Here is a 72,089-nt window from a genome sequence, read left to right on the forward strand (position 1 = left end):
TAAGAAGGATTAGGCTAATTACCATTTAGGTTAATCAATTAGAGATTAATCTCTAATGATTTCTGCATAGTGTTCTCTCTAGATGAGAGAAAGAGTATCAAGGCTACCAGTCTGTGTAAAATGTGAAGCTAGGGGTCCTATTTATAGTTTTTTGGCACTCATAAGCTCTCACCGGCTGAAAAAGGCAGTTGCTTGCAGTTCGAGCAGTCCCCTACAGGTCAAAAAATGACCCCTACTGCTAAATGATTCCCTGGTAGGTCAGTGATGACCCTCCCATTACCTGCCAACTTTTAAAATATCAATTCTGCTATATTTTAACCTATTTTTGCTTAATTGGTAAATATCTTGTAAATATCTAGGAGGCCTTTAATAAAGTCTATGCTTAAATAATTACTGCAACCCTTCAATTTTACCTATTTTACTCAATTCACAGTTTAAATTTCCACGGGTCATAACTATCCCAGTTTTTATCGGAATTCAATTCTGAAAATTTCTAGCCCGGGGTTTGTTGTGCTTAAGATTCCAAAAATACCAATATTTTTGATGGTCGGATAATTCTACATTGCTTTTTCAATAATCATATCAATTTGATTAAGCTTTATACAACCTTTAAGGTTTCAGAAACTGGAAACCTTACAAGATGACAATAGTTGATCGAGGACTTGCATAGTAAAATGGGATCCGTGCGCTAAGGAGAGGAGGGATTTAAGCTTGAAGAAGTTTATAGCATGATTGGTTGGTGAATTAATGAGGGCCAACAAGATAACGAGATGGTTGATGGCAACGAGCATTTGGGCCCACATGGCTACTTCTAATGATGACCAATGGGGCTATAAAGGGGCAACAAAATAGGCTACACAAGCAGATATGTTCAAGCACTTGATCATGACAAGACATGCCACATTAGGTAGCTCAACTTGAGGGTAGTACGAGAAGGGGGCCGACTCCCCCGAGCCTCCAAGGGTAAAGTGAGGTGAAAAAGGAAGATTTGTAAAAGTGAGTGATGGCACAACTGCTACTATGTGGGGCAGCCTATCGATGGCTAGGTAGGTAGTGCAAGTAGTGGATGACGATCAGCTTGTGGGCCTTGAAATTTAGTGGAAGAGGGTCCCACAGGCCATGCCCTTTTGCAAAATGAACATTAAAGGAATTTTTTCATTTAGGCCACACACATACACACTCAAAATTCACACATGCGCATACAATCAAGGTAATGAACAATGAATTAAGGAGTATATGAAGCATGAACATTTAAAAATTCATCAAGATGTCCTCATTTAACATTCAAGTCCAAGCGGAAGTATAAATTAGTGCATATGAAAGCTTGCAAAAGCCACTATGCACACACATACATAGCAATGTTCAATTTATGCTCTCAATCAAAGTAGTGTGGCTTGAAAAAAGAAAAACAAAGACAAAAAAAATAGTGCACATACAATCAAGCAAATTTGATAAATAAAAGAACAAAAAAGCTTAAAGCTCAATCCTAATTAGCTCAAATCGTTTGTTTAGGAAAGTGGCCATGTAGTCGTATCCAAATAAAGAGAGAGGTGATTAGGATTGATCTTAATTATACTAATCCTAAAGAGTTATGAATCAATTTAGTGCTCAAAGAGAGAGCACTAAATATAGCATAGAGATCTTGGATTGTGTAATTAGAACATGCTAATTATGCATGAGCTCTAAAACCACATGTAAATGTATGGATAGAGCAATGAGGAATTCATAGTTGCATCATAGCCAATAGATAATTAGGAGTAGAATAGAGAGTGAGCTCAATACACACTATGAAATATAACTTGCTTTATTTTTTAGAATTGGAGAGAGATTTACTTGCTTTGGATATTGGCCATTTATAGGTTCAATGTGGAGAAGTGAAATCAATGGTTAGATGGATATATACAAGTGAAAATGGAAAGCATCATGTGAGCTGCCAAAATTAGCATGTGGCTATCAAGTGTGTAGCATGTGTTAGGGAATGAGTTTCATGTGGGATGCTTTATAGGCTCCATAGGAAAAATGTGACTATACACTTGAATGGTTCATGCTTATCTTTTAGGGAGTGTTGTCATTGTGTAAGCTAAGGGTTACCCCAATAGTTAGCTCTGTGCAAAGGAAGATTTGAGCTTTTGAGTTGAAGGGGAAGCTCCTTGTGCATGTACACATGATGCACTAAAACCACCTTCATTATCTTCTTGGCTAAAGTCTTTCACTCTTCCTTTCCACCATGAAAAGAATGGATTTTTGGATGAGGCTTTTCTTCTCCTACTTGTTGCATTATAATCCAATCACCCTTGGTTTTGGATATTGGGATCCATTGATTGTTGAGAGATACCCCTCCCCAAGGGTCTATGCACAAAATTCACAATTTACACTCTTATACAATTTTCAATTTGTTGCAGAAGCATCTGTGTAGGGGAGGAGTTCTTAGCACTTCATATAATGGAGTTTAGGCTAGGAGCCAACCAAAGGTACCTAGAGACTAGTCCTACCTCTAAATGGGTGGTATGAATGAAATCATACTCAAGATGATAACATTGTGGAGGGTGAATATATGTGTACAGTGCATCAAGTGGAAAGAGAGGGATAGAGAGAGAATAGTGGAGAATGACAAAAGAGAATCTTTAAATGCCCCATCTAAATGGAATAATTGGCAACCATGAATTGATGCAATAACAAAATTTTGGTATACCATTGTTGGACGGATACGCCGCGACGGATGTCAGCACAGCGAGAACTCACCTAACAAGTAATGTCAGCTAAGGACAAAGCTCGACCCGCAGGCGCGTGGAAGAAAGCATAAGGTGTCAACCTACACTCGACCAACTCCTAACTAATTCCTATAGAGGTCCCTACCAATTGTCTAAGTCACAGTCTTCAAAAGTGCAAAAGACGAATCTTCCTACAGCGCTTGTTAGAGCCGAACACCCATCAAACACTTTCAAAACACCATAGAACTTGAAGGAGACCCTACTGATACCTATAGGTTGCTCTCCCTAAGGTCTATAAACCAAAATCACGACCCAAAACACCCGGTGCAAAAACACGTAGGATATCTGGCCGAAATCTGCAGGTCTTTGTTTCCAAAATCTGAAGTGCCTAATGTGTAGCTCTACTCAATGTGAATGCGTGGATATACTGCAATGCGAAATCAGATAACTTATGCTCACCCAAACAACCGATGAATCTCGTAGAAGGAGCTCCCAAAGCCAGACCGTACGTGAGCAATGTTGGTATCGGCTTGTAGCTCTAGTCGGGGGCAACACGCTGCACTTCTCCATAGTCGATTCCGACCACCGTAGCACACGTAGCGTCAAGACGAATCTCACACTCTCTCTCGCGTACATAGTACGCTCACTCACAGACTTCAAACTTGTTTAAAATGACAAAAGGTGCTTCATTAAGGTCAAAAAGTGGTGTATATACCTTACAACTTCTCAAACCCTAAAGTTCCAAAATCAACCATCCACTCAATCTAACTATCAAAACTGGGATACAATCTGGAAACTTCTGTAAGTCCCAATATTTACAAGGTGAAAAGTCAGGTTTTCCTCAATGAATGAATAATTACAAAAATAATAGTCCGCCGAGTAGTTAGATGTCGTGGGGTGTGTCCAGCTTCTAACACCCCCCTCCCCCCTCCTTGTTCATGTCGTCCCCGACATGGCCTTGATCCTTTGCTTCATCTTATGGTCTCCCGCATCTTTAGCAGTGATTCGTACCATGCATGTAGATTTAGCATTGTTGGGCCAAAGATATCTGTATGCATGGTGAAGAACCCTGTGTAGAATGCTTCTTCAAAAGCCTGGAGGTGATAGGATGGTAGAAACATCACCTCCTTGGAAGGCTGACCTGGCATATCATAAGCACATCTGTATGTATCCTGGAAGAAGAATATGCTATCAGTCACCTGGCCTGGCTTGAAGGTCTCAAGCACTGCTAGGATGGTTCTGCAGATCTTTCTCAACATAATGCATGTAAGGTCAGGTGAGCCAGTGAACAACTTTATGGCACCCGTTAGGGTTTTCACCATGTATTGTACACTTATTCTCTCACCTGCCTTCACACCCGGCAGCTTTGGGTAGTTCAGCCAAGTGGGTTGGCTTCTTTGTAAGATTTCTTGTGCTTTCCATGTCCTAACCCTTGGTAGAGGACATAAGCTGAGGTTGTCTCTGATGTGTTTAGGTGCCTCTACCAAGTGTATTAGGTATTGCGGTTACTTGGTAAGCCAAGCCTTCCTCCACTTTGGCTGAGAATCCACTATGAGCTTTACTCCTTCTGGCCTCGAGGTGTCTGCGTTGTAGAGAGGGACCGTTGTCTCTTCTCTGATTTGCCTGTTTATTGTTTCCGCCTCATATTTCAGCAATGGATATGGGAGAGAGGGTTGAAGCCATTCACGCCTGAGATTGCTGGCGTCGATTTTCTGAATTGTCATAGATTTGAAAACCCTCTGTTCCCATTCCAAGGCTTCCTTTGTGCTTTCTATGAGCTCTACCTCTATTGCTTTACACAATTTTTCCTCCTCTTCTTGTGTTAGATCCTGTGGATCTTGAGAGGATCCTGCTGTGCTTTCCTCTGGCATGGGTGTGTCCATAGGATCTGCCACATTGTCGAGGTCGATGCCCTCATTGGCAGCTGGCCCTGAGCTTTCTGCTTCTGCTTGTTGCTGGCCTTTCAACTCCTCAATTTGCTTGAGGAGTGTCTGCTTTTCCGCTTCGGCTTCTCCGCCCATAGTCACGAGGAGGTCATTGAGTTCAGCATTTACTTTTTCAGCTTCCTCGAGCTTTATCTTTATGCTCTCCAATTTTTCTTATAGGGCTCTTTGGCTGTCCTCCATTCTGGTTTGCATTGCTATAGAACCTTCAGCGATCATCAACCTCTGCTTCTTCTCGAGAATCAGCTCCTTCTGGAGTTCTTGCATCTTCTCTTCATATATTTGACTCTCGAAAATGATTTGAGTCGATCTCATAGCTCTAACTCTAGCGGGTGATGCTCGCAACCTCTGGATGGTTTGACCTTTGACTTTTAATTGGTCCTTGAGCTCAAGGACTTCATCCAAGCTTGCTTCTTGTTCTATCTCCGCCTTTTCCTTGGCATTCCTCATGGCCTCTACTTCTTTAGTTTCTTCTGCTAGCTGGAGCGTCAGATTATCCCTTTCTTTTTCAGCATCTCGCAATGACTTGCTGAGTTGCAGACACTCTTCTTCAGCTACTTGTAATCTTTTTGCTGCTGCCTCATTTGCTTCTTCCTTTGCTTGGCAGTTTTGTAGAGCCGTTGCCAAGCTGGCCTGGAGGTCTGGCCTGGAGGTCAGCTTCTCTCTCTTTTTGTCCTTGGCTTTGTGCCTGCAGAGTATCCCTTTCCATCTTGGTCTTTTCTTCGGTGGCCTTTAGAGTTATCAATTCTTCATCTGATGCCACAGATTGTGCTCTTATTCCAGCTAGTATTGTCATCACCACGTCCCAATCATTAGAGGGTGGGTGCAGGTCTACCATGTCGGTAGCAATTTCCTTTAGCTAAACTAGCCGGATGCCTGGAATCTATTCTTTATGCTATGTCCTCGCCAAGTCGAATGCGACTGTGGTGGCTTCTTCCCTTGTATAGCCTGCAGCTAGCAGGTCCAAAAATGCATAATATGCCTCCTCTAGTTCTTTTTGCTCAGATGCAGGCTTGGCCTCTTCTTTGGACTCATGTTCTTGTCTTTGCTCTTGCTCCTCATCCTGGTGTTCTTCTTGATTGTCATCAGCCTCCTTATCTTCTGGTGGAGGGCTGCTAGGAGGTGGTGATGGTGGTAGTGATGGCTGTGGGCTGGGTTTAGGGCTATCTGGTAAAGCTTTAGTTTTGCCCTTTAAGTCTCTGTCCGCTTTCGTTTTTCTTTCCCTTTCTTGGCTGTCTTGTTCATCTAGCAATGTCTACCTTATCTGCTCCACTTCTTCTTCGGTGAAAGGGACATGGGGAATGTTTTCCGCTGCAGCATCAAGGATCTCGAAATTCTTGATATAGTCTTCAAAGCGGTCCCTCTGCACTCTTCTGGATGATCCAGACATAGACTCGAGAGATGGCTTCCATAATTCGTTTAAATCACCCTTGAGGGCTCTTTCTTCTCGGAAACTCTCCATCAGCCTCTCGAGTCTAGCCACTTTTTGTGATCTTGTCTCTTTGGCCGGCACTTGAGCAGATTCCTTTTTTCCTTTCTTCTACTCAGGTTGCTCCTCTGCAACTGGCTCTAGCCGTCTCCTCAACCTTGTAGCCACCCTTGGTGCTCGTTGTGTCTCGTCTTCTTTGTCTTCCTTTACCCTTAGCCAATCATTCTGAGATAAGGGTTCAGGCCACCTTCCCTTGGCGTGTAGTGCTGCATAAATTACCTTGGTTATCATTTCTCCTGGCACTATGTAGGTTGGCTTTTTGTTGCCCATTTTTACCAAGCTGTCATATATGTATGCCGCATAGTTGATTATCTTTGGGGTGCCTTTTGTCATTGCCCAAGTAAAAGTTGTGGCAATTTCACCTGGCGGCATCCTATACTTATGCGGCCTCTTCCTGCACATGTGGAAATACTGGTTGTACAATTGGCTTATGATCGCCACCTTTGGGTTGGCGATGTCTTCAAATGTGTAATTGGCCTTTTTCTCTTTGTACACCTTGACTTCATCCCTTCTTTTTGTCACATTGTCTCCCTGATTGGAGAGATCTAGTGCATGGGATACAACCCGCTCTGTGATAATGATCTCTGTATCGGGTCTGCCGTGCAAATTTGTCACCTTGGCCACTCCATCCTCTTTTATGCTTGTTACGAACTCCCATACTCTTTTGACATCCACCCCTGCTGGTATTGCTTCGAAATAGTTATGGAGGTCAATTTTCTCTAAGTATCCGGCTATTTTTCTTCAGACAAATTCATTGAGATCTCTTGGCAGCATTGGCAGCTCTATTACATTGCCTTCATTGTCTTTGAACACTCCCTGGTAGATCTTTAGGTCGTTTGACTCTAACAGATCTTCCTGTATCCAGGTGCTGGTGGGCTTTAATGTTCCCTCTGGAATGACAAAAGGGTCCACCTCGTCCAGATAATCTTTGATTGTCATTCTCTTCTTCTTTGCCGGTGACTTCGAGGCTGCCATAGATCCTGTTGCACTCAGCAGTCCAAAGTTAGCATTTTTTTTAATATATCAGCTGCTAAACTAAGTTTTACTTATCCAAATGACTTGAAAATTGAAATTATAGCTTAAAAGGAACTTGTGAAGCTGTGCATGTGCTCACAGTGCAAATCTGGCCAAAAAATTCCATCTAGACATCCTACGCGTAGGATGTCTTTTTCTTCAGAATTGGTTCATACTTGACATGCAGATAGTGTAAGGCTCATGGAACATGGTTATAAGCTTGGATTTGAATTTGGATGACAAAAAGTGGATTTTTGGGCTGATTTAGGCTTTAGGTCACAATTTGGGTAGATTGTCCATCATGGGTAGCAATTGATGTCCAAATGGGTTGAAAATTGGTATATGGGCTCAATGCATCATGGTATTGGCTCCTATGATGTCATTTCTTGCACAGAAGGCTGAATATGTGCTAAAGACATCCTATGCGTAGGATGTCTTTTTCATCATAATTGCATGAAACTTGTTCTGTGGGTTGTTCTTGGCCTATGGAACATGGCCATGGTCTTGGATTTGAATTTGGATAAGTTTTGATGCCTGTAGGACTCTGTGAGGTGTTTTTGGGCTCAAAAAGTGTATCTTGAAGGTGTTGGGGGTCAAAAGTCATTAGAATGGCTTCAAACTTGACATATGGGCTCTTGCTGATGAGGTAATTAAATCTGGAATGACAAAGCTTCCCTTCCATGCCAAAAAGGTCCATTAGACATCCTACGCGTAGGATGTCTAATTCATCATTTTTACTCCCTGACCACACGGATGGTTTGCTGATGTGTATGTGAATGTGTTGTGCAAGTTTCATGAGATTTGGACAAGATTTGGTAGGTCAATGGCCCATTATTGCCTCTATGTCCTAACTTTGCGTTTTTCCATGCATATGAGGTCAAATCTGGTCCAAATGTGATGAAACTTGGTGTAGGGCTTGCAAATGTCATTCAGAACATGTGCATGACAAAAGTTGTTGGATTTTGTGCCAAAAAGTTCCTTTGAGACATCCTACGCGTAGGATGTCTCCTGATGATTTTTTCAGTGTTAGTGCTCCCAGTGCTTGCCCTTTGCCCCCTTAAGTCCCTTTTGAGCCTAATTTCAACAAAAAAGTCAAATGGATAGAGTATAACTCCCTGTGTGGACTTCAAAGCCTCCGAGCCGTTTTCTGACTTTTGGAGTGTTTTTTGGCGATGTTGGTCTCCATAGCTTCCCAATCCCTTGGGGATCCTTGCCGTATGGTTTTTGTTGACTTTGGCTTTACCGGAGCTTCATTTGGCAATTTGTCGCTCTAGAAGCACCCGTGGTTGCGTTTACATACCTTTGGTGATCTGTGGTGTTCTACCACCATAGGACTTGGTTGTTGATGGTTTAGGAAAGCCGCTCGTGAAGTTTGGTGGCAAACGGACTTGCGGTTTGACCGCAAGTGCATTTTGACGCTTTGTGTGTCTGATGCCGTTTCTGAGGTTAAGTGCCACTTCGGGTCACTTTTTGGTCATGCGGATCATATGGACTTGTCCAGCATGTCGAGATGCTCCTACCCATAAATTTTGGTAGCATTTGGTCGCCGTTTTGCCGATTTCCCATTTGGTGGCCTCTTGCGGGTTTCTCGGAATTAGGGTTTTTCCCGATGGTCTCCTACTGCCTTTGGCTATCCAGGACTGGTCTCCTAGACTAGGGTAAGTTGCCGATGAAGTCTTGTTGCTTTCGGGTTAGCCGTTAGGCCGCCGTCTCTACTTGCAGGTCTCTACCGCTTGCTTTGTGTGTGACCTCTACACTGGTTTTCGCGACATAATGACAAACATGCACGAAAAGCTCAAGGTGGTGAGCCTACCTCTCATGTCTGGAGCTGATCGGGTAGACGTGCGCGTCGTAGAAGCTGCTGGAAGGTCGATCCGCTCTAGGTGGTAGAAGCTCTCTCCACAAAGTCAATAGTGAGAATGAGCTAAAAATGGGGTGAAAATTTCTTATAATGGAGGTCCCCAAACCACTTTTCATGAAATTTGACATGTGCTCCTATCTTCCTGCGAGATGCAGTTTAGGCTCAAAAATTTCTTGATTTGGACTCCATTTTCCCTGTTTACCAGAAATTTGTCATTTCGGTCAAAACCTGGCCAAAACACGCTTTCCGCTCCAGTCTCATAATTGCACCCCCACTGTACCATAGGTTGTCCTTTAGTCACTGGTCATCCCCATTTTTTTTTTCATTACGACTGTTCTTCACCTGCTTTTTGTATTTTTGAAGTTTTTCTACTGAAAAATAGCAAAATTAAAAGGAAAATAGCAAATCAAACCCAAAAAATTCCCAAAAATCATAATAGATCACAAACATCACCGCAACACATTATATACACTCACATGCAATTTTTATTGCCGGATTTCTCCATTTTACCAATATTTTGCCTGAAAAATGGCTATTTCTACTTATATACACACACCTAGGGGCTTGATTTGGCGTTTGGCCCCCTATACCTATAGCTTCATGCTGTATAAGGGCATCTATACTTGGGTTACTCCAGAGAATTTCGCAATCAAACGTCAACCCTTAAAATAGTCAAAAATCATGCCCTTTTTTGTTGTTTTTGCTATTGGTTCCGCATTGAGAATGCCTCCCCCCCTCCTAGCCGGAGTCCTCTCGGACTACTAGGTTTTGTGTCGGAGTATGTGCCGTGCATAGGTTGAAAACGTTGTGCTAATTCCTGGCCGATTAATGTGGCCCTATTTTATGCATACTCGGTGAGTGCATGGAAAAATTAATGATGTGCAAGAGAAGGGAATAAGCAAGATGCTTATTGGCATTCGCCGTCGAGGCTTCCTGCTTTCTTTGCAAGTAGCAGCTGTAACTCTACTGCTCTCTGTTTAATTGTCTTTTTGGTAAGAGGCAATTGCTTTGCCAACACTTTTGATGGAGTCGTAGCTGTTTCTGAGGATAGAATTGGTTGGGATGTGATAGATATGGGCCTTATGGCCTTGGCTTTCCATTGGTAGTTTGCTGCTGCCGACTTTTGTAGATGTTTTGGCACTTTCTTGTTTGCCACTGGTTTGTCTGTTATCGGTCTCCACATATATCTGTTCTCCTTGTTGACCTGCAGATGTCTGCTTTCCATTGGTGCTTGTACCGTAGGGATTTCCTTTGGCTTTTGCTTTGGTATCCAAATGTGAGTGACATTTGGGTTATGGCTAAGTACTTTCTTTGGGATCCATATCTGTTTTATGACCTTGGTTTTGGGTTGCACCGCCTGCTTTGTTGGAATCCGGTTGTTACATTGTTTTTTTTCCGCCATTGCATTTCTATCCTTCCGCATCCATACTCGTTTACCTTGTGTTGGCAGCCTAGATTTTTGCATTGTGGCCAGTGACTTCAGGTGTCTGTGATTAGCATGGTTAGCTTTTACCTGGTTGTTGGTCTCAGGTTTCATGGTGGTCTTTGATGGTATTTGTTCTTTTGTCTCTGTTGCCAGTGATTGCATGGCTTGCAGTTCATCATGATGGTATTGCTGAGCAAAAGCTATCACCTGTTGTTCCTGTTCGTGCTGAATTTTGATCGCCTTTGCTTTCCAGTCTATCTGGACATTGTATGCTTTTTTCCAAGGTTGCCCTAGCATGATTGGGTGTTGTGTGCTTTCATCTGTCACCACGTAGAATTTGTGTGGGTAAATATATTGATGTATTTGTACATGCAATATAGTCCATCCTAATGTTTTCAATGGGTGTGATGTGCTACTTTCCAGCACTTGGGGGGTAGGATGAAGTTGATTTGTGACTTTGAACTGTTGGTATAATCCGTAAGAGATCAAATTTGCTTGAGCACCCGAATCAAGCAAGGCTGTTGATTCAACTTGATTGTTGCCCACTTTGACTATAATTATTGGCTACTATTTCCTCCTCCAAGTTCATCAGTCGAATGGCATTGATTCTCAATGGTGGTTTACTTTGTTGTTGTTGTCGCAGAAGCCGTCTTTTTGCAATGCGTTCTTGTGTTTCTACTTGTGCTTCCTCCCGTACTCTCTCTTTTTCCTTCATTCTTTGCTTTCCTTGATGAATTTGTTGGAGCATCTCTTGTGTGAGGGGTAGAAGATATCTCCTCAGTCGACACCCACTAATCCAGTTTGGCATTTCTTCACCTGCTAATGAAGCAAGCTTGACAGCTCCACTTTGTGATAGATCATGAATCACAAATGGTCCCATCCCTCGCTTTTTAAGTTTCTTGGCATGGTGCTTCAATGTATAAACAAGTACGTAATCACCTGTTTTAAACTCTTTGGTACGCACATGTTTGTCAGAAAATTCCTTTTGTCTTCTCTTTTTAGCATAGATTGAAGCGACAGCTCGTAAGCGGAGTTCATCTAGCTTTTCAAGATCATTAATTCTTGAAGAGAGTTCATGCCCTGTCCATTCCAAACTTGTTGCTACTCGTAGAGTTGGGATTTAAAACTCTATGGGTAGTATAGCATTTAGCACAAACACCATGTTGTATGGTGTTGTTCCTATTGATGTTTTGTAAGCTACCCTGTATGCCCATAGTGCTGAGTGTAGTTGCTGATCCCAATCAGTTCTTGATTCTGACACTATTTTAGTGAGAACCATGCATAGTGTTTTATTTGTGGCCTCAGCTTGCCCATTGGCCTGTGGATGGTATGGTGCTGATTTCCTATGTATGACCATGAATTCCTCTAGTAGATATTCAACGACTTCATTGAGGAAGTGTGTTCCATGATCACTGACAATTTATATTGGTAACCCGTAACGTACAAAAACATTCTCATACAAAAATTGAGCCATGGTGCATGCATCAGCTTTTTGTGTTGCTTTGGCTTCGACCCATTTTGTGAGATAGTCCGTAGCCACAATGATATATTGGGTATGGGTGCGATATGCAGGGAGTGATATAGGTCCCACAAAATCAATGCCCCATTTTGCAAATTCTCTTGCCCCCATCATTGGCCGTAATGGCATCTCATCTCTTTTTATTGGTATCTTGGTGCGTTGACACGCATCACAACGCTTTACAAACTCATTGGCATCCATGTGCAATGTAGGCCACCAAATTCCTGCGGTTAAGACAATTTTTGCCGTCTTATCGCCCGAAAAATGGCCTCCACTTACTCCGCTATGTGCATGTTCTAGAATCAGTAGGTATTCGCTTTCACTTGCATAGATTCTAAGTTGATCATCCTTTCCCCGCTTATAGAGTTGATTTCCAATTAACTGAAAGTCACGAGCTTCCAAATCTATAGCTTTTTCCCGTGCTCTTGTAATGTTCTCAGGGAACATTCTAGTGGTTAGAAAGTCAATGATATATTGACTCCATGCAGGTGCTATGTTCACCCGAAACAAAGTTGTGTGATCCACTGGTCGTTTGGCACTACATACTGTACAATTGGTAGCATAAGAATGTGTATCCGCATACATATTTGGCCAATAAACCCCTAATTGTTTCAGTCTCTTGTGTGTTTTCATTGTCGAACAATGAAGTGCACAACCCTGGACATGTGCCTCTTCAAGGTAGCACTCGAATTCTTCCGGATTTATACATAATCGTAGGATTAGGTCAGATTCAAGATGATACAGCCGTCCTGCTATCAACTGGAAGTTTTTTTTTTGTCTAATTGTTTGCTGTTTGGATCTACTTCTTGTATTATCAAACTCACTTCCGAAGGAGAGAATGCTAACTATTTCCTGAGACCATTTGGGTACCATTTCAATGTTGAAAAGATAATCATCTGGCATGTCATCATCTATCCCTTGAAGTGCTTCCCCGTTGTGTATTCTTGAAAGATGATCAACGCGCAGATGGGTTTTACCCTTTTTGACCACCACTGTGAAGTCAAATTCTAGCAATATAATAAACCAGCGTACGATTCTCCCTGTATTGCAAGGTTTATTTACTAGGTACAAAAGAGCTTGATGATCTGTGAAGAACACAAATTTGTTTGTAAGCAAATAATGCCAAAATTTCTTCACAGCATAAATCATTCCTAACCCTTCCCTCTCGGTGGTTGTGTAGTTCTTTTCTGCACTATTTAAGTGTTGGCTCGCATAGCAAACCGGAAAATCCATTGTTCCGTCTCCAGGTTGAGCTAGAATACTTCCAATGGCATATGCTGAAGCATCAATGTGCACATGGAATATCTTTTCCCAATCTGGTGCCTTTAGTACAGGTGTTGATATAAGGTTTTCCTTCAGCCTTTGGAATGAGGTTTCACACTCCTTGGTCCATTCGAAATTGACTAGAAAACGATACAGAGGTTGTGCAATAACCGCATACATGTATATGAATCTTCGATAATATCCGCAGTGCCCCATGAAGGATTGCACTTGTTTCGCATTAGTAGTTCTGGGCAGGTCTACAATGACTTTGACTTTGTCTAGGTCTATGGTTATGCCGTTTCTTGAGACAATGTGTCCTAAGATTCGTCCTTGCTTAACCATAAATACACACTTTTCCGGGTTCAGACAGATTCGATATGTTCTGCACTTTTCAAAGACCTTTTGCAAATGGTCAATATGTTCCTCTCGCAGAAGAGAGTGTACACACAGGTCATCCATGTAAATTTCTAAGAATATTCTTAGGTATTCTTTGAAAGCGTGAATCATTAATCTCTGGAAAGTGGCTGGTGCATTTGTTAAGCCAAATGGCATAACTCGATATGCATAAATCCCCCATTCTGTGGCAAACGCTGTTTTGTGTTGATCCTCCCTTGCTATTGCCAGTTGGTTGTATCCTAAAAACCCATCCAAAAAGGAATAAGCCCGTTTCCCGGTCACTCACTCAAGGACATGTTGTGTAATTGGCAAGGGATAATTATCCCTTATGGTTGTTGCATTCACCTTTTTGAGGTTTACACACACCCGCAGTTTTCCATTCTTCTTGCAAACTACCACAATGGGTGACACCCAATCTGTATGTTCAATCTCATAGATGAACTCCGCTTCCATCAGTTTGTCAATCTCTTCTTTGATTCGTTTGGCAAATGTGTCATTATAAGTATAAGGACGTTGTTTGCTAGGTTTTACGTCCGATTTCAAAGGAATTGTATGTTGGCATATCAATGGATCAACTCCTTTGAGGTCTTTATAGGACCAAGCGAACACATCTTTATACTTCGTGAGAAGTTGTGTTAGTTGTGCTTCCTCCTCAGGTTCTAAATCGTTAGCTATATAGACCGGCTAAGGCTTTTCACTTGGTTCTGCGAGGTATATTCTCTTTGCATTTTTAGGCCCATCGTAAGATTCTTGGTTGGTCCTCTCCCTGATTGGTGGTGTCATGATGATTTTTCTATCTTGGATAGTAAATTTTTGATAGTGTGCTAGTACGTTCATGTTGTCCTTTTCTGACTCCCCTTTACCATCACTATCTTCTTCAGTAGTCCATATCTCTCTCAAAGACCTTTTCAGTTCTTGGTATTTCTGTTTACGCTCCAATTTGGTCCACTCTTGGTCTTTTGTTGTTTCTTTTTTTGTTTTTTCAGATTTTTGTGATTTTGTTTCGGTTTTAACTTTTCTTACCTGTTTTATTTCTTCTTGCGTTCGTTCTTTTCGATTTTCTAAGAATTTTCCTGATATTTGATCTTTCACACAATCCTCTGCTTTTACAAGCAACAAATAGTGAGTTTTACCTTTTATCCTGGGCATCAGGTTCTCTCTCACTTTATTTCCTGCTCTTTTCCTCCTATAGCGTTCTTGGCGTCTAGGGTGTTGATTAGCAAAATCATAAAACTTTATATTCTCGGCTTCATTCCCACGCTCACTTGAGGTGTCTGAATGCTCATTATCTGCCTCATCATTTACTTCCAATTGTTCAGAGGAGTTGTAAAACTCTTCTTGTTCCGAAGGTTCTACCGTCTCTTTCTCTGGTATAATGCTTACCATGTAATAGGGTAGCACGTCGTAGCCATCCTTATCGCAAAATTTTGTTGTTGGGATGTCGGTAATGGTATAGACATCTAATGTTTCCAGTATGTGTTCCCATTCTAGAGGTTCCAAGGCATCTTCAGGGAAAGGTTCCGGAATATACTCTTTGTCCTCAATTGCTCTTTCTAAGACGGATTCCTCTTTTCTTAAGCTTCCACAATGTGAAGCTCTGCACATCCATAGCTCTTTTGGTTGCCCTAACCATGCTGGTAGTTCCGATCCTGCTATTGTCGCCGAATCAAACTCTTCCACTGGTGTTTGGTTCACATCTTTGTAACTATGGTCTTTCAGGTGTATTTTAGTTGTCGTCTCACCATGTCTGAGGTATATGTGGTCATAACCCCAATCTTGGACCATGTTCAGTTGTCGCATGAATGGTCGTCCCAAGATTATCTAATAATTGTTCTTTTTGTCGAAATCGACTATTGCAAATGTATGCTCATACTCGATCCCGCACGAAATGACAATTACTTTTTCTAAGAGTCCGAGAGGCTTCTCAATGAACCCATCTGCCAACTGCAGCTTCATTCTGGTAGCCCTCAAATCTGGTTTTCCCCATTTTTTCCAGATTTCCTTAGTGGCGATAGCAACTCCTACTCCATTGTCAAGAATAGCTTTGGAAACTACTCCTTGGAATTCTACCGGTAATGTCGTGTTTCCGTCTTCTCCCTCGCAATATTCTCCAACCTTATTTAATGGTACAGGTCTAGTGTTCAGGTTAGGTCTGTCCAACTCCCTGATTCCTTCTTGTAGCTTCAAGGTGGGGTCTTTCACTCCAATTTTTTCTAGGCATTTTTCTACTGTGGTCCACATGTTTGGCCTTAACCTTAGGAGTTTTGCTAACGTGATTGTGCATGCCACCGGGGTGGATAACAACTCAATCAATCCTTGTGAATCCATCACCTTGTTAGAAGGAAGTCTTTGAGATGGGAGTGCTCTCACTTCCGACTTAGCTTCATATTCTCCCAAGTAAGAGGGTAAAGTTCTCAAAGAGTCTGGTTGGCTGTGCCCCGAACTAATAGATCCTTGGTCTCCCCCTTGTGAATGTATCTCAAAGTTCACTTGTGATCTTGCCTCGAATTCTTCAATAGGAGGTAAGATCACGTTATTTTCTTTTCTCGTGCTATTCATGTGGTGACTCATCCTATTAGCCTCGTTGGCCTCCCTGATTTGCTTCCACAGATCATCTAGACCGTGACCGTCCTTTCCCATTTCTGCCAATATTTTAGGATGGACCCCGTCACTTGCCTCATTGGTGGTATTTGGCGCTATGATAGGCTCTCCTCTGGATTCATAATCATTAGTGAGTCTTTCCTTTGATTCTTCATGTTTCTCTAACGTTGGTTGGATAGGGGTTGGAGCTGGTGCGTCATGACAATTTGCCGGTTTACCCAACGGGTCTTCCATCAATGACTGAGCCGTCTCAATCATCTTTTTACACATATCCAACCTTTGTTTTTCTACTTCTGCATATGGATAAGTCATCCACCTTTGCTCCTGGGTTTGGTTCTTTTTAAGTCGAGCTTCATAAGCTTTTAGAAGCGTATCCAGCTCCTCGTTTACCTTGTCTGCCAGTACAGATCCTCCTGATCCTGCACTTTTGGGCTCTGCTATTTCCTTGGGTGCTATGGCTGCTGTGGTGTGTGAGATTAAGCTAGCTAGATCTTATAACCGCTCTAATCTGTTCTTTGTATGTTTGAACTCATCGGATAGGGCTGTTTGCTCTAGTTATTTCCTGGCTTTACTACATGCCTTTCTCGCTTTGCTTCTCTGATTTTTTGTTTCTGAACCTTGGGCATCTATTTTTGGTTCTTCTATTATGGGTCCTTCTTTGGGCTTGTGCTCGTGTTACTGCCTGAATAGGTATGATTGTTTCATTTTCCGATCCTCCACTGGAAGGTACTGTTTCCAACAGGTTCAAGGTGGTTTTTGCTCCTTTGCTCGAGTTTTTGGGGCAATCGGGAATCAAATGAGTAATTCCACATTCTGGGCAATACGCATTGACTCTAATGATTTCATCATGAGGACAATCTCTCAGCCAATGGTCTCCGCCACACTTGTAACAGGGTCCCTTGGGTTGTTGAGGTGCTCCTTGAGCCCCTCGTTGCTGGTAAGCCCGTATCTGTCTGCCCATGCCTCCATTGGCTATGAACAACAATGTTCGTTCATCTAAGCTATATCTTCCTTCTCCTGCGGCCTGTGCAGCAGTTGGAGGTCCTTGATTCCCTATCATGCTCCATGGTTATGGTGTCGAGGGTTCTTCCGGTGGATAATAGACAGGGTTTGCCGCATATCCATTGGGATCTTCATAATATGCATGCATAGGCACCAAAGCCTTTTCTTCTGATTCAGTTACCGTTGGTGTGTATCTTATACTAACTGGTCGTAAACCTGGTAGGGGTGGTTGTTGCCCCAACACCGGTTGTGGTCTTTCTACACCTATAGGTCCTGGTAAGTTTCCTGCGTGATATCTAGGCATCGGTGGAACTTGAGGGGAAGCTACAGGAGCTTGGGGAGCATAAGGCCTCTCCCTCACATATCCCTTGTTATAGTAACATTCCTCGGTCCCATGGTTTGTCCATTTTTGTTCAATAGCACACCACTTGGGTTGTTTAGCTTGGGGTTTGGCGTACAAGTTTATCTTTTTTAGCACTTCATCTACGAGCTGCTCCTGGTTTACCATTATTTCTCCTTTCAGTGTTTTCTTGGAAGACTTGCTCCCACTTTGCTGTGAAGATGAATCGTCATCAAGGTCCTTGAACTCCCCTTCTTTGTAGACCGCACAATTGTCCACAAGGTACAGAGCCTCCTTGGTCAACTCATTCAACGTCGTGCTCCTCTTCATATGTAAGTCTTTCTGGAGATCTGCATTCCTGAGTCCTTGGATGAATATCAGCATAAGTCTGGACTGAGTTGGCAGTTCTTCAACATGACAGAACTTAACATATCTTTTTAGTCTTAGGGCTGCCTTCCATACAGATTCTCCATCTTTTTGTTTGAATTTATGGATTTGTGAGACGGTATTATGAGCTATTCCCCTTTGAGATAATTCCTCAATAAACTCGTCAAATACTTCCTCCATCGACTCAAAATCTCTACGCTCCACAGAGTCAAACCAAGTTGCAACATCATTCTCTAGGGTTAGTCCAAACCCTGCAAATTAGGTAGGAAAATCTAACACCTCTTCGGCTCTAATTACACGCACAAAGGCTGCTACATGATCTCTTGGGTCTATGTTTCCTATGTATTTCTTGTTTACCCATTTTTGCACTTGAGAAGGTCTAATTCTGCAATGGTCTACAAACCTCATCATTGGATCACCCCGTCCAAGTCTATACACCTCCTCAGGCCTTCTGTAATAGGCTGGTTCCTCTCCCAACGGTGCTCCTACGCCATAATTTCTAACGGTTCTCGCTGGAGGTGGTTCTTCTCTTCGAACTCGTTCGATGGGTGGTCCTCCAAGCTCGGTCGACCCTTGTGTCTTTGGCTTACTCTCTGCTTGATACCTTGAATAGTGTGGTGGTTCTTGCAAATCCCTAAGCCCTCGTGCGGCTGGATAACCGTCTCGGTTTTGGTCTGGTTCCATTGTTGCACTCTGCCAAAGCCATGCCTGCAATGATGGCTGGTTTGTTGGTTGGTCTTGGTTGTTGAATGCTTGCGATCTGGTGGAATGTGAGGTAGTGTCATACTCATCTGAAAATGGATTCGTTGACTTGATTGGGGTGTGGATGGCTCTCGGCATTTCCTCAGGGGCATATGCTGATGCTCCTGGACCTGTTGCTCTTTCTACTTCCTCTGGGAGAATACGTTGGTATTCTCGTCCGTATCTATCAACAAAAACTATGCCCTTCCCCGTAGCAGTTTCATAAGAGAATAAGTAAAGAACCTTGTCTTTGCTTAGTTCGTTTACGTATGGTTCTTTGCTGTGAAAGTAAAAGACAATATCCTCGCTCTCGTGTTTGTAGATTCCCACATTCTCGTTATAAGTTGGAATCCTGATTGTTTTCTTATCGTACATAAAAATAGCTCCGTGCCGATCAATGTTTGGTGGCGGCTCTTGAGTTTCTGAAACCATTTTCCCTTTAGCCACGTTATCTCCATATCCATTGTAATCTTCAGGGTTGCTAACTATTAAATAGTGGTTCCCCTTTTCGTCTCAGAATCTATCTCCATCATCATACACGTGGATTATCTCCTCTTGAGTTTGTTCCCTCTAAGAAGATCACCGTAAGCCTGGAATCATTCAAAGGATTTTGTGAGGTGCTTCCTCCTCACATAGGTCCATCATAGGTGAAACCTCCTGGCTATTGACTACCCATCATGAAGAAAGATTTGTTTGACGAAGTGTCAGTATCACTACCTTCCTCAATAATCGGTGCTAGCGGATCTAGCCTTGCCTGAGTTACACTCTCTTCGGTGGACACTAAGCTACCTTGGTCACCTGCCACCTTCTGGTCTCTAACAATGTATCTTCCTGATCTTAAATTCATCAAACTTATCAATGCAATTTAGCACAAATTCAACCACTCACCTGGCAACGGGTCAGTTTCTACACAACTTCTTGCCTTGTTGCTGAATATACCTGTACACAAGAGTTTTAATTTTGACAATTGAATCAAAGCATTTATATGCTAGAGGTTATCTTAGTCATGATTGGTATAACTGGAGAGTTAATCTCAACCACTGCTGTATTTTGTACACTGCTGATGTTCTGGATTAGGTTGCTAATCTGAAACAGTTCTTCCTTTTGATGTTGGCCAATTTACGCGAAAAAGTCTGAATTCAGTCTTTGCTTTGTCAAATGGGCAACCAAGGTCCAAATTCACTTCTGAAAAAAGTTTTGGAACCCTTAAGCCAAATGGAACCTCACTGTCTAGGCCAGGTCAAATTTTCTCTGCAGTATGCCCCAATAGCCATCCTACGCGTAGGATGTCTCCTACTGTTTTTTTCCTGGATTTTTGCACTGTTGTTTCCCTTTGTTGTGCTAAGCTTACAATTGCTTTTACTTTTTGATTTGGACTTCTATAAGCTGGTCAATGAGTCAGAAATCTGTTCGGACGGCCTGTTGATGGTATTGATCAGTCTAATCAACTCCAAATTGGACCAAAATTGACTAGCAGGCTTTGCCTTAGGCCATATAACACCTTACAATGCTCAAAGTCAAATTCTGGCTTTATTTTCTTGCATTAGATATACTACGCGTAGGATGTCTTTTTCATCAGAATGGCTTTAAACTCAAGTCTTAAGCTCCCATTGAGTTGCTAATCACCTTGGTATACTCAAATTTCAGTTTGGAGTCCCCAATCTTTGGCCTGTTTGACCCCAGATTTGTTCCACAGCTTCCCCTTGATGTCAGTATCCCAGTGGTATGCTTAGATTTTGATTTGGATGTCAAAAGTCCCAAACTTCAGCTGTTTTTTCTTTTTCAGCCAAAAGTGCTAAAGTCCACTTTGAACCCAATTTTCTTACCCAAATGAGGTGAAACCCCTTTCAGTCACTCAATATATCATGCAAGACACACTCATGCAGCCATCTTATGGTTTTGGTCTCAAGTTAATGTTTTGGCACTATTTGGGTAGGATGTCTAGCAATTTCAGTCTATCTGGCCTTATCCTGTCAAGAGATGGCCAAATTTCCACTTTCCAGTTGATACGAGGATAAACCCTACCTTCTGAACACACTGGTCAACTCAAAATCCCAAAATTCCTCCCAGATTGGCCTGTAGACAGCCTACGCGTAGGATGTCTCCTAGCTTAAAATTAAAGTATTTTCTGACAGGAATGCTCCTAATGCTCTGAAGACCTGTCAGAAACACTCACAGTAACTTTTGGACTTCAATTAGGCTTTCAAACACACTTTTACGTCTTTTTGTGTCTTTTACAAACTTGTAATGATTCTACCAAGCAAGTGTACATGCATGAAATGCTCTAGATCTGAATCATGATTTCCTACTTACTCTACTCCTACCTATCATGAAGAAATGGTGATAATGGTGTTTTTGGTTGCTTTTTTGCCTCTCCGGACTCTCAAACTCTCCTCTCACGGCTTCTACCACTCCAACTCCTACTCTAGAACTTGACTATTACCTAAAACTACCTAAGTCTACCTCCTATACCTAAGTCGAAGGATCTAGGCCAGACACACGCTTCCTAGACTCCCTCTAAGACCTAGAGATTCCTCCACCCTCTGATCCTATCTAAATGTAAAGCGAGACTCTTGGCAAGCCAAAAATCCAAAATCTGAAGTGCCTAATGTGTAGCTCTACTCAATGTGAGCGCGTGGATATGCTACAATGTGAAATCAGATAACGTATGCTCACCCAAACAACCAATGAAACTCATAGAAGGAGCTCCCAAAGTCGGACCGTACGCATGCAATCTTGGTATCGACTTGTAGCTCTAGTCGGGGGCAGCACGCCGCACTTGTCCGTAGCCGATTCCGACCACCGTAGCACACGTAGCGTCAAGAGGAAGCTCACACTCTCTCTCACGTACACAGTACGCTCACTCACAGACTTCAAACTTGTTTAAAATGACAAAAGGTGCTTCATTAAGGTCAAAAAGTGGTATATATACCTTACAACTTCTCAAACCCTAAAGTTCCAAAATCAACCATCTACTCAATCTAACTATCAAAACTGGGATACAATCTGGAAACTTCTGTAAGTCCCAATTTTTATAAGGTGAAAAATCGGGTTTTCCTCAATGAATGAATAAGTACAAAAATAATAGTCCGCCGAGTAGTTAGATGCCGTGGGGTGTGTCCAGCTTCTAAAACCATGGCATTAGAAATATAAAATGACTAGCAGAGCATCAAACCCTGTGTAGGGATCGACGGGTCCACCCATCCACTTCTGCTCTACCATGGATAGAGAGAGTATTACTTCATCAAGAGCGATCCAAAACACCTCCAACCTACTTGATCCATATATAGTGAGGCGGTCTGGGGCGGGCAACAAGAAGAGTGGCCTCCAAGAACTCTTCTAGGCTCCCATGCTGCTCAATTGGGTTGGGGTTGGAAAAAACAACAAACACACACACAAACCCGCAACCTAACCCTACACAAATTTGGGGAACCATTTAGTTTTGGATGCGAACTAGGACATGTAGAGAGAGAGAGAGAGAGAGAGAGAGAGAGAGAGAGAGAGAGAGAAAGAGAGAGCTCGGGCTGCTTTGAAACGTATCGGCAATGATCAAGCAAACACAACTATATATTTAAGAAAGAGAGAGAAAGGGGGAGGGGGTGCTTGTTGCATTAATACCTCCTTACAAATCTGTCATGACAAATCAAAGTGAGATTAGTATTTGTTCAACATAGATTGCGTAAATTTCACCACAATACATCACAAGAAAAGCCACCCCAATCACTCTCTTAAGGCCACGGGAGTCCTCTCCACCCTGTCGCCCTCTTACAGTATGTGGGATTTATGGCTAGATTGATGACAACACCAGAGACAAGCTATCAAGAACTTAACAAAAAACACCAAGACACTTACGCATCATTGTTGTCCATTACTTCACGTTGGAAGGGAGACAAAGTATCCAAGCTTAGTCCAAATCCACCCTCCTTGATTCAGCAAATGTTGGGCTTACACTAGTAGGAGAAATGATAGATTTCCTACTCTCAATTGAATGATCACTCTCTCTCTTACAATGGCATAGAGTTCCCTTGCTAATCCCCTATTACAACACATGCACATGCATAAGACAATGAGCTTCCACTCAAGAGCTCCTTCTAGAGAGGTTGAGCTTGGCTTCTCAAGCTATAGCATAGTGCTCTTGCTTATGGCTTCCCCTTTTTGTGCTAGCTACACCCTCCTTTTATAGCAATTTTGAAGGCTAGGGTTACTCCTCTAACCATGGTTGGGTTAGATTTTCAGCAATTTATCTAATTTCTTTTGCTTGGAATTATCAAGAAGTTGGTGGGGAAAGAGAGAGGAGAGAAATGGAGGTGATAGGACTTTTCATAGTGGGTTAGTGTTAGTAGAGTTAGTATTAATTTACAAATGGAATTGGATATTTACAATGGGAGTATCCATGTAGGATACAAATAAGGAAGAAAAACTCTTAAGAGGTAAGAAAAGGTGGATTTCTTACAAGGTTGATGCTCCAAGTGTCTTGAGTAGGGCCAATTTTGACGCTTGTTGACGGTCCACTAGCTTTGACGGTACATTTTTTCTCCACTCTTGACCTTCCTTGAGAGACAAGGTAATTGAAGCTGAGTAATCAACCACCATGATGCTGTCTTTTAGAGAAGAGGCTGAATTTTGTGGTTTTTTTGATAGATATGGGTAAATTGGAGGAGGAAAAATGAGACTAGGTGGTCAATTTTGGAATGGAATTGTGTGTGGGAGGTATGAGTTCACCATGGTTTCTCTTATTCTTCAAGGTTGAGGAGAAGGTGAGTAGGGTGCAGAGAGGAGTGGTGAGAGAGGTGGGGATGATGAGTGGAGAAGTGTGTGTGAAAGAGGAAAATGATAAAGTGGAAGAGAGAGTGTGGCTGCATAGCATGGGAAAACTAGGGTCCACTAATAAAATCATAGCTCACAGCTCGTAGCTCAAAAAAATATGAAAAAATTTGAGGCAAAAGTTCAGCCCACGAGCTACAACTTTTGTTTGTATCACCTTTTCAAATTCGGAGAGCAAGTGAACTTTAAAAATTCAGCAAAACCAACCGTTTTTTTTCCACTGCACAAGGTCCTTGTGGGGTCCTTCTTTGGATGATTCTTTTGAATACCTCCAAGAGTGAGCCCTCCATAGTGCATGTATGCATGCCACCTACCCTTGACCTTATTTGGTAGGTCTATAATTGAAGATATTGTTGAGATTATGATATAAGTGAATAGTACAACTAAGAAAATCAAATATTGAGGGGTCTAAAAAATATGTACATGTCAAATATAAATAATATAAGTGGAAAAAATATAAAGGGGTCAAAGAAATCTCTCTCATTATGAGGCTACCATAAAAAGATAAATATTTTTGGTGTTCTAATTTTTTAGAAAAAAAACAAAATAGATGTAGGAAGGGAAAAATCACAATAGTGAAAAAATATACACATAAATAAAACTAGTTTTTTTGGATTTTTGTTGGGGTGGAGTTACACCAAATATAAGAGAAGCTTACATGAAAATATTTCTATATGGAATAAAGAGTATGAAAAATGGTAAGAAAAATTGTGGTAATGGTGAGGCAATGTACAGAGCATAAATAACACACACCTAGGTAGAAATATTTAAATAAATACCAAAATAATTATGAAAAAATCTTTTATTTAGGCCCTATATACAAAGAAATATTTACATACGCATGGGCCATAATATACTTATATTTTTTATTATTTTTTTATTTTTTTGGCTCAACTAGCCCAATGACTAGCTAATTGAGGGTTTTTTAAGAAGATATGGGAAAAGTCCCGTGACTCACGCACGCCTATGTACAGTGAAATGGTAGGGATAGCCACAGGTTTGGGTGATTTTGGTAGGGTGAGGTAACTCACTGTGGCAATTACAAAGAGCCGAAAAAACGGCTATCATTAGCCCTCCCCCTGGATGATGGTATATTCATCATGTACCATCATAGAGCATCTTTTCCAAAGAGAGTGCTTCAGAGTCCTTGACGAGATCTTTATTGTTTGGCCCCTCAGAATTTAGGCTAGAGTTACACTCATGCTTCATGTAACAATACTTACATGAGACAGTGGCCTTTTGACAGATCTTTGGTAGAAGGCGACTCAAATAGGGCTTCAAGCGATACCCGTTTACTTTCCTGGAGTGCTCTTTACCATTCAAGTCCATAAGCTGATAGTGACTTGAATTGAAATCCTTCTTGACTATGTATGGCCCTTGCCATCTTGTTTCAAATTTGGTATCAAAACGATTATCGAGTCAATTGTCATACCTTAGCACAAGATCTCCTTCATTGATGCCTTTGTCCTTGAGTTTCTTGTCAAGCTTCTCCTTTGTCTGTGTGGCTTTCCTCTTATAGCACTAGTATGCTGCTTCTCTTTTCCACTCAAGCTCAGCTAAGGTAAGAAGTCGATCCATCCATGCTTCTTGATCATCTTGTGCTGATTTTCCATGAAGTCGCATTGTTGGAATGTTTAGCTCAATTGGCTGTAAAGCCTCTTGACCATAGACCAAGTGAAATGGTGTGAACTCCGTGGCTTCCCTATATGTGGTTCGATACGCCCACAAGGCACCATCCAAGAAGTCATCCCACAAATTTGTCTTGTTTTTCACCATCTTTCTAATGATGCCTGCAATGACACCATTAGCTTTTTCTACCAAACCATTTGATTGGGGATAGTAGGGTGTACTGTGACGATGTAGAATGTGAAGTTCTTCACAGACTTCTGTGAGCAATCCCTTTCTAAACCCTGGACCATTATCAGAAACAATCTCCAAAGGTGTGCCAAATCTACAACAAATGTGAGTGTAGACGAATTTGCTCACTGTCTTCTCATTACCTTTGCCACACTTTGTGCTTCCACCCACCTAGTCATATAGTCTACAGCCACTAGAATGTAGAGTTTACCATTTTTTGTCCTAGGCAGAGGACCCATAGCATCAATGCCCCACTTTTCAAAGGGTCCATTTGCAAGCACTATTTGCCTTGGACCATAAACCAATCTTCTATTCCCATTTACCTGACAATTGTGACAACTTTTCACACCAATGTTGGACATCCACATGCAGACTTGGCCAAACATACCCCACAAGCAAAATCTTCTTCACAGTTAATTCTTGGGCAAAATGACCACCACATGCTTCTTCATGCAAACCTTTTAGAATGGCTGGAATTTCCTCAATAGTTGGTACTCTTCTGCACACTTGATCCTCCCTCTTTGATAGAGGGAGCCTTCTAGGAAGAGATATGCGCTTGCCTTCTTCATGAGTCTCCTCTTCTGAGCCTTCGTGAAGTCTTGTGGAAACTCGCCCTCCAAAATGTAGCTAATAATGGGAGTCAATGACTCCAATCCCTGGTATCTCGGTTGCTTGACAGTTGCTGCCACCATGATGACCTGCACTTCTTTCTCAACACATGTAACTACTTGTTGTGCAAGTAAATCGGCATCTTCATTCTGTTTCCTAGGAATATGATATAGTTGCACTTCTTCAAATTGATTAAACAATCTACGAATGGCATGAATTTTGTCCGTAAGCTTTCATTCTTGCATGCCCAAATGCCTAAAATCTGTTTAACAATGAGAAGTGCATCTCCCTTTACCATGAGGCGTTGTATCCCTTGGCCAATGCACATCTTCAAACCATGAATTAGTGTGTCGTATTCTGCTTCATTGTTGCTAGCTGAACTTGGTAGATTGAACTTCTCTTTCATGACCACCTCTCCACTTGGGTTGAGCAACACTAGCCCTCCCCCTGCTTTTCCTGTGGCTCGACGAAAAGCTCCATCAAAGAACAAGGTAAAAGCATTAGGAATACTTTTTGGTGGTGGCAATGGTAGGGTCTTTACTTCAGGCACCTTAATCTCCTTTTCATGCACCCTATAAGTGAGAATCCCTGCCAATTGTGCACGCACACTATCTTCTACCTTGAAAGAGTATTGAAACTCTTGCAACTCCATAATCCACTTTGAGATCCTAGTACTAAGATTCATTTGAGATGACACCCAAGGGAACAAATTCTCTGCAGTGAGAATTACAAAAGGTTTTGGTAGCAGGTAGGATCTAAACTTTCTCACCGCAAACATGAGAGAAAGCATCATGAGTTCTGCTTCTGTGTAGTCTCTCTCCAAAGCATTCATGACCCTACTAGCAAAGTAGATGGGTCGCATCCTTGTACTGTGGGGATCTTGTTGTAGCAACACAGCACCAATTGTTTCCCTTCCAACACTAGAGCTAACAAAGAATGTGTACTCCCAACAAGGAGGCATGAGTGTTGGTAGCTCTGACAAAATGACTTTAATGTTACAAAAATACTCTTCAAGCTCATCAGACCATGAAAATTCTACTTGTTGTGTCAACTTTTGCAAAGGATGAAGCAACTCCGAAGCTAAGTGAATAAAGAGTGACATATACTTCACTTTTTGAATGAATGATATGACCTCTTTGAGATTCTTGGGTGAGGGGAGCTCAATAAGAGCCTTTGCCTTTGAAGGATCCACCTCAATGACTTTATAGGAAACCTTGTGACCAAGCAAGATCACTTCATCCTCAGCTATGTGACACTTGTCGGGGTTGAGTTGACCTCCCATGTCATAGAGCTTCTTTAAACCTTCTTCTACCCTTTGTAGATGCAATGATTTTGAGCTATAAATGCAAAAATCATCAATAAAAACCATAATGGACTTTCCAAAGAATGCTTGAAACACCATGTTCATGAAGCGTTGGAAAGTTGCAAGAGCATTTGTCAGGCCAAATGGCATGACTCTAAAAGCATAACAACCCCAAGGAGTGATAAAGGTTGTTTTCAATTGATCCTCCAATGCGATACCTATTTGAAAGTAACCCGAGTAGCCATCACACACAGTGTACTTCTCATGACCAGCTACTTCATTTAGCCAGTTGCAGGAGCATTTGTCAGGCCAAATGGCATGACTCTAAAAGCATAACAACCCCAAGGAGTGATAAAGGTTGTTTTCAATTGATCCTCCAATGCGATACCTATTTGAAAGTAACCCGAGTAGCCATCACACACAGTGTACTTCTCATGACCAGCTACTTCATTTAGTATCTCATCCTGAAATGGGAGGGGAAAGTGATCTCTTTTTGTTGCCTCATTAAGTGGACGATAATCCACACACACCCTCCACTTGCCGTTTTTCTTAGGAGTGACAACAACGGGAGAGACCCACTCTGAATTCTCCACTGGATAAATGAAACCTGCTGCTAGAAGCTTTCTTACCTCCTTGAGTAGAGCCTGCTCCTTAATGACTCCTAGCCTTCGTAGCTTTTGAGCCTTAGGTGTGGCCTCTGGCTTCAACTCAATCTTGTGTTGAACAACATCTACTCCACGCACATCGGTGTAGTCTTTAGCAAAAAGCCTCGAAAATTTCCTTAGCACACATTTGAACTCCTCTCTTTCATCCTTTGTAAGTGTTGTAGACAACATACCTTCTAACATTCCTTCATCTTCCACCTTTTGGTTCTCTTGGGAACCTACCTCTTCCAACCTCGAGAAGAGGTCTCCTGGTTGTTTGGCTTAAACCTTACCCCCATGACTTCAATGGAGGACTCCTCTTCAGTAATGCTGCCGCTACTTTCTTCTTCTGAAGTGTTTTCAGTCCAACCTTCTTCCGTCTCACTTCGAGATGATTCTTCATGGAGCTCCTCTTGGCGTTGCTCCTTCATGTCAAAGACAACCTTCTTGTGATTGTCATTCCTGCAAATTAGCTTTCCACTCTCCCAATCCTGCAAAGCTCGCATTTTCATTAGCCATGGTCTTCCTAGGATAAATGGGTAACCATTTCCCTTGGTAGACATGACATAGAAATCCACTGCCTTCTTAATGCCAAAGGCCTCCACAAAAACATTTTTACAAATGCCTACGCACCTAGCCTTGCTATTGTTTGCCATTTTCACTTTGATTTCAGGTGTCTCATGGATGTGCATGCATAGTCTTTGCATGAGCCCTTCTGTCATGATGCAAATTTGTGCACCCCGATCCACTAGACCTTTCCTAACCAATCTTCCTTTTATGTAACAATCTAGCACAGGTGTAATATCCTCGTTCATTTCAGCATGTGCAATTTTTACAACAGGAAAACTCTCTTTTACCTTTCTCCTAGTGCTAACTGCCTTTGTTAAATCCCTCCTAACTTGTGGGCATAATGCAAGAAACTGAGGCCATGAGATATCAGGACCCTTACCTTGCATGTCTTCCAACAGGTTGTATGGAGCCATACCATGTCCAAGAGGGAAGTCTTGGATATTGATACGACGTCGAGTCCTCTTAGCTTCCTTGGTCTCCTTTGCCTTCTTGCCTTGTCCATGGTCACTCTATGATGGGACACCCTCTTTCTCTTTACCTTTTCCTCGGCCACGCTTAATGCCATTTGCTTCCATGTCAACCTCATTTGAGTTTGTCACCTCTACCACATGCACATTTGGATCTGGCAAAGGTGGAACTCCTTCTACCCCTTGTGGAGGTGGTCTTGGTCCATTTGGCCTTTGTAGAAGCCTTGGTTGTTGACCAGCTCCTTCTCCTGCATTCATCACTGGGTAATTCAAGTTAGGTCTCCCTGGATCTCCATGGGGCCAAGGACAATTATACATCCCATGTCCAGACTCTCCGCAATTCCAACATTGCAAGACTCTCCTAGTTTGTGCCTCTCTCTCTTCTGACTTCTTTGCTTGTCCCTTTGGACCTACAGCTTGTGCAAGGTGAATTGACAGGCTGCTTAAAGATTCATTTAACTTCTCAATCACTTCAGCCGTTACCTCAGGAAGCTCCCTAGATGTTGATGCTTGTGACTTACCTTTGGGTCTAAGACCTTCTATTGGAACCTCTCCCCTTAAGCACTTGAGTTTCCTATACTTCTCAGCAGCCCTAGTTTCTGCTGCATCAAAAGTAGCAAGCGCACCCATCTCAACTTTTACCTTAAGTTCAGGAAAGAGTCCGGCTATGAACCTCTCCTTCTTTAAAAATTCTGCACCATCACCAGGGTTAGCAACATTTCGTATCCATAGAGCCCAAAGACGTAGAAACTCTTGCTTGTACAAGTAGTAGTCATCTAAGTCTTTTTGCTTATGAGAAACAATGTCTTGCCATAGTTTTTGAGTGTTTTGGGGATCAAAGAAGTATCTCTTAAAACGATTCAAAACTTCTGTGTAATTCCCCTTAACTTCCTCAGGCAAAGAGTCAAACCAAGTACTAGCATCTTTCCTAAGGACCACCTCAAACATTTCTACACGTTCTTGATCGGTTACTATCCTCTTGATATGGCAAGACATCTTGAAATTTGCTAAAAATAATTCTGCATCCTCTCCAGGCTCTCCAAAGAAAAGAGGATATCCAGACATTTGGCGTTGGCTCTCCATTATTATGAAAGATTACAACACGAGTTACAATAAGGGATACAATAGAGATTTAGAACCACTCGCCTGCAAATGAAGAAGTAAGAAAATACCACTCTAGGTTTTCTTCTTCAGCTATCCAAGCTTCAATGAGGTCTCGATTTGTTTGATCAAAACAAAAAGGTAGACTATTGATGAGCTCTAAGAAGGGTTTAAATTCTTCAAAGCTAAGGCGATAAATAGAAATCTCTAGAACTTCATTTTCTGGATCCAAAAGAGCAACCACGTCCCAAGTGATAAATTGCACTTGCTCTACAATTCCCAACGCACAAGCGGTTTGTATAAAAACTAGATCTTCATGCTCGTCGAAGGCTGTGAGAAAGTAGCAATTGACTAGGAGCTCCTTTCCTTCGAGTTCCACACAGTCGGAGTGAGGCAACCTTCTCACAATTTCATAAAGAACATCCTCATCAAGTCCAATCAAGTTTGCAAGATTTAAAGACTCCACTTGTGCTACAAAATTCCTGGACAAAAAATCCTTAGGATTATGGTTAAATCATTCAAAAGCATAAAGAGATTTACAATGTCTCTATGAACAAAGTGTCATAGAAAGTAGAGAAGGATGAGAATTTATACAAATTTGCAATCTTCTCTATGCTCTCTTTATTAAGACAAGCTCTGAATAGCTCCCTATCTCCTTTGTTGAAAGCGAAAGGAAGACTATTAATAAGACGCAAATGAGGGAAAAATTCACCAAATGTGAGTCTATGAAGCATGAACTCTGGCCGCAAGTTTCCTGAAGAGTCTTCCTCAATGGTGAAATGCACTCGCCAAACGCCAAATTTCACTCTATTTACCAATCTTAGGGCACACACTAGTTGGATGAATGCGCGGTCTTCCTTAGTGCCCAACAACAAGAGGAACATGGAATCCACGCGCAGGACCTTCCGTCTTAACTTCACCACCCTCTTGTTATGAGGGAGATGCCTTACTACTTGCTCCTGCAACTCAATTGGTAATAGAGATAGATCTCTAAGGATTGAACTTTCACTGCACACACATTCCCAGTTAGAACAAATGATCGTTTTTTTTGTTTCTTGTAACAACTTGGACAAAGAAAAAACAAACACACACACTATTTTTCCGGGCTGCACTTCATTTTAAAATAAAATGAACACATGTACATCAAAAGAAGTGTGGTAGTTGATGAGAGGTAGAATGACAGGGTTTGGTGATGCAAGAATTTCTCCTACTCTTTGGGCACCAAACATGAACACCATTCGTTGTTGAAAATGGATCTTTCTACTAATTGCAACGTTTATTCTAATGTGTGGAGTAAAATGAAAGGGAAAAACCTCTATTCCTGGGCCATTATCCATGGCCTATGCATGTCCTAATGCTTAAAATAACACAAAAATATAGACGTCCAAGCTAATATCGTACCTAATGAGAGGCAAAATAAAAGGATTTACCGGAGTGTTTATCTCGGCTAACCTAAGAGGACCTAAAATTCTACGAATTACTCGCTGAAATTGCAACTTAGTACTAACAATTATGTGTACCTTTTGCCTTGCAATGGGAATGAAGGGATCGTACAAATTCTCGTGATTCATGCAAGCTACTTGATTATGCTAAAGGTTGAGCCTTCACAAAACATACACAAGCCTGTCCTCAGTGGGGGCACCAATTTGAGGCGGTCTGGGGCGGGCAACAAGAAGAGTGGCCTCCAAGCACTCTTCTAGGCTCCCATGCTGCTCAATTGGGTTGGGGTTGGAAAAAACAACAAACACACACACAAACCCGCAACCTAACCCTACACAAATTTGGGGCACCACCTAGTTTTGGATGCGAACTAGGACACGTAGAGAGAGAGAGAGAGAGAGAGAGAGAGAGAGAGAGAGAGAGAGAGAGAGAGAGAGAGAGAGAGAGATAAAGAGAGAGCTCGGGCTGCTTTGAAACATATCGGCAATGATCAAGCAAACACAACTATATATTTAAGAAAGAGAGAGAAAGGGGGAGGGGGTGCTTGTTGCATTAATACCTCCTTACAAATCTGTCATGACAAATCAAAGTGAGATTAGTATTTGTTCAACATAGCTTACGTAAATTTCACCACAACACATCACAAGAAAAGCCACCCCAATCACTCTCTTAAGGCCACGGGAGTCCTCTCCACCCTGTCGCCCTCTTACAGTATGTGGGATTTATGGCTAGATTGATGACAACACCAGAGACAAGCTATCAAGAACCAGAGACAGACACTTACGCATCATTGTTGTCCATTACTTCACGTTGGAAGGGAGACAAAGTATCCAAGCTTAGTCCAAATCCACCCTCCTTGATTCAGCAAATGTTGGCCTTACACTAGTAGGAGAAATGATAGATTTCCTACTCTCAATTCAATGATCACTCTCTCTCTTACAATGGCATAGAGTTCCCTTGCTAATCCCCTATTACAACACATGCACATGCATAAGACCATGAGCTTCCACTCAAGGGCTCCTTCTAGAGAGGTTGAGCTTGGCTTCTCAAGCTATAGCATAGTGCTCTTGCTTATGGCTTCCCCTTTTTGTGCTAGCTACACCCTCCTTTTATAGCAAGTTTGAAGGCTAGGGTTACTCCTCTAACCATGGTTGGGTTAGATTTTCAACAATTTATCTAATTTCTTTTGCTTGGAATTATCAAGAAGTTGGTGGGGAAAGAGAGAGGAGAGAAATGGAGGTGATAGGACTTTTCATAGTGGGTTAGTGTTAGTAGAGTTAGTATTAATTTACAAATGGAATTGGATATTTACAATGGGAGTATCCATGTAGGATACAAATAACGAAGAAAAACTCTTAAGAGGTAAGAAAAGGTGGATTTCTTACAAGGTTGATGCTCCAAGTGTCTTGAGTAGGGCCAATTTTGACGCCTGTTGACGGTCCACTAGCTTTGACGATACATTTTTTCTCCACTCTTGACCTTCCTTGAGAGACAAGGTAATTGAATCTGAGTAATCAACCACCATGATGCTGTCTTTTAAGAGAAGAGGCTGAATTTTGTGGTTTTTTTGATAGATATGGGTAAATTGGAGGAGGAAAAATGAGACTAGGTGGTCAATTTTGGAATGGAATTGTGTGTGGGAGGTATGAGTTCACCATGGTTTCTCTTATTCTTCAAGGTTGAGGAGAAGGTGAGTAGGGTGCAGAGAGGAGTGGTGAGAGAGGTGCGGATGATGAGTGGAGAAGTGTGTGTGAAAGAGGAAAATGATAAAGTGGAAGAGAGAGTGTGGCTGCATAGCATGGGAAAACTAGGGTCCACTAATAAAATCATAGCTCATAGTTCCTAGCTCAAAAAAATATGAAAAAATTTGAGGCAAAAGTTCAGCCCACGAGCTACAACTTTTGTTTGTATCACCTTTTCAAATTCGGAGAGCAAGTGAACTTTAAAAATTCAGCAAAACCAACCGTTTTTTCCACTGCACAAGGTCCTTGTGGGGTCCTTCTTTGGATGATTCTTTTGAATACCTCCAAGAGTGAGCCCTCCATAGTGCATGTATGCATGCCACCTACCCTTGACCTTATTTGGTAGGTCTATAATTGAAGATATTGTTGAGATTATGATATAAGTGAATAGTACAACTAAGAAAATCAAATATTGAGGAGTCTAAAAAATATGTACATGTCAAATATAAATAATATAAGTGGAAAAAATATTAAGGGGTCAAAAGAAATCTCTCTCATTATGAGGCTACCATAAAAAGATAAATATTTTTGGTGTTCTAATTTTTTAGAAAAAAAAACAAAATAGATGTAGGAAGGGAAAAATCACAATAGTGAAAAAATATACACATAAATAAAACTAGTTTTTTTGGATTTTTGTTGGGGTGGAGTTACACCAAATATAAGAGAAGCTTACATGAAAGTATTTCTATATGGAATAAAGAGTATGAAAAATGGTAAGAAAAATTGTGGTAATGGTGAGGCAATGTACAGAGCATAAATAACACACACTTAGGTAGAAATATTTAAATAAATACCAAAATAATTATGAAAAAATCTTTTATTTAGGCTCTATATACAAAGAAATATTTACATACGCATGGGCCATAATATACTTATATTTTTTATTATTTTTTATTTTTTTGGCTCAACTAGCCCAATGACTAGCTAATTGAGGGTTTTTTAAGAAGATATGGGAAAAGTCCCGTGACTCACGCACGCCTATGTACAGTGAAATGGTAGGGATAGCCACAGTGTTTGGGTGATTTTGGTAGGGTGAGGTAACTCACTGTGGCAATTACAAAGAGCCAAAAAACGGCTATCAATAGATTGAGACCACTTTTCCCCCCTCCATGAACCCAAGCTCTAAAAGGATCCCAAACTAGTAGGTAGTAGGGTATCAACACCAACCATAGCAGTTTAGAAACTCTGCCTCTTCGATGCCCCAGTATCATGTGTTTAGGAAAAGCCAAGGTAAGATCCTCAATGTGTTAGCCTTGTAGGTCATTGAAACCCAATGCACCAACCGTGTAGATGAGCCTAACAAAAGAAAACAAGAACTAGACACCACCTTCGATCCAGCAAAGCCCCAGCTCTTCAACCCTTTTTTGAGCTAAGCAGTGTAGGTGATCCTAGTCTTGTAGTGATGCTACCATGAGAAACATGACACATGAGTCCAATCACAATAGCATCTTCCATATGCACAAACAATCTTTTCCAAGCAGTCAAACTGTACATGGTCTCTACCCTTACACATCCACCATAAACCATCAAACCACTTCATGATCCAATCCAAAACCATATAACATAATCCAATCACATCACCATGGGTGAGAACTCTACCCAACTCATGGTGACACACATCCAATCGTGCAGAACCATTTTAGTACATAACATGACTGCAACAAATTTGGAATCATTTTGGCACCACAACCATATCCAAAATAAAACAAAATTTCAAGACCAATGAAAATCCAAGTGCTGTTGATATGTACTCAAACTATGATGGTCTAATTTTTCCAGCGTGTGGAAGGCCAAAAATCGTTGAATATTTGAGAATGATATCTCGGTGGCTTGCTTCAAGAAGATTGTCTACAAAAGTAGAGATCTGATAATTGCCATGGGCACGAAAAAAAAATTAGATGCATTAGGAATTGTTTGGAGTCTTCTTGGGCCCTTTAATCTGTCCCAAGACTAATGGTGGTTAAGTAGTGGAGTAATAGGAGGAAGCCTTTTGGACAAAAATGTTGGGTATGTCAATCCCTAATTTCTAGCGATCAAACTTGGAGTGTAGGCTTTTCTTTTTTGTAAATGGACATGAGACCTAACATACTTGGCCATTTCTTTAGGTAGTCCCACAAAAAATTGTTGCTTTTTCTCGACAAAGTCTATCTTTTGGAAGACTATAGCTTTGAGATGTAAATCCCAAAACTTTGCCACATACTTATGGATAGACTCATTGGGGAGTAGCTTCAAGCTTCACCATTTAGTGAGCACTTTATCTTTGGCATCTCTTGCAAGAAATTACTTCATAATGGAAACTCATAGGGTTTTCCATGTCTTTGGAGCTTCACCATTGCCACAGAGGCTAGCCCGTTATTGTCGGACAGACTTTTGGAAGTGCATAGCTACATGATATCTCTTAGAGGATTCTGTGAAGCCCTCATCTCCAAAGGCCGCATCAAGATGATGGACAAAGTCCAAAACTTTATCCGTAGCACCAAAGGTGCCATCATAGGTGAGAAAAGAGATGTTTTTTCCTCCCTCCTTGAACTTCTTAAGCTTGTAGGACCTTTTCCAAGCAGCGTAGGATTTGCAATGTCCTCCCCTCTTGTATTGTCTAGGAGAAAAACCGATGCTTTCATGAAAAGAAGAGGAATATGATGAAGATGGAAAGAGGGTGACCTCTTTCTTGACTTTTTCTTCTTTTGATTTCTCTCTTCCTTCTCAAAATGACAAGAAAAAGGACTATATGATGATATTTTCCTCTTGGGAGGAGTTCGAGATCCTTGAGACCACCGTCTTCATGGAGCCACATCCTCCAAAAAATTTAGAGATTCACTTCTTTCGCTTTCATAGGGTTCTTCTGCTTCTTCTCTCACAGGAGAGAGAGTCTTCTTTTGAGAGTCTCATTACAAGGCTTCCTAAGCTCTCTCTTGTCTTGGGGAGCTTGAAGAATCCCATGGGTACAAAGTTGCTAGAAAAATTTGTCTTGTAAAGCAGGGTTGTCCATAGCTTGTTGCAACCTAGTGAGACAAGATAGCTCACAAACATGGGGGCATCATTAGTAGCACTTCATGTGCAAGATAAAAGACTTAGTTGTCAATATGTATTCTACTCTCTTTATTATTGTTAGTCATGCTAACTAAACGTATGTATATGCTACGTTGTGCTTTGACAACTCAAAAATTTAGTTTCTATGCTTCTTTTCTTTTGAAAATTAGCTCTCAAGCAGGCACACCCACCCATGGTTTAGATATTGTTGATTTCAAAGAGTAGTGGAGAGGGTCTAGCATTGATCAATTGATTATGGTTCCTGTTGATCTTTCTAGTAGCTCAATAATGATTAAGAAAAATGCAATCCTCCAAAGTCAAGTCTATAGTTCCCAACGGTGTAACTCGAGCTAAGTTCTTTTCAACCAGGATAATAAATCCTTGTCCCACTTACCCTCTTTCAATGAACGAATCCAACCTTTCATGGACAACTTAAGGACCTCTCTTCTTAAGCAAGAAAAAAGAAACCAATAGCTTTGATACCAATGTATCAGAATTGGGCTAATAACATTGAAAATAGCAAAATTAGGATAACTATAGTGAGCATTTCTTTAAGAGAATTCATCATGAGCATAATAAGAGTACTTGATTGGTGATAGAAAAATAACCATATTACCTAGTTAGCTTGGCATAAAAAATACTTGTAAAAGAGAGAGAGAATTAGAAAAACTGACAATAGTTGAGGATTGGATTTACTTGGAGCCGGTCCCCCCTCCAAAAGGATTTTGTATTATAGATTCTCCCATGAAGAGACTTAGTACAATACATGCTTTGTGTTACTTGAGACCTTGTTGATGCAATGAAGATGGTAAACTTCATGCACCAAATTTATGCCCGTAAATATCTTGCAAAAACATTATCTTGTTCTCGGCCTCAATCTCAAGACCTCAAATACCTTCAAAGGTGGACAGAGCTAGCAAGGAGTGAGGGAAGGGAAGAGGAAGAAGAAGTAGAATACGAGAAAGAAATAGTCTTCTCACTTATCGTTACTCTTTGAGCATAGAATAGCACAGCATAGTAATGGAGATGAAGAAGATGGAAATCATTTCTTTGAAGCATGACTCTTGGTTGGATTTGCATTCCATAGCCAAGAGGTGTTGGTGTAAGCTCTCTAATTCTCAATCTTGGAGAAGGAGATCAAGTTCTTGCTCCACACAATGAGAGTGTATGTGGGAAAGAATGAGAAAAAAGGGAGCCTCCTCTTGCCTAGGTTAACCCCTCTTTCCTTTTGCACTACCTTGCCTCTCATTGGCTCATGCCAAGCCTAGATAATCACAAGATCTAGCAATAGAGGTAGCATTTGGACAAGAGTCCCCCTTTCCCCTTTGAGAGAGAGGGCTTGAAAAATTAAAGGATCATTAATTAATTAAACTTAATCCTCATTGGACCCCTTTAAAGGCCGTCCAATAGGCTTTAGGCACACTATGAGGGCAACATGGGTAAGTGCTTGATATGTATCCTTATTGCCCTTGTGGAAAGGGCTTGCCTTGAGTGTGTGTGTGTGTGTGTGTGTGTGTTCTCTCTCATGCCCCTACCTTTAGGGCTCTCCCCCTCCTTTATAGGGAACATGGTTGACTTTCACACCACAAATCATCTTGGCCTTCAAGCATGACAAGCACCTTAGTCATCAAGCATGAAAAACACCTTGGTCATCAAGCATGGAAAGGACCTTGGTCATCAAGCACAACAAGAACCTGAGCCACCATCAAGCATGACAAGCACCTTGTTCATGAAGCACGACAATCACCTCAAGCACCTTAGACATGAAGCATGACAAGAACCTCAAGCACCTTAGTCATGAAGCATGACAAGAACCTCAAGCACCTTAGTTAGCTCAAGCATGACAAGCACCTCAAACATAGACCTATCTTACCCTAAGGTCTAAGTAATTTTAACACTAACCTTTGGAGGTCTTTAATTAAGCTATCCCTAAAATATTTTAAGCTCCATTATTTACACATTTTTCTTCAGTAGGACATCTCCTTTTGAGCCCTTGTCAAGATATAACCATCTCTAAATTTAGCCCCGTCAAAGCTAGGTCTAGGAACACATATCTATGTTCTAGCTCTTGTTTTCCTTTTACCGTCCCATATTAAATGATCAGTTTAACATGAGAAAATCATTTGGGTAAATCTAGATATTAGATTTTATGACAAAATCCCTAAGGACCTCACTCATGAAGAATTGCCACCCACGTAGTGGTGGTTAACTGTTTTCAAGTACAAGTACCAATAGAACATCAAGATCTATTTACACCATTTGTAGCCACATCTGGTAGAAGGTTGCATATTTCTATTCTCCAAAGTTTATTAGGGGCCCCCTTCATGTGGTGAATTGACCAACAAAATTTCTAGGTGCTATGATTTTGAGAAATTCCATGTAGCAAAAAAAGACCCAACAATGTATAGAGAGGATGGGCCCGATTTGGGGAAGGAGTGTTGTAGATGATAGCATCTAGAAATGGTGGGCTTGACTCTAAAGTTGAGGCATGGAGGAGGAAAAATGGTTCCTCCCCTAGAAGTAGTATCCTACATTTAGATAAGAAGGCACGGATGACTATTGCGAAAACCCCGTGTCATCCTAACAAGCATTGAATTGCTCCCAACTTGGCCTCAACCTCACTGATCTCTTCATCAGGGATAGTAGGTATTTGCTCTCGCAATAGAACAATGCATGAGAGTTCATCCGTGCCTTCTTATCTAAACGTAGGATCCTACTTCCAGGGGACAAACAAACACTAGGTGCTTTGTTGGTACTATTATTGACAAATTTTAATGATTCTTTATTACATTTGGTACTCCATTCAATATTTTGGTACACATTTGATAATTTTTGGGTACCCTTATACTGTAAATTTTGTTTTGTTGGAACAATCCTTGGAACTTTGGGTGCTTTTTTGTTCATTTTGTGTTGTTTCCACCTCCTTTGGTATTGCTTTGGTACTTTCTAGTTACAAAATGTTTGGTCTTATAGGGTACTGTCGGACCAGTACCCACATTGTGGATTGTTACCTTGTTAACCGGGTGCATGTCTTGTATGAACCTTAAAGTACCATTTTTCATCGGAAAAATTAATAATCAATTGAATTATGGTGCGCATGATGGCTCCAAAATGCCCATTTTTATCTTCTCATTAAGAAAATCAATAAGATTTGGCAAGTGAGCCTTAGCAATTGGAATAGTGCGTAAGGTCCATGGCACGTGAGGAACAATAAATATAACCATTAGTGAAAAACACTTGGATCCACACACCCAATCTCACCTGGCTCAAAAGAAACATCTTTACCGTTTTTTTTGAGCATAGATTGAAACAAATTGACTTCCTCTTTGTTGAGGAAACCATCTTCTCCAATATTTAACTACTTCAATGTCTCCTTAGTAAACTTATGTCCAATGTTCTTTGGATTTTCGAGCATAGGCTATCGAGAAGATTCCTTGATCACCCCATCACTTCCTTTTGGTAAAGGTGTAGCCACTGGTCTCACTTTCTTTGCAATAGTCTTGCACTTTGTCTCTACATGTGCTTCAATTGATTTACCCAAAACATCCTCAATATGCCTAAGTGCCTCATATATGTCCAGCTCTTCATACATGTGCACTTTAGCAACTTCAATTCCACTTTTTAACGTGTATTTCCTGATATAATTAAGCTCTGACATAGTGTCAACATAAGAAACCTCTTCGAAGATCGCTGAAATTACATCATTTGGTTCAAGCACATCACATCAATTCAATTCACTTTGAATACTTGAAACATATTGTTTCTCCTACTTAGGCAACTCATTTAGTTTCCTATAAGATACTGAACCCTTAGATGTCAATCCCAAAAATCCAAAAGAAATTTTTTTTCTTTGAGAGAACTTCTCCTCCTTTGTACTACCATAGTCCCTCTCTATAATGGCACCTCAAGAAAATTTGTACAAATCTATGTTCTTTGAACTCCTTGCATATCTTTGGTAGTGAATGATCACGTAAACTATCTTTATTCCTGGCATGATCAACACATACAATCATAAATTGAACAGCTCTTTTACCATCTTGGCTCCAAATCCTTGCATAGGCCAAGCTGTCATCTAGCACTTTTGTTTTCATCCGCATAGACGTAATGTAGGGCTATCCCAAAATAAGTGTATAGGAGGAATGCTCCTATACAAAAAAAAAGTTATTCATCACAAACATCCCCAATAGTTACCTTAGCTTTTGCACATGCACCATATAAATCACCTGGAAGCATGTTGGCATATTGTATATGCCAATCATGGTCCATATCAATAGGCCACTTCCCCTTCTTGTACAAGCCCTTTGCTATAAGATCAATTTTTGAACCACCATCTACAAGTGCTAAGATCGTCTCTTCAATGTCTCCAACCTTCATAATTGTTTCAATTGTTTCTCTTGCCCAATGAGTCCTTGAAAACTGACTCCTAGGTATAATTTCACTGTCTTCCTTGTCATTAAAATGAACACTTCTTACCTCAGTTACAATCGGGTTTGAAATCACCACAAGCTTTGACTCTTCATCTTCAGATTCTCCTTCATAATCATCCAAAATTGCTTCAATCCATCAAATCATCTCGCTCTTAATGGAGTCTGGCTCCTGCTCACTTGATATCTACTGCTTTCTTTTGATAATATTGATGATCTCTTCATGGAACTTGCACTTAAGAATTCCCAAGATACCACCCAATGTGAGCTTCCCTTTGCTATCAAGAATGCACTCTTCAAAGAACTTCTTTAGATATATAGCCAATTCAATGTCAGATTTGAGTTTATAAGAGAGTCCCTTGGTCTTACCTTGCTTCTTATCATTTGGTGCCTCTTCCATAACCACTTCAAGAGTAGGTTTACGAGCAGTCCCATCTTCTTTCTTACCACTTGATCTCGTTGCCCTTTTTGATGCCCCTACATTGTCTTCATCCCTCTTCCATTTCTCCTCTACCATAGCTTCATTAGCTTGAAACTTGACAAAAAATGCATACACCAAAAGAGAATCCACCAGATCAGCCCACTCTGTATTATCTCAAATGTGATTCCCCACCTGCCATAATTTCCCATTTATCAACTTGCCTACTTCTGCCATCTTCAAAGCATGAAGCCATAGAGTCCCTTTGCACTCTTATCTTCATCATCTCCCATTCCATAGACCTGTAGCCCATATGTAGCTGATTCTACAAGAGCAACATTATGCTACATTTCTTCTACTAACTTCTTCATTCCACTTCTTCCAAAGTTCAAGAGGAGCATCTCACCTATTGCCCTTAGGTGAATCTTCTTGTCTTTCCAAAAAACCACATTTCCTTTGTAAGCTTCATCAAATTCATCACATTCCTTAACATATCTATGGTCTTCACTATCACAACACATGAATAAATCCCATTTTTTGTGTGGAGGTTGCTGCTTAGGCTTAGAGGTAGATCCATTGGCATCTACTCATTCAAGTTTCACATCTTTTAAATTAAAATTTAACTCTTGAATACCTTTCACCAGTTCATCAAGAACCGGCTCCTCCACTTTGGGTATTGGTGAGGATGCTTTTTCCCTAGCGTCCTCTTCTCAACAACATCCATAACATCGGCTACAATCATCTTGTCAACCCTCATTTGTCATTTCACGATCATGATTACCACTTCAGTTGACTATCTTCCAATCAAACAATAAAACACCATATCAAAGAGTTTGAGAATCATTAATGTCTCAAAGATTTGTCCATATGGACAAATCTCAATAAAAAACTAAAGGCCAAAGCCCTTCAAAAGGTAGTACTTGAATAGCCCTTCCAAGCTATGCTCTCAAAACTTTCGCTAATGGTCAAATCTTAAGCTTTTTTTTAAAGTGGGAATTTGAAAATTCCCAAATTTAGTAGTATGGTCTTATAATCTCAATTCACCTGTTGAATCTTCCGACAATTGTACCAAACTCTTTTGAATTTGTGGATCAGTAGAAGCTTGAATAAACAATCCAACCTTCTTATCCTTCATTGAATGTTGCTCTATCAAGGATAGCTAGTCAAATTTCTTCTCAAATTCTCTTGAACACCCACTTCATGAGTCTTTGTAAGTTTGGTTACCCTCTGCAAATCCTCAAGAAACTATTCCTCTTGCAGTGCCTTCTTGAATCCTTGACAGCCCAATACATGAGCCACTTGAATGTCTTTAATCCGCGCCCTAAGTTTAGGCATTCTAATCATCAATTCATTATCTTCCATTGCCTGATTTTATATATGCAAAATTTGATAATATATTGGCCTTCAAACCTCTACAATTTATCTGTGAGTGCTTACCAAAATGTGCAAATCTGCCCCTGCAAATTATGCTAATGTTGGGTAGCTTGTTGTTGCTGCTGCATATAAGCCGCAAATTGCTGCATCATCTATTGCATGGCTGCCTCATGTAGTGTAGACATTGTCTTCAACATAAATTTCCTACCTCGACTCAATTTTGCATCAGGTTCACCGAGAAGGTTGGGGGATAGGTGTTCAAAATATGAGCCATGAAGGCGTAGGGCCTCTAGCTATGAGAGGTGTATGTGAGAGAGAACATTAGACACAAAACGATTTGGCAATCATTGTAATAATAAATTAATTGAGTAAAGATTTGTGAATAGCTTAATCGATAATCAAGGTGGGTTTCTAATGACCCTATCACTTGGATTGACTAAAACCTAGGAGTTTAAGCTCCCTTTACAAAATTAAGTTGGCCGTTAACGGCTCCGTGACTTATCAACAAGATTAACAAAACTTAAGTTGATGATGGTTATGGAGATCTCCTCCATGTCTTTTCCTGCTTCAATCATCATTAATAATTCTTTTAACTCTTCTTGATCGGTCTCTTCTCAAAGCTCTCAAGAGCTCATCTCTTCCTCTTTATTGCTTTGCTCTCCTCTCCTATGTGTCATTCTTTTCACTTCAATCTTCATCAAGAGGTCTCTTCTCTCTGCCTTGCAAGCTTGAGAGAGATTTCAAGCCTTAGTCCCAAGATAAAGACCATTTCCTCCAAGCCAAGCTTCCTCAAGAGAGGGAACTTAGTCGAGAAAGGGAGCGAGCAGAAGAAGAGCTTGTCCGCAAGCTAAGCACAACTCGAATGGCAACAACCAAGAATATGAAGTTGCTTAGCTTACCATGGCATCCCAGTTTGGCTCTACTCCCGGCCATTTTTGTGCAACTCTACCCTCAACATGCCCCATCAGTAGGAGGCTTGTCACGCCACCATGACAAGCAAAGAAGGGATTTCACTGCAAAACATGACACTCAAAACTAGATCATCCTCAAGCACTTTTTGATCTATTACATGCACCATATTTCAGTCCCTTGTTGAATCCCAAAAATCCCACATGCACAATGATGGAGGCGACCAAACTGGTACGAAAGTGGCCCCCAGTGAAACTTTAACAAGCAATATCTTGGCAATCAAAACTCTGATTGCCGATCTAAAAAGACCAATGCGCTCCACAAGATGAGCACTTTAGGCCCATGCACTTCCTTCATCCCTGATTCTTCATCTAGAATTGCCCAATCTGGTATAGATTTGAAAACTTCTCAAACTTCAAATTGTCATAACTTCCTCACCATAGCTCCTATTGATAAGTTGTAAAGACAATCCTAGAGAGAACTTTAAGAACTACAATTATAGTTCATAAAATTTCATTCATTATCACTTCAAACATACTCTCTTTTAGCATCTTTAAGACAATTTTTGACCCTTAAGCCACATCTTGCATACACTTAGCATTAGGATAGCTTGTTATCAAGCCCTGATCACTTGTTCAATGAACACATAGACTTCAATTATGCAAAATGTGCATCCAGAAAACATATCCAAAAAAAAACTAGAGAAATAACAAAAATAGTTGAAAACCCCGTGTCATCCTAACAAGCATTGAATTGCTCCCAACTTGGCCTCAACCTCTCCGATCTCTTCATCAGGGATAGGTATTTTCTCTCGCAATAGAACAATGCATGAGAGTTCATCCATGCCTTCTTATCTAAACGTAGGATCCTACTTCCAGGGGACGAACAAACACTAGATGCTTTGTTGGTACTGTTATTGACAAATTTTAATGATTCTTTATCACATTTGGTACTCCATTCAATATTTTGGTACACGTTTGATAATTTTTGGGTACTCATATACTGTACATTTTGTTTTGTTGGAACAATCCTTGGAACTCTGGGTGCTTTTTTGTTCATTTTGTGTTGTTTCCACCTCCTTTGGTATTGCTTTGGTACTTTCTAGTTACAAAATGTTTGGTCTTATAGGGTACTGTCGGACCAGTACCCACATTGTGGATTGTTACCTTGTTAACTGGGTGCATGTCTTGTATGAACCTTAAAGTACCATTTTTCATCAAAAAAATTAATCATCAATTGAAGTATGGTGCGCATGATGGCTCCAAAATGCCCATTTTTATCTTCTCATTAAGAAAATCAATAAGATTTGGCAAGTGAGCCTTAGGAATTGGAATAGGGCGTAAGGTCCATGGCATGTGAGGAACAATGAATATAACCATTAGTGAAAAACACTTGGATCCACACACCCAATCTCACCTGGCTCAAAAGAAACATCTTTACCGTGTTTTTTGAGCATAGATTGAAACAAATTGACTTCCTCTTTGTTGAGGAAACCATCTTCTCCAATATTTAACTACTTCAATGTCTCCTTAGTAAACTTATGTCCAATGTTCTTTGGATTTTAGAGCATAGGCTATCGAGAAGATTCCTTGATCACCCCATCACTTCCTTTTGGTAAAGGTGTAGCCACTGGTCTCACTTTCTTTGCAATAGTCTTGCACTTTGTCTCTACATGTGCTTCAATTGATTTACCCAAAACATCCTCAATATGCCTAAGTGCCTCATATATGTCCAACTCTTCATACATGTGCACTTTAGCAACTTCAATTCCACTTTTTAACCTATATTTCCTGATATAATTAAGCTCTGACATAGTGTCAACATAAGAAACCTCTTCGAAGATCGTTGAAATTACATCATTTGGTTCAAGCACATCACATCAATTCAATTCACTTTGAATACTTGAAACATATTGTTTCTCCCACTTAGGCAACTCATTTAGTTTCCTGTAAGATACTGAACCCTTAGATGTCAATCCCAAAAATCCAACTGAGAAAGTTAAACTCCAGATTTGGCATGTTTAACTTGCTGACATTTGCTGACATTTTTAAGTGTTTTTTGTACTTTCTTGAACTATTTTTGTTATTTCTCTAGTTGTTTTCTGGATATGTTTGAAAACCTCGTGTCATCCTAACAAGCATTGAATTTCTCCCAATTTGGCCTCAACCTCTTTGATCTCTTCATCAGGGATAGGTATTTGCTCTACTCTTTTCCTCATCATGGAAGTGGAGTTACACGACACCAATACAAATATTGTGTGGTAAAAAATGATGTAGAGGACTTCATCACTCACTTGAAGAAGCGATGCTACGTGATGCTCTAGAGGTTCATGTAGCCAAAGAAGAATTTGATGACCATAATGAATGCTTGCTTCCCTAAATTGATGAAGATGAAAGAAATCCTTTTAGGTATTTATCCCTTAACTTTTAAACTGGCTTTAGTGATTTTGATACTATTTCGCTCTTTGCTACTGATTTGTACACATTATGGTAATATATGATACTATTTTCTACTTTAGTACTTTTGGTTTCGTTTATTGTTGTGTATAGAATTTGGTATTGTTTATCTCTTTGGTTTTCTAGTTCTATACTAATTTGGTATTGTGTACAAAATTTCCTAATGTTCTATACTTTGGTTTTTTTCTCATTTGGTACTATGTGTTTGTTGCTTTGGTACTCTTATTTGTATAGCTATTATAACTACTTAGTTTCTTTGTCACATATTTCTGACCAGTCTCAATGTGAGATGTGGGATCCCACACTCAAAGATGTGCCAACAATTTTGGAGGAGTTCAATGACAAGCCTATTTTTTTAAAGCTCCTAAGAAGAGTGTGGCACAAGCATCCACAGTTCAATGAAGCGAACACCCTCCTTGTGGACGACACGAGATACAAGTCCTTGAAGAATGATCACAACTTGTGCTAATGCATTTGGTCATATGAGCCAAAATATTATGACCCAAAAAAACCAAAGTATCTTATGGAGTTCATTTTTCCATGGATTTGTGGGTGGCTAACATTAGGGAAATTTTGGACTCTCAAATGGACACTATAAGGACTTTGACTTTCTCCCTCTTGTCCAAAACGGGTGCACGATAAAAATTTTACAAATGAAATAAAACATTGTTGGAAATTTTGGATTTAGAATGTACTTATCAAGATCTATCCATTGATAAATATCATGCCATCAGATTCCTTATATTCTAGAAGACTCCATTTTTTTTTATGTGACAACTCTGTCTTATAAATAGAATCTGTCCCCACATTTAAGATTCAGTGGGGAGGCCATAAATTCTACAAATCAACTCCAAATTTTTTGAAGTTCGGTGGGTTTAGAATCTACTTTCTAAGATCTTTCCAATGATATATTGGTTGATAGGGTTTTGACAAAGCGTTTATGTACTTCACCGGGTTGCCCAATTTGGACAAGAGAGGCAAAGTCAAACCTCCTTATAGGTCTCCTTTGAGAGTCCAAATTTTCCCTAATGATGAGAAGTTCCCCACTTCTTACAACCATCACACATCCTTGTTTGATGTCAAGAATGACATTTCCTTGTACATTGCCAACTAGTTTCTATCGTTGGAGGGGTATTTGTACCTCTTTGACCCCCCTGATGTGTAAAGGATTTTGTGATCTTGAACATTGCCTCAGGAATTTTCATGAGAATTATGAAAATTATCATTGCATGTGTAGATATCTTGGTCCCCTAAAAAATTTTACTGGTGCATTTTATCTTTTTGTACATGTACTTTTTCTTGCTACTACTTTGGTACTTTTTTGCTACTACTTGGTGACAAGCATGACATTAAAGTTAGTGACAAGTCAAATTTTCCAGCTTCGTAGTTCCTCTTTAAGGCTAGATGACAGGAGAGAAGAGGACAATAGGAAGCTAGGGGAGAGAGATGATGAGAGCTAGGGAGGGGAGGATAAGAAAGAAAGAGGAAGGGGCTAGTTTTTGCAGAGTACCAGAAAGGGTTCTTATTAAACAATAAGAATGGTCTTTATAACTCTTTCTGCATAATAAGTGTACACAAAAGTCAATTTTGAAACCATTTATCATAATATCTATATTTGATACTACAGTACTAAAATTGGTCGCATATTACCACCAAAGATTGGTACTTTATAGCACAGTACTAATTGAATGATTGTAATGGTAGCATATAGTACAAAGGTGGGTAGTATAGAGTATCAAATTTGGTACTACAACGGTCAGCTAAACAAAAAAAATACAGTATCAAAATTTAGTGCTACAGTAACACAGCTTTCAGCTAAAAAATATAAAGCACAACACCAAAGTTTTGTACTGCACAGTAGCACCCTTCGTATTGTGGAATACCAAAGTTTGATATTGTAGAGTACCAAATTGATACACAGCAATGGCACTAGACAATGTTGATCTCAAGATTCTATTAAAGAGAATTACAACTGTTGGTTGTGGTTAGAATTTTAGTTGGGGTAAACACTATATGGATCCCCTTCTGTCCACTTACTTCTTCATATGGCATACTATTGTAGATATTTTCATATATATCCGAGGATAGGTTGAAGTGGCTATGCAAGCCAGGGATAGCCTCCATGAGGTATCATATGGTTATAACTAGATGGGAGTAGATCATCACTGGTGGTTTTTGATTCAATAGGATATAGGTATCACATTTTCCTTCAACCTAGGCATATTACAAACTCTCAACTAGAGTTCCACCTTTTAGGATCTTGTTACGCCAAAGGTCCTTCAATACTCTTGGTGCCAGGTACATATTTTTTGTGCACTTTAGAAGGTAGGTGTCTTCTTTCTCCTTGATTTCCTTCACTGCTGTTGGAATTAGGGTTGCAGGAAAACACACACAGCTTGGAGAAGACGAAGGAAGCTCAAGGCACACAATAGAGAGTGTTTTACTTGGTGTGCAATGGAAAGATAGATAGCCCTGGAATGAATGGGCATATATACAATGCACGGGGGGAAAAAACTCCTAAAGAGGTAAAGATGTATATGGTAACAAATCACCCCTGGAGTGATGCAGTGAACCAAACCTGGCACATGAATAAAGGGAATTTCCATGCCTTGAGGACATGATCAATCCACAAAGGGGAGGTCAACAACACGACATAACTCAATAAAGCCTTTTTTTTTGAGAGTTATGGAATGCTGAGGATTATGGCTATAAACATCATTTGTAATAAATAGGTAGTCTAGTTGCAGAAGCCGGGGTTCAACTACACTTCTAGATTGTAAATACAAATCCATTTGACTCCTACAACTCTCTTTTTGGTTAACCTAAGGTAGCGTCAATATATAAGGTACCTAGGTCACTTTTGTAAAGACACCTTTATCATAATCAAGTTTTAAGGTGCCGTGAATTGTGTGTGAGAATGAAAGAGAGAGAGAGAGCGTGAGCTTCATTTTGGCACTACTCTTCACTCCTTCATGACATTGGAGATTTGACTGCACCATCACGCTAGCCTCGGTGGCAAGAGCTATGCAATAATGCCAAGCATTCCTCCTGAAACGGAGCGAACGTGTTCGTGCATCCTATGAGCTATTTGCGGTTGTAAGTATATCAAACGATGTCTATTTTATGCTTGCAAGTAGTAGTTAGAATGGTGGTCACATAAGCTAAGCATAAGTACTCATAGATTTGAGTTTTGGGCACTCTCAAATTTTGCTATGTTTTGGGTTTTAAGTGTAGAGGCTTAGGGACATGTGTATCCTAGTGAGGGATGGTGTTCCTTGAGTTTCATATGATTTTGGTATGATTTGATGGGTTTCTTTCCGTTGTGTGTATGTGGGTTGAGTGGTGTAGTTGAGAGTAGTGAGATTCTAGATTGTGGTTTAGTTCGCTTTCCAGAGTGTTGTATGTGTAGGATGGTCTCAACTTAACAAGCTAAAGAGATTTCCTCCGTGTGACTATTGTGTCATCTATGTCCTCGATTGACATTATGTTGATCTAGGTTTTGTTGCATGCACTTTATGGGTGGTGTGATTTGCTTCCGCAACAATTATGAAGAGACTTTTTCTCCCACTTTTTGTATGACTAATGTGTGTTTTTATGTGCATTGGTAACTCATTTTTTTTGGGATGTACATCATCAAACATTGTTATTTATTTCTTGAAGGGTGACATTATTTGAGGAAGTTTAATATAATGCAAAGGACAAGAGGATAAAGTGTGAAAATTTAAGAAATCTTTGTATGGGTTGAAGCAATCTCCTCGTGTTTGTTATTAGAAAGTTGACACTCATTTGATCAAACAAAGCTTTCGTGACAATCCAACAACAACAAAAAGCACTTTGTTTGTAAAGCGTGAGTTTGATGTACTTCTCATTGTTGTCCTATATGTAGATGATTTGAATGCTAATTTCAAGATAAAAGATTTGGGGTAGTTGCATTGTTGTACTTCTCATTGTTGTCCTATATGTAGATGTTGTACTTCTTATTGTTGTCCTATATGTAGATGCTGTACTGCTTATTGTTGTCCTATATATGTCCCACAAGATTTTTTGATCATTGTTGTACTTCCCATTGTTGTCCTATATGTAGATGATTTGAATGCTAATTTCAAGATAAAAGATTGGGGGTAGTTGCATCATTACTTTGGCATAGAGTTTATGCGGTGTGATGGTGATATTGCCTTGTGTCAAACAAGCTACATAGAGACATTGCTATGTAAGTTTAGATTTCCACTCCCATGGAAGCAGGTTTAAAATTGAGTATTCATGATAGTAGTGATCCTGCCGATGTCACTCTTTACCAAATTAGTGCTGGGTGCCTTAATTATGTATGCAACATAAGGCAAAATATTCAATTTGCAGTCTCACAAGTCAATAAATTTATACATAGCCAAAGGTCTAAGCATTGGTAGGCTATCAAGCGCATCTTTCATTACGGGTGCTATCTCTTAACAAGCGGTGAAAAGCGAGCGAGGGACAAAAAGCGAGCAAACAAAAAAGAGGGATGGATTTTTTTATCCCATTTGAAGGGTTATTAAAATTTCTTCTTTCTTATGCATATATTCATTAAAAAAATATGCTACTTGTACATGGTCTCTATATGCAAATTTTCTCTCTTGTACACTACATCTACATGTATGCATTATGTTAAATGGTTGTTTTTCCATAGGGACACATATTTAAAAAATTGAATCAAAAAACAAGAGCACCTATTTTTAGAGGAAGGATCCCTAACTGCGAGAAAGATTATTTGAGAACCTCTAAACCGAGCAAAAGAAAAAGCTACAATAACAAAAAAGCAAGGAGCTCTCTTTATTTTCAACACACAAACCAAGGGAGTGGATAGAGGTGCTAGTTTTCACGTGATTTTAGTATTTTGTTGTATCATATATATATACAATCGCTAATAAGTAGACACTAAGCTAGCAAGATTGAAAATTTTGTGACATGTCAATAGAAAGATATATAGTGCTATTACAATGTATGAAACTTTAGGACAAGTGTCTATGAGTTTCAAGTCCTCTAATATTCGAGTAGAATTGAAATCTTTGTAAACAATTATAAAGAAACTAGCAAGTTTGCACAAGCATGAGTTTTACAAACACTTTTAATTGTGTACATTCTAGAAATCCCTTTCTCAATTTTAGACCATTTTGAATTGTGTAAAGCTAGAAACACCTTTCCTCAGAGTAGTGGTAGAACGCTTCCATAAAAAAGAATAACTTTTCCTATTTTATGTGTAGTTAATGTAGTTCCCATGAAAAAAAGCTATAATTTTCTTTTAGTATTAGAACGCAAGGCTAGATCCACACTAACAAAAACAAAATGGTTTCAACAAATTCTCTTATAAAAAAGAGCTCCCTATTTAGTTCAGCATCATAACATTCTACGGGATTGACACAACTAGGTTTGGTATGGGTGCAAGATTGTTGCCTCTACTAATAGGGTGAGTAATTTTGTCACAAGAAGTCATCATTTCTCCCACTATTATTCCCACATTGTGAAGTATGGCAACATCATGTGCTTCTATTGTCTTGTCTTTGCCTAGCTATCTAGGTGTGACATTGGAGGTAGGGGAACTATCGCCCTTTGTAGCGCTCCTACACAAATGCCAACCATTTGAAAACTTAGCTAGATGTATTTGCGTGCGAGGGATACAAAGGCCAATATTCCTCCTACCTCCAATGTCACACCTCTATTGGGTCCATGTTTGGGAAAGGTTTGCCTTAGCTTAATCTTGAGTTGATTGAAAATCAACATTATTGGACTACAAACATTTGTAAAGGGAATAAAAACCGATAAAATATACAAAGAATAGTTCAAAAATCCTACAAAAATTGTAGATTTTTACTTGTACTTCTAGTTTGCATATTTACAAGGAGGAAGCTCAATGGTTTAGGTGACAGAGAATAAAACAAATTTCTCGAACATGACCCTCTCATATAAATCGTGTGGACACATACCAATAACAGTGTTTTCTGATGGTTTCCCAGCTAGGGCTTGCCAAAAACACACTTTTGTAATTGAATAAAATAAGGGCATACTAAAAACTAATTGAATCAAGCACCAACATACTCTTATTCTCATCTTAGACTATAGAAGCTATTCAATTTAGTTGAAATTACAACTGTGTTTGTTTACATACATTGTAAGTATGGTGGTACACAATAGTGCCTCACACCATATTCGTATCTATGTACATTGAGGAATAGCTTATGTTTATCACTATGACTCTTACACATTCACAACATTTTAGCATGCCCTAAAAAATATTTGGAAAATAAGAGAAATGATTTAATGTGAGGAAATGAAAGAGCAAACAAGAAAATTTGTTAAGAAGTGTCTAGAACTTTGAAGTACCAAAAAATCATATGAAAAAATGTGATCCACTTTGAAACTTTTTCTTGCAACCTAATTATTATATCAAATTTGTAATTTTGTATTGAATGTCACAAGGCTAAGCTTACTATCAATCATTAAGGGGAAACATACTCCTCAAATTGAGAAGAGTATCTTTACAAATCCTTAAAACACCAACAACAAAATTGATGCAAGAGTGTCAAAACAAAGTAGATTTAAGGAATAATAATTGGTTGATAGCATTAAAATGATATAGGTCTTTGTGATTGTGGTTCTCCTACATACGCATCATTGCTCTCTTGTGAAACTAAATATAAGTCATGATGGACATTCAATTTGAGAAAAAAAATAGATGGCACTACTTAAAAACGTCATAAATTACTGGGAATTGTATAAATATGCTTTGTTATTTTCACTCCTTAAAAGAAGTTATTATTATTGGCAATGCAACTTGTGACCATCCTTTGGAGAGTCAGTGTCATTGTCTATGCGACTGTCCTATATGGACCATCAGGTTTGGCTTCAGGTTCTTTGGCTGATGCCAGCTCTTTCCACGACATGATAGTACACTTGGGGGGAAGCTGCTTGGTCCATTCTTACATGCCCTACACTATAGTTTGAGCTATCCTCCACCAGCATGATGGTAGTGATACAGGGGGGTGAACCTACACTCTAGCCTACTATTGAGCTTACCCCACAAGAGTGGTGCACTAAGAGAGAGGTGTGTTGGGAGACCGTGTGACCTGACACTCTGGTTCATCTGGAAGGCCTGGTGCTTCCTGATCTTCGAGGCTTGCCTTGGGCCACTAGTGGAGACTTTTTTATATTTTTAACTGGAGTTTATCCATGCTCTTAGGGAATAGTTCAAGAGACTTCATGGCAGCTCCAACCGCGTGTGAGAGTGCAGAGAGGAGTTCCTTTTACTCTGGCGCTCTGGGCCTTTCATGGTCTGAGGTGAGCTCAGATGGCACTATCATCCACCTGTGTTGTTTTTTCCTCCTCTTATCTCTTGATTTAGCCCTCATTGTACATATGTTGTTTTCTCATTGGGAGAGTCTCCCCTTATGGTTGATGTAGCCCTCTCTAGTAGAGGTGGTTGTAGACCTATCGGCAAATTTTTAACTAATATAAGGATCCGTTTGTACCATTTGAATGTTGTTTTTCTTTCATGTGCATGGAAATTCTTGTCATGTGCATCGATGATTCTTCACATGGTCTGTTTTCGGGTGTGAGAGTGGTATTGGCGGAAAATTTTCTCTCAAGTGGGAGATCATTGTTAATCTCAGTTTAGAGATAGGGCATAGATTTGTAGAGGTGTACTTTAAGTGCGGTTTAATGCACATTTGCTCATGGTCTTGAGCTAGCATTATTGATACAATCTAGGATGCAATTGCAAGTAGCACTCACAATAGATTTGTAGAGATAGGACATAGATTTGTAGAGGTGTACTTTAAGTGCGGTTTGATGCACATTTGCTCATGGTCTTGAGCTGGCATTAATTGATACAATCTAGGCTGCAATTGCAAGTAGTTCTCTGTAGGTGAGAGATAGTGCAAGGTGTGAGCTTGGTGATTAGCTCACGATTGCCAACGTTTTGGTAGATCCTGCAAGAGTTTTTGGATTTTTTTCCACATTTTGTTGGAAATAGGGTTGTAAGGAAACACGCACATCTTGGAGAAGACAAAGGAAGCTCAAGGAACACAATAAAGAGTGTATTACTTAGTGTGCAATATAAAGATAAGATAGCCCTAGAGTGATGGACATAAATACAATGCACAAAGGAAAAAGCCTCCTAATGAGGGGAAAAATGCCTCAGTGGTCGTAAGCATGTTCACACACATCACTACCACATGAATATGGTAATAAATCCCCCCTAAGAGTGATGGAATGAATGAGATATTGCACATTGATCATAGGGAAGTGCCATGCCCTAAGGACATGATTAGTCCACAAAGGGAATCAAGCCCAAAGCTTTATAGAAATCTTCAAACTTCTCATGATACAATGCCTTTGTGAAAAGATCGGCAACGTTGTCCTGTGCTGGCACATAAGCCAAGACAATCGCTCCTCTTGAGAGCCTCTCCTCCCTGACATAGTGGTATTGCACCTCAATCTTTTTTATGTGAGCATCAAAAATTGGGTTCCTCACAACTGTCAATGCAGTTGGCTGTCAGTGTAGATGGTGTTGGCAATGTCTTGTCCAACACCCAAATCAGCCACAAGACTTTTGATCCATACTGTGCACGTATGTCGCACGTGTCAATGCAAGGAACTTGCCGATACACTGTGTGCTAGCCACAAATGGCTCCAAGCACACAACAAGCCTAAACTAGTAAGCTCAAAGAAGGCGATGGTGTGTCACTCACCGCTCTACGCTTGCTTCGTGGAGGATTCCTCGCCGCGAAGAAGAAGGAGCCGCCGCTTCGCCGCGCTCAACCGCTTTGCCGCCACCGTGCCATCATCCCAATGCTCGATCGCTCTCTCTCTCTCTCTCTCTCTCTCTCTCTCTCTCTCACGCATACACACACAGACACAAGGAGATGAAGAAGAAGAAGATGGAGATGGAGCAATGCTCGATCGCTCTCTCTCTCTCTCTCTCTCTCTCTCTCTCTCTCTCTCTCTCTCTCTCTCTCTCTCTCTCTCTCTCTCTCTCTCACGCATACACACACACACAAGGACATGAAGAAGAAGAAGATGGAGATGGAGCAAGAGCACTCTTCTATTGCACAAATGAGAGAATGAGTGAATTTTAGGTTTAGTTGACTTTTATGTGAGCTCTCCCCATTCACACTTGAGCGCCCAGCTTAGCCAACTAATCCCTTGAATGTTCCAGTTAGAGTACGCCTCTCATCGACGATCATTCTTACCCTTTTCCTATTGGACCGACAAGCCCGGTACTTGACTCTACCAAATAAATAATACAATGTCCGCCGTAGGTTACAACGTCCTTCGTAGGTGATAGGGTGTCCATGAGCCGTGAGGGTTAACATGCCCCCCTTCCTGATGTAGATTCCGTCCTCGGAAGCTATTGAGTTGAAGCTCGCTCATCAAGGTGGAAGAGCATTTGAGATGAATGTCCTTAGCCTTCTTCACTCACTGCAAAATCAAACAACATTGGCACAGTAAGTGCATTCTCATATAGAATTAAAAAGCATATGCAGTTGTAGGCAGACAATGTGATTGGTAACACAATTTTAAACCATTTGTCAGCATAAACATTAAATTGTAATATAATCAAATGTATAAACAACTGTAAAGGTAGAAAATTAAACAAGTCTGGGGTCACTAATTTAACGGTCGAAAGGCACTAGAGATCGACTATTAATACCATGGGTAAGCTTCTTAATTTTCTCTAGTCAATTAAGTTGTTTAATCGTGAGAGCCAAGTATTTCATGTTCGAGGACTAACTAAAGGCTATACCTAGAAGACCTTGTAGTTAAGCTACGATAAAAGGAATTGCTAATGAAATCATTGCCTGACTTATTTTCTTTTCTTTGACCCCCCAAAGTCTTTTCACAGTGATTCAATTTTGATGTGTGTGTAATTTTTTATGCCTTGGGTTTTTTGCTTTTCAAGGAAAAGCGCCCACACTGGGAACCTCTAGGGCTCTAGTACCATAGGCGATACATGTGAGTGAAGTACCAAATCAAGGTGAGATTTCTCTTCTAGCTTAAGATTTTACATTGTGGCACTTTGATTTGTTTTTGTTTGTTTGTTTGTTTTTCAGCATTTTAATTTTGTAACTTTTGGGGGGTCATATAACACTGTTACACCTCCCCAGGCTCATCACACTAGTAAACTCCCTTTATAATACTTAAGCTAAAGGTCAATAGGGTCAAGCCCACTAGAAAGCCCTAGTACATTTCACACAATGCTGCCTAAATCAGATTAAGAACCTAACTAGCCATTGATTATTAGGAAGGCATTCCCCATGGTATTAAGAGAAGATCTCTAACGCCTAGCTTGGTCAAACTAGCTTAGTCGGACTGCTTGATTTTTAAACCTAGACAAGTGATTATGACAAAAATTTACATTGAATTAAATGTTTGATACTAAGCAAATGTGATGAATATTATGCTACCAATCACAATCAAAGCAGACAAACATGGATGCAAAAAAGATAAGGGGCAATGCTAATGGACAAGAAACACCTGTTTGTGTTGATGGTTGCGCTTGATTTGAAGCGTGAATGAGAGAAAGATCCCATGAAGGTCCAAATCCTAACAACAGCAACGCGTTCCTGTACACACTAAGAAACACAAAGAATACCTCTAGGAGGCACATGAGTGGGAAAAAAGAACTTTGCTGATCACTCAACTCTAAAGCACAAACACTCCTATTGTACTCATCCTTCCTACCCCCCATTACTCGAGTGACAAGGATCAAAGGTGTTTGATGACATAGGTTTTTGTTTCTATGTACCAGATGTGAATGTGTAGGTCAGGGTCAATGTTTTGACTTTGATTGTGCACACTCGTTTGCTAATTACTCTTGCTCTTTATTATTTTTGTTTTTTGTGAGTACTTTATATGTACATTCCCTAAGATTGGGAGATTGAGAAGTCAGGGAGGAAGGTTGAGAGGAGAATGAGTGAATGATGACTGTCAGCAAACACTCCCCCCTTCCTTGGGTAGATTATACCGTTTGAAATGAGCTTGTCACCCTTTGAACCAATTTTTCCAGTTGTTAATAGGTGAGGATTTTTTCTAGTAGTTTTCTTTTACCTTAGGTGCCTCGTCAAGTTGCAAGGGTGGTAAGGTACTCTCCCAGGATCGGACGTGAAGTGGTTCATCAGGTGATTCTTGAACACTGGGAAGTGTGGATTCCTTTGTAGCTTTATGGAGGTACACTATTGTAGGTGGAGGTTGTGGAGAAGCTTTTACCTCTATGGATGCATTAATTATATGAGGAGCTAGAAGCTTCATGGGACTCCCCCCTTCCTGAGCTAGGTGGAACAAATCGTTCCTTATTTGGTACCCAAACTAGCTTTGGAGTAGGTGTGTAGCATTCCATGATTTTTTTCTTTCCCCGATCGTCGATTCGTTTTAGAGCTACGGGATTGGGCACACATAGGTCAGGTGACAGGTAAGAACACAATCTACGTTTTGGCACCCAAATTTGATCATTTCCTTGATAGTAGCCTTGGGCTTCCAATAGTCGTTTAGGAATCCAACTCCATGTTTCCTTACATTTCTTGGGGCGAGTGGGACATTTCTTACAAGGCCTTTGTTTTTTTAGCACTGACTATGGTTGCTAAAGAAGCTTTAGGGACCCACTTGTTTGTTTTCTTTGTTATATGAGGATGAGTCTTGTCAGAAGCTATATGCATTGCTTGTAGCATATTTAAGGGTACGAGCATTTCATCCCCCTTAGGTGTTACCCAGGTTGTCCCTCTATTTCTCCAAGTGTCTATGGTTGCTGCTAGGTGGACCCAATCCACATTGTCCGACTCAGTCATCCCAGGTAGTACGTTCAAATAAGGAGAATCTTCCCCAACATCAGTGTCCGCTTTACATGTGTAACAATTCTGCTATGGGGCCAAGTGAGCTGTGGTGTTAGATCTATGATCAATTATAAATCTATTTCCTAGAGGATGTGATCGTTGACCAGTAACAAGATCCACTCGAATGACAGAATCTTGGAACTGCAGGTAAACATGGCTTTTAGACCAATCATGCACCATTTTTGCTTCCCTCATGAAAGGACGTCCTAAGATCATCTCCGATGCCATAGTGTGTTTGGAGAAATCCATAACAATGAAGGTAATCCTCATTTTATGTCCAAAGACCTTGATCTTGAGATCTTCTAGCATCCCAATAGGTTTAACAATAGACCCATTGGCCATCTTCACTACTATGGTTGTGGTCGCAAGGTGAGTTCTTCCCATAGTTTCCCAGCAATTTTTAGTCACAATGCTAGCCCCAGCGCCACCATCCCAAGGATTCCCTTCACAGTTAATCCCTTAGTAGTGATTGGTATAGTCGCATTGGATTCATCACCCTCAAAGTATTGTCCCAACTTGTTAACAGGTATTTCTATAACAAGGTTCTCATCTAGGTATTTCTATAACAAGGTTCTCATCTAGGTTGGGTTGTGGATCTATGTATTCCTCCTCTAATGGCATCTCCCCAGCTCCATCCATCTGTGCAAATTGTGGTAGCCCAAACTTCAGTTCTCCATTGAGGAAGGCTCGAAGAGCTGAGACTAGCTCAGGGTCTTTATATAGTTTGGACATGATGGTGGTTCTAACTTCTGAAGACATGAAATCCATCAATTTGGCAATGTTTAACGGCACCTTTTGGCCTTGAGTCCCTTGACGTGGGAAAGATGGGATCTCCATTTCTTCGATAGGATCAGGTAGTCCCTCTGTAAACATTCTTTCCATCAAGAAGTGAGTACGCCAACTTTCCCATGACTTTAAATCACTTTCTTCTTGGATGACACTAGGTATGTCCAAGGGTCTATGGACTTGGTGAGGTTATTGTTTCGTAGGGAACACGGTGTCTATAATCTAGATCTTCCTAGGTGCTAGTTCTAGATCCCTTTGGGTATCTTCTACCAAACTCCTTAATTTCTTGACTTGCTCAATCTCCTCTATAGGGTTTGGGTAAGTTCCTATCTTCTTTTTGGATCCTGGCCATTGTGGCTCATGAAGATCTTCCTTGTTGGTTTCTATGTTAGTGGTCGTTTTGGTCTCTATGGTTTCACCTGAATCAGAATCTTCTTCAGCGTCGTTCATATATACGGGGTCGTCACCAACCCCTATGTTGGTCTTTGAACTGGGGTCTGACTTTGCTGCTTTGTGCGATCTCTTTCTTCGTGTTTTCTTATTTTTCTGAGATTGGAAAATTAATGTCGTGTCTCTTTCCTCAAGAATATAATTTTGTTTTTGGAGCATCGATCGTGTGAGTACGTTTACTGGTACCACGGGTGTACTTGGTGATGTCTCCTCAGTAACTTCAATCAAGTTTAATGGCGTGATCTTCAGTGCATTTGGATTATTTGTACATTGGGAAATCAATGATCTATGCCACATCAATTACACATGAGTATCGGCATTGTAGACGTGCTCGCTTGATTGGTTTTGCATTAGTGTGGCGTTCTTTTGTAGCCTAATAGAACACCTTCTCGCTACAAGATGTGGACCTCCAAATCATAGCAATTGAAAGAGTGGTCTCTTAGCCGTGTAATTGATATTTTGGCCACTTTCCGCAAGACCACTACTTGATATACTGGTTTGACTTGTCCCCAATAGTCCTCCATGTAGTATTGTGGACTTCTTCAAGCACATACATCCCATAGCGATAGTAGGTTCTATATCGTCCTCATAGCCTTCCCAACAAGAAATAGATGACTCACAACCCACTTGATTCATAGAAGTGATTCTCAGATGGTTTTTGCGGTCCTAGCTCTAAGGTGTAAGGTGTTGTTTTTGAACAACATTTGGGCCCTTAGGGACCATGTGTTGTGTGGTTTGTTTCCAAGGTGGGGCTGGCATCAATGCAGCTCTCCTGGTGTGTCTGTCCCATGCTAAGGTTGGTCTAATTTGCCCATCGCGCACTTAAATACTATTGCAATCCTTAGCTTGATGACCAGACCTTCCACATGCATCTGCAAATTTCCCATTGATTTAACTGTTGAGCCAGCAGAGGATCACACCCGCATTTTTGCTCACACCCATCATTTGTAACCATTGATTGTAATAAATGTCTTTCCGACATTAATTTTGATTTGAGCCATTCATTAAGTAACGGACTCAATTGAGTTCCAGCTTGTAATCCCGAAGTAATTTCACCTGTTGATGTAAATAATTAGAGATGTTCTCACCTCCAAGGCTGAGGTATATAAGCCAAAGTTTTGTAACCTAAGGAGATTCAATTATTAATCAAAGTGAGTTTTTGAGCGCCGTGACTGTGTCTGAGAGAGAGAGAGAGAGAGAGAGAGAGAGAGAGAGAGAGAGAGAAGAGAGAGAGAGAGAGAGAGAGTCTTATCTCCTTGCTACGCGAGCTACGGGCCGCCATTGGAGAAGCGACACCGCCATTGTGTTAGCAACGGTGAGAGCTACGCACAGATACCAAGAGTGCGCGCTATCAGCTTCTACGTGTGGTAAGTTCCTACGAGCTTCGGTGTGAGTTTTCTTCCAACTCGTGTGTCGGAATAGAGCGTGCAGCATATCTATAGAACCACAACGAGTAGAGCTACACATTAGTACCCTCGGGGTCAAGTTTCGGTCACCTGTATTTTTTGGCCTGTCTTCATACGCGTTTACCGCACGGAGTGGTTATAGGTTGATTTTGCAGTTCAAGTCTTTAGGGTGTTGTTCTTACCTAGTGTATAGACTTCCCCTTGAGTTTGAGATCGATTCAATGATTCTAGATCCTGTTTCGTATAGCATTCGTTCGTAGTACGGATTTCAGTCACTTGCGTGTTTTAGAACTTAGATTTGATTTCCTTAGTAGTGATTGTCATTAGAAGGTCGAGTAGGTGATTTGACACCCACCTAGTTGTTTCCATGCGCCTGCGGGTCAAGCTTCGTCCTCGTCTGACAAATTCTGTTGTTGGTTGAGTTCTCGCTATTTAGCTTCCGCTAGCGGCGTAACCGCCTTAACATTTGGCGCCGCTGCCGGGGACGAGAGCCCTAAGTAGGTGACCTTAGACTAATCCTACGAGGTGAGTCGTATAAACTACTTTGTATACTTTAGTTAGAAAAGATCTAGGAGTGGTGGACTCCGAAGTCTCGAGAGATACTAGGAAGTGGGGTATTCCTGGGTCTTCCGTGTTGACAGTATTTTTAGTTTAGCTTAGATTAGATTGTTTTTGATGGTGTTTAAGTGGTTGTTGACATAAAAAGAATTTGCTACTCCTTGTGTGGTAGTAAATCTCTTTATATTTTCAATTGCAAAAAATCCATTTTATGATTAGAAGTAGCTTAGGTAGGGCCTGATTTGATCCTGATCTAGAGCTATCAATTGGTGTTCTATTTGCTTGATGTGTTTGATTGCATGTTAGATCACTGAAAAAGTCGCTTTGGTAGTGAAATTGCAATAAACAAAGTTCAGAAAAATTTTTGTGTAACTGATTGTTGCTGAGCACTTAAAAGAGCTATTGGAAGAGTTCTGTGCTAAAAACTGGAAATCTGCAACTTTAGACATCATACGCGTATGATGTCTTAGGACCTAAACAGAGACTAAAATTGAAAATTTGACATTGCCAGAGTGTTTAGAAGGGGGGTTTTACCCTAAGATCAACTTAAAACAAGAGCATTAACACTCAAAGAAACCCAAAAAGACAAGTCGGAGTCCAAGAAACGCAAAGAATAGGAAATTTTGGATTCAGATCTTGTTTTTACATTCAAACCTGACAAAAACACTTGAAACTCAATTATAAACATTGGAGAAGGCTTAAAACCAAAAATAGTCAAAATCTGGGACAAAAGACATCATACGCGTATAATGTCTTTTGGCACATCCACTGCTTATTTTTGAAATCTGACCTGACAAGATTGTTACAAACACTGTAGGAAGCATAAATATCAAGTTTGGACCCAAATTGATGAAAAAGACATCATACGCGTATGATGTCTTTGACCTAATTTTGGACATATTTTGATACTTTGCCAACACAGATCCATTGTAATAGCTGTCTAGAGGTTATATTTCAAGTTTCATCCCATTTGGATCACAATTGACCCAAAAAACAAGTCAAAAGCGGAAATTGCCAAGAAAAGCCTAAATTAGCCATAACTTGCTCAAACAGAGTTCAAACTGAATTTTGTGAGTGAACAGAGCATAAAGGGGCCACTGAGAGTGAGCATAACCAAAATAGTCAAAATCTGTGAAAAAAGACATCATACGCGTATAATGTCTTTTTCAGCATAACAACAAAATTCTCACTTGATGAAACAGAAGTTGTCCAACTGACAAGATTAAACAATTGACCAAGTATCAATCAGTTTGGATCAATTCTGACCACAAAAACTTGGGGAAAACAAATTGCCGAGACGGAAAAGTTACAGTCCTTTAGGGGAATTGATGAATTTGAGATCGGGCAGGAATCTCCGGAATAATCAACCAAAACAAGGGGAACCAGCAAGTGTCATATCAACCGAGGGAAGTGTAAACCAAAGTTGGGTGCAACCATTAGAGCCGATCTTTGAAGGAAGTGTCTCTGATACTTCTTCGGAGAGATCTTACGAGATTTTCACCGAAAACTGGAACACTTGAACCTGAACAACAGAGAAAATATGGCAGCAGGATCATCAAACCCTTCCGCCACCATGAAGCTATTGTTCATAAAATACCAGTACGACAATGAGCAAGGTGCCAAGATCTACAAAGATGGAATGGACCGCTATTGTGTAAAGATAGAAGATAGACCTAGTGAGTTCAAGGACTTAGTGCCTGTGAGCTATAGCGGAGATAGATATCTAGATGACGAGGGTACCATGTACTTGGTAGTCCTAAACCCTAACATTGTGGACAAGTGGGGATTGATGGGCACCAAAGCCAAAATAGATGAAGAACTCGAGGAGAAAGCACCAATAATGAACTTCCCTAATGCGAGGTTAAGAAGAGAGAATGAAACTACAAGGATCAACACTGATAACATCTATGTGGGGCTATACAAATATAATAATGGGGAGCAAGATCTCTATTATAGATGTGAAGAACCCTACACCGGAGAGTTGACAGACAAAAAAAGACTCTATGTCTTTACCTACACAGAGGGATCGGAAGTGAAAATTGCCGCTTACGATAAGTATGGCAGGCAATACTCAACAATGGGCAAGAAAGAATTAGAAGGATATACATACTTTGGGGGACCACTACATCAGTATTATGTTACTTCTAGCTCACATAGACCAGCACCAACAACTGGAGTGCAAAACTCAATGACAACAGGAGGACAAAGAACTCAGGTTGCTGACTCTTTCAGTCAACCTCAGTACTCGAAGCCCGGACCAATGGGATCATTACATTCCAGAGAGTCAATGGAGACGAATCGAGGTAGTGCAGTTCCAATCCCCACCTATACCACTCCAGGTCCAAGGTTTGAAGCGGAACCATCACATTTACCTCCCAGTAGTAGATTCAGGGCAGAGGAACCGACAAGGGTAACCCATGAAGTCCATGATGCTAGAGAAAGCTTTAGCCGAGACACAGGAGCAATGAGATTGGTAGCAGATCATAGACGTATGAGACCATCTCAAGTAGCCAAGTGTATGCCAAAGAAGTATGGTGGTTCAGGAGATCCGTATGCACATGTGTCACTCTTTAAGCAAGTCTTAAGAGCTGAGCAGATAACAGATTTCCATACACAATACGAGGGATTTGGTCTTACTCTAGAAGGTACTGCATTGACATGGTTTCAACCAATGAACATAGGGGGATTCCATGACATTGACCATTTGCTAAGAGAGTTTGCTGAGGAATTCTCAAAACGAGGGATTAAGCACAATACGGTCTCACAAATATATGCTTTTAAACAGAGAGAACACGAAAAAGTGAAGGAAGCTTCACTTCGCTTCAAACAATACATTGAGAGATGTCCAGTACGTGAACGACCACAAGATGACAGACTATCTGTTCTCTTTATTGAGGGACTGAGGAACGACACTCTCAAGAAGGACTTGCACTTGAAAGCTTGTACAAGTTTCGAGCAAGTAACGAGAGAGGCATTGTACTTAGTGGATAACTGTACGGTTTATGGAGAGGTGTCAGCGGATACAGATTTTGCATCCAGTAGCTCCTCCTCCGTAGCGAGCGAGACTACCACTAAAAAGAATGTTCAAACAACAACCATGCCAAATGTAGAGCAAATGATAGAAGATGCTCTAAAAAGGATGGCACCATACCAAAAACCATTGCCAAAACCACTGAAATGGTGTGCTATTGAACAAAAATGGACAAATCATCCAACAGAGGAGTGTTATTACAACAAAGGGTATGTAAGGGAGCGCCAGTATGCACCTCCTGCTCAATTAGCACCACCTCAGATACATCCAGTACCTCGATACCCAACGGGAAATGTACCGGGACCTATGGGGATAGAAAGACCGCAACCGGTATTGGGACAACAACCACCTTTACCAGGAGCAAGACCAGTGGGCATTAGATATGCACCAACCTTAGAGAATCAGGAAGAACAAGCCTTAGTGCCTGTTCAAGCCTATTATGAAGAATCTGGTGCACACATGTCTCCGACAGTGTATTACCCACCAGAAGAACCAAAACAACCAGAACCATGGGCATGATGGGGAATGTTGGAATACCAACATTACAAGTGCTTCTGATGAAGAGAGATACAATTTGGACGCAAGAACATTGATGTTCATAGCTCATGGAGGGTTAACAGGACAAAGACCATCCTATCCACAAAGGACGAATCAAATGGGACCAAGACCAACACTAGGACCCTGTTACAAGTGTGGAGGTGACCATCTGATGAATGTTTGCCCACATACGGAAATCATTAGAATTAACGCTTATTGCACTGAGTGTGGGGTTACTCACTTCATTGAGGATTGTTCAAAGAATCCAAACAAAGTGCAAAAGACGACATTGAATATGCTAGAAACTATTCCTACCAGCAGTGGGTCTGAAAATGAAACTCTGATACCAACGCAAGTTGTTACTAGAGCTCAAGCTAAGAAAACCACTAGAGGACCTGAGAATGGAAAGTTAGCGACTGAAGTGGTTAGTCAAGGACCGCGGAGTCAGAAAAACACATGGAAAGCTAGAAAAGCACGCATGAAGTTGAGAAAAGAACGTGAAGACGCTATTCTAGCTGAGGAACTAAAGCAAACTAAAGCAAACTAAAGCTAGATTAGAAAAACTTGAGAGTCAAAACGGGAAACGAGAGATGAGCCCTAAAAGAACAAAACAAAAGTGTATCAAAGAAACAACGAGCTTAAGCTCAGGGGGATCAGTGCTAGTCGACAAAGTACACGAACCATTGGATGCACTGCTAAGAGCTTACGAAGCTAGGTTAAAGAACAACCAAACACAAGAACAGAGGTGGATGACATACCCAAACGCGGAATTGGAAAAGCAGAGACTTGAAATGTGCCAGAGAATGATCGAGAGTGCACAAGCCTTATTAGAACCACCAAAAGAAACAATGAATTGTGGGAAGGAAAACCCAATTCAGCAAGAGACTATCGTTTCACGGGTAGCTGAAAAGACTCCCAGTGCACAAAAGCCTGAAAATACACACAAGGATGACCGCATAGTATTGAACACAACCGATCAGGAGATAGAGAGTTTTCATCCAGTCATACAGAGGTCTTACGGAAGAGATGAGGATTACAATGAATTTTGGAAACAAGTGAGAGAGGCAAACTTTGCAAACGAGCTAAGTTGCCAAGCTAATCAGACAAATTGGGAAAAGGACATCAGGAATCCTCCCATAGTGGAATTTGAGGCAGGATCTCAAGTGGACTTGGATCTGCAATCTTACTGGGGAGATGGGGGCTCTGTTAGAACAATGGAGAGCAAACCTCATTCACTGAAAACCTTACCTTCATACTTAGGAGAGTATGAAGCAAAATCCGAGATTAGAGCACTTCCCTCACGAAAAATCTCATCAGAAAAAGTCATGGACTCGCAAGGATTGATAGAGATTTTGTCAACACCAGTGACATGCACTATCACTCTAGCTGAGCTTTTGAGGCTAAGACCACATATGTGGACCACTGTAGGAAAATGCTTGGAGAAATTCGGGATAAAAGATCCAACATCGAGATTGCAAGAGAGCATAGAGGAGCTGAGCAAACCACAAAAGAACGCTAAGCCTGTACCCTTAAACAAGGTCGGAGAGTATTGCGAAGGTGAAGAGGGGAATACAACCTTACCAGTTGAATTCCAAGGAGTGAAGACGATGGCAATACTAGACAGCGGAGCTGGGGTAGCCATTGCTACAAAAGAAATCTGGAAAAAATGGGGGAAACCAGCAATAAGGAAGACTAGGTTGAAACTCCAATTAGCAGATGGACACATGGAGAAACCTATGGGGTTATTAGAGAAAGTTGTAGTGACTTCTTGCGGCATTGAATACGAACATACTTTTGCTATTGTCGATTTTGGCAAGGAGAATAACTATGATATCATATTGGGAAGACCATTCATGAGACAGTTGAAAATGGTCCAAGATTGGGGCTACGATCACATATACTTGAGAAATATGGAAACCACTACACGTGTGAACCTGAAAGACCATAGCTACAAAGATGTGAACCGAACACCGGTAGAGGAGTTTGATTCAGCTACTTTGGCGGGATCCGAATTTCCAGCTTGGTTAGGTAAACCCAAGGAGTTATGGATGTGTGGAGCTTCGAAATGTGGAAGTCTGAAACGAGAAGAATGTGTTTTAGAAAGGGCTATCGAAGACGAAACTTATGTAGGAGAACCCTTTCCAGAGGACACGTTTGAACCATTAGAATGGACACACATTCTAGCAACCCTAGATGTTTGTGCAATTCCGGATGGTCCCACAACGAAATTTTGCGACAAGGACGGGTACGACGTGGTTCCGTATTTCATGTTGAGAACTGTACTCGAAAAAGAAACTGAAAAGAACGATACACTGGAAAAGGAAGATGAAGAAGAGGTGTTTCACGACATTCCCGATCATCCAGAGTGGGGAAATGAAGCAGACAACGAGTCAACGGACAATTCAAGCGGAAACGAAGAAACTATAACGGATGTCCGATTTTATGATTTTCCGAACCAAACTAAACAACGCCAGAAACACTATAGAGCAAAGAAAAAAACAAAAGGGGTTAGAACCAATCCGATGCCTAGAATAAGAGGAAAAAATCAATTCCTAATGCTAGTAAAGGCTGAAGATTGTGTTAAGGATAAGATTTCTGGAAGAATGAGAGGCAGTGATCAAAAGAGCTTACGAAAAGACAAAAGAGGCTCAAGAAATCAAGTTCAAAATAATGGAACGAAAACTGAAACAGAAAAATCAGAAAAGAACAAGCGCAACAGAGAATACACGGAGTCCAAGTTAGAACGTAGAAACAAGTACAGAGAGCTCAAGAAAACTCTGAAGGAAGTTTGGACGACAGAAATTGAGAGTGGAGAGGACGAAAACGTCAAAATCAAGGAAAACATGGATGTTCCCTCTCACTATAGGAAATTCACAATAGAGGATAGGAAGGTGATATTAACCCCACCTATTCGAGAGAGGAAGGAGAACGAATCTTATGACGGACCGGAGGATGCAAAAAAAGTTGATTTAGCAGCTCCAGGTGAGACGCCTAGACCGGTGTACATAGCCACAGATTTGTCTCCAAGCGAGGAAGAGAGACTTTTGAGTCTTCTCAGAGAGTACAGGGATGTGTTTGCATGGTCTTATAAGGACTTAAAGGGAGTTGACCCATCGATATGCCAACACACAATCCCACTGAAACAAGACGCAAAGCCTAGCAGACAGAGACCATACACATATAATGATACTTTTGCTAAGCGAATCAAGGAAGAGATAGATAAGCTAATGGAAGCTGAATTCATATACGAGATTGAACACACTGATTGGGTATCTCCGATTGTGGTAGTACCTAAGAAGAACGGAAAACTCCGAGTGTGTGTCAACTTAAAGAAAGTGAATGCTGCAACAATCAGGGACAATTATCCCCTGCCGATAACTGATCATGTTCTAGAGCGTGTATCAGGAAAACAGCATACTCCTTTCTTGATGGTTTTTCAGGATATAACCAGCTAGCCATAGCACTGGAAGATCAACATAAAACAGCTTTTGCAACGGAGTGGGGAATTTATGCTTATCGGGTTATGCCTTTTGGTCTAACCAATGCTCCCGCAACCTTCCAGAGGCTGATGACGCATGCTTTCAAAGAATACTTAAGGCTGTTTCTAGAAATATACATGGATGACTTATGTGTACATTCTCTTCTGAGAGATGAGCATCTAGAACACCTAAGAAAAGTATTTGAGAAATGTAGGACATATCGCATTTGTCTCAATCCTGAGAAATGTGTGTTTATGGTCCGACAGGGCAGAATTCTGGGACATATTGTCTCACAAAACGGAATATCCACGGATTTAGAGAAGATAAAAGTTATAGTGGATATGCCTAGACCAACCAATGCGAAACAAGTACAGAGCTTTATGGGACATTGTGGATATTATAGACGATTCATTTACATGTACGCTATAATAGGCCAACCACTTTACAGGCTAATAGTGAACTTTGAATGGACAGAGGAGTGTGAGGAATCATTCAAGAAATTGAAAGAGGCACTCATTACTGCTCCAGTCTTGAAATCACCAGATTGGGAGAAGATATTCCATGTGCACATAGATGCTTCGGCATATGCAATAGGATGCATTCTGGCTCAGCCAGAAGAAGGAAACATGGATTTTCCTATCTGTTACGCCAGTCGACAGCTCAACCATGCAGAGAAGAATTACACCACAACAGAGCGAGAAGGATTAGGAATGATCTATGCTGTGAAAAAATTTCGGCATTATCTTCTAGCCAACAAGTTTGTGTTTTTTACGGATCACCAAGCCTTGCTCTACCTAGTGAATAAACCATGCAATACCGGGAGAATAGTGAGATGGTTCATTATCTTACTGGAATTCGACTTCACGGTAGTAGTAAAGAAAGGAAAAACACATCTTAGAGCTGATCATCTTTCGCGATTGACGAATGGAGAAGACCCTATAGGAGTAGATGACGACATGCCAGACGCGTACTTGTTCAACATAGAAATGATACCGAGGTGGTCTCAAAATGTCGTTAACCTATTAACCTATGGAGGAGAGTTCGATAGAAGAGAATACAACCTGAAACATATTGCTATTCAGCAATCCAAGAATCTTCAATTGGTTGCAGGAAGGTTGTATCAATTGGGAAATGATCATGTTTTACGACTATGCATCAATCCTGAGGAATATAATATATATCTGCGCGAAGCACATGTTCAGGAATGTGCATTTCATTGTTCAAGAAGGAACACATATAGGAATTTGTTACAATTGGGAGTCTATTGGCCAGGAATGAAAGAAAGCGTACATGAATATGTCACTGTATGTATTGTATGTTCATCAAAACCGCCAGCCGAGTATTCGACATTATATCAGATAATGATCGCTCCAGAATGGAGTCAGTATATTGTTGAATATCTCACAAATAGAACTTTCCCAGAAGGAACGTCAAAAGCTCGTCAGAAATCTGTAGAGACAGAAGCTAGAGATTACGCTTTAATAGGAGATCAACTCTATAAGAGAGGTAAAGACAACCAGCTTAGGATTTGCGCATCAGAGTCTGAGTATGTGATAATCCTGGAGCAAGCTCATGGAGGAGTAGGTGGAGGCCATTTCTCAGGTGATAAGACAGCAAAACTTGTCTTAGCCGCAGGAATATGGTGGCCAACATTACATATGGACGCTGAGGAATACGTTAAACGGTGTGATGACTGTCAGCGGACCAAAGTACCACTTAAAAGAGATGATATGCCGCTTAGACCAATGATGGGGGCAAGAGCTTTTGCAAAATGGGGGATTGATTATGTCGGACCCATTTCACCTCCTGCATATAAGACTCATGCACAATACATCATTGTGGCTACAGACTATCTAACAAAGTGGGTCGAAGCAAAGGCAACTCAAAAAGCAGATGCCAGGACCACGGCACAATTTCTATATGAATACGTCTTTGTACGATATGGATTGCCAATAGAAATTGTGAGTGATCGAGGCACACATTTCATAAATGAAGTGATAAAGATCCTTCTAGATGAATTCATGGTAATCCATAGGAAATCAGCCCCGTATCATCCACAAGCAAACGGACAAGCTGAAGCAACAAACAAAACCATATGCACGGTCCTTACGAAGATTGTATCTGAGTCGAGAACTGACTGGGACCAGAAGTTGCATTCAACATTATGGGCATATAGGGTAGCATATAAAACATCAATAGGAACGACCCCATATAACATGGTTTTTGGGCTAAATGCTATCTTACCAATAGAATTCTTGATTTCAACCTTAAGGGTGGCTAAGGATCTAGAGTGGACAGGGCACGAGCTCTCTGATAGAATAGATGACCTGGAAAAGCTAGATGAGCTTCGCCTAAAAGCAGTAGCTTCTATCTACGCTCAAAAAAGGCGACAAAAGGAATTTTTTGATAAGCATGTGCGGACTAAAGAGTTTAAAGTTGGGGACTATGTCCTAGTTTACACTCTGAAACAGCATGCTAAGAAGCTTAAAAAGCGAGGGATGGGACCTCTGGTGATTAAAGATCTATCACCAAGTGGAGCCGTCAAGCTTGCTACATTAGACGGAGAAGAAATGCCCAATTGGATTAGTGGATGCAGAGTGAAAAAGTATCTGTTGCCGCTAACACAAGACATGCTTCTCAAAATACATCAAGAAAAGCTGCGTGTCCAAAAAAAGAAAAAGATTGTAGAGGAAGCGCAAGCGAGGCGAAGGAAAGAATGGAGAAAAGAAGACTACTGCGTCAGAAACAGCGCAATGAAGGAGCAATACGAATAAACGCAGTTAGTATAACAGAAATGGGGAATGACAAAGAAGAACCCATCATTGAATGCAAAGTAGGGACCAACCAAATCAAAGCCAGAGCACTATTGGATTCAGGAGCTCAAGCTAACCTACTTTCACTCAGTTTGTATAGACAATTGACAAATGACACTAAACTACAAACTGCCAAGCAAGAGTTAAAGAGTTACTCTGAGAATTCAATCAAAACTGTCGGATGCACAGTTTTACATATACAGATTAACCAGTATGTGTATCCTCATATGTTTTACGTGGTTGAAGACCAAGCTACACAACATCCATTATTGCTAGGACAACCATGGCAGAAGCAATACAATGCAATGATTGACTGGAGTTCTAAATCAGTGCTTATCAAATACGAAGGTGAAAGTCAATCAGTTAAGTTCACCAAAGGAGAAGAGCCAACTCCAAAGGACGAATCCAAAGACAAAGATAAACAACAACCAGAGAAAAAGAAGAAGCAATGGCAACCAAAAGTTTCTATACAACCGGATTACTCTTCGACGAGGAATTCTCAACAGTGGATAAGGAAGACAAGCAATAATATAACAGCTCAACCTTGGAAAAAAACGGAGTCAAAGTTGGTATGGAGACCAAAAAAGGTTGTGCCAGAGAACACAAAGGTGGAAAACAGAGTCTTCAATACCAGACAACAGAGTGATCCCCGACAATCAAGGACAGTGAAACAGATCTGGATTCCAAAGAAGTTCATGACGGCACAAAGCTACAGCAAGCAAATTTGGATCCCAAAGATTTGTAAACAGGAACTCCCTTCAATACAATCAACGGAAACTCCTAGGTATTTCAAGGCGAGGAAATCAACACACAGAACAAAGCAGGTTTGGGTCGCAAAGAGTTTGTGGCAAGCACAAGCAAAGCGGAAGCAGATTTGGATTGTGAAAAAAGACAACAAGGTAATGAAGAATCCATCTACTGATTCTACTACCGAAGTGCCAAAACCAACCCAAAACCCGACCACCAATCCTTCAATCAAACAAAGAGCAGCTTTATTGGAAAGAATGTTGTATCGTCGCTCTACAATTGCATTGGGAACTTATGACCAAAACAACTACAATGCTTCACCCACAACACTTCATAGTCGTCCGGGAGGACTCAGACTAGGAGGGGGGGAGGTATACAGGAGCTACAAAGCAGCTACAAGCGGAAAAAACAAAGAAAAACAAAAATTATATTACAAGGGCAGTGTCTTACATGATTTTGCAATTTTTTATGTTTGATTGTGGATATTGATAATATTTATGCCCTTATATACCTTGTTTTGCAACAAGAAGAGATCAAATGATGAATTTGGGTCTCTAGATGTG

The sequence above is a fragment of the Adiantum capillus-veneris genome, chromosome 5 (genome assembly GCF_014529385.1).
Source record: "Adiantum capillus-veneris isolate H3 chromosome 5, ASM1452938v2, whole genome shotgun sequence".
Classification (NCBI taxonomy): domain Eukaryota; kingdom Viridiplantae; phylum Streptophyta; class Polypodiopsida; order Polypodiales; family Pteridaceae; genus Adiantum; species Adiantum capillus-veneris.